The sequence below is a fragment of the Aristolochia californica genome, unplaced genomic scaffold (genome assembly GCF_029961685.1).
Source record: "Aristolochia californica isolate CCGP_79_NKW_82.1479 unplaced genomic scaffold, dmAriCali1.0.hap1 SCAF_12, whole genome shotgun sequence".
Taxonomy (NCBI): Eukaryota; Viridiplantae; Streptophyta; class Magnoliopsida; order Piperales; family Aristolochiaceae; genus Aristolochia; species Aristolochia californica.
The window spans coordinates 22594459-22664152 of NW_027181793.1; the positions used below are offsets into that span (position 1 = coordinate 22594459).

At 40.9% G+C, this 69694-nt stretch overlaps 7 protein-coding genes across 8 annotated transcripts in view; 5 read left to right on the forward strand and 2 right to left on the reverse strand.

The window, feature by feature from the left end:
• The first annotated feature begins 236 nt into the window (after positions 1-236).
• LOC137946198 (ABC transporter G family member 39-like) lies at positions 237-6998 on the forward strand. Of its 2 annotated transcripts, none has more exons than XM_068792409.1 (23): positions 237-698; positions 822-942; positions 1059-1147; positions 1261-1345; positions 1437-1596; positions 1698-1774; positions 1859-1909; positions 2006-2096; positions 2203-2504; positions 2596-3194; positions 3295-3455; positions 3553-3656; positions 3744-3894; positions 3979-4092; positions 4169-4302; positions 4400-4732; positions 4812-5102; positions 5196-5279; positions 5374-5507; positions 5591-5818; positions 5900-6071; positions 6163-6417; positions 6522-6998. In XM_068792409.1, the coding sequence occupies exons 1-23, from the start codon at positions 364-366 to the stop codon at positions 6777-6779; spliced, it is 4329 nt and encodes a 1442-aa protein (XP_068648510.1). In that variant the 5' UTR covers positions 237-363; the 3' UTR covers positions 6780-6998. The 2 variants fall into 2 exon arrangements, with proteins under 2 accessions (XP_068648510.1, XP_068648511.1); XM_068792410.1 differs by having other exon boundaries at positions 4172-4302.
• Positions 6999-10883: 3885 nt separating this feature from the next.
• On the forward strand, positions 10884-18234 carry LOC137945545 (pleiotropic drug resistance protein TUR2-like). Its single transcript, XM_068791479.1, has 24 exons — positions 10884-11780; positions 11883-12003; positions 12141-12229; positions 12332-12416; positions 12533-12692; positions 12779-12855; positions 12978-13031; positions 13119-13209; positions 13306-13607; positions 13712-13993; positions 14082-14398; positions 14488-14648; positions 14735-14838; positions 14922-15078; positions 15165-15296; positions 15389-15510; positions 15594-15926; positions 16009-16299; positions 16392-16475; positions 16572-16705; positions 16795-17022; positions 17132-17303; positions 17388-17642; positions 17738-18234. The coding sequence occupies exons 1-24, from the start codon at positions 11455-11457 to the stop codon at positions 17993-17995; spliced, it is 4335 nt and encodes a 1444-aa protein (XP_068647580.1). The 5' UTR covers positions 10884-11454; the 3' UTR covers positions 17996-18234.
• Positions 18235-18834: 600 nt separating this feature from the next.
• Positions 18835-22292, forward strand: LOC137946221 (pentatricopeptide repeat-containing protein At5g55740, chloroplastic). Its single transcript, XM_068792439.1, has 2 exons — positions 18835-20803; positions 20896-22292. Exons 1-2 carry the CDS (start codon positions 18878-18880, stop codon positions 20923-20925), a joined length of 1956 nt encoding a protein of 651 aa, XP_068648540.1. The 5' UTR covers positions 18835-18877; the 3' UTR covers positions 20926-22292.
• A 1203-nt stretch (positions 22293-23495) lies between these two features.
• Positions 23496-26812, reverse strand: LOC137946935 (probable inactive receptor kinase At2g26730). Its single transcript, XM_068793221.1, has 2 exons — positions 25333-26812; positions 23496-24334 (listed from the first exon to the last, which is right to left on the reverse strand). The coding sequence occupies exons 1-2, from the start codon at positions 26612-26614 to the stop codon at positions 23688-23690; spliced, it is 1929 nt and encodes a 642-aa protein (XP_068649322.1). The 5' UTR covers positions 26615-26812; the 3' UTR covers positions 23496-23687.
• A 2688-nt stretch (positions 26813-29500) lies between these two features.
• On the reverse strand, positions 29501-49861 carry LOC137946936 (probable protein phosphatase 2C 57). Its single transcript, XM_068793222.1, has 4 exons — positions 49388-49861; positions 34438-34644; positions 31572-31783; positions 29501-30409 (listed from the first exon to the last, which is right to left on the reverse strand). The coding sequence occupies exons 1-4, from the start codon at positions 49550-49552 to the stop codon at positions 29839-29841; spliced, it is 1155 nt and encodes a 384-aa protein (XP_068649323.1). The 5' UTR covers positions 49553-49861; the 3' UTR covers positions 29501-29838.
• Positions 49862-50740: 879 nt separating this feature from the next.
• Positions 50741-51242, forward strand: LOC137946731 (protein CHLOROPLAST VESICULATION). The gene is made up of 2 exons (XM_068793043.1): positions 50741-50841; positions 50951-51242. The coding sequence occupies exons 1-2, from the start codon at positions 50741-50743 to the stop codon at positions 51240-51242; spliced, it is 393 nt and encodes a 130-aa protein (XP_068649144.1).
• A 15580-nt stretch (positions 51243-66822) lies between these two features.
• The window catches only part of LOC137945428 (probable indole-3-pyruvate monooxygenase YUCCA4), a 2964-nt gene continuing 92 nt past the window's right edge, over positions 66823-69694 (forward strand). Inside the window, exons 1-4 of the mRNA XM_068791318.1 lie at positions 66823-67735; positions 68234-68482; positions 68676-68798; positions 69390-69694. The exon at positions 69390-69694 is cut by the window's right edge and continues 92 nt beyond it. Of these exons, the coding sequence (XP_068647419.1) occupies positions 66995-67735; positions 68234-68482; positions 68676-68798; positions 69390-69641 (1365 nt within the window). The 5' untranslated portion in view covers positions 66823-66994 and the 3' untranslated portion in view covers positions 69642-69694. The remainder of the gene's footprint in view (positions 67736-68233; positions 68483-68675; positions 68799-69389) is intronic.

Below are 69694 nucleotides of genomic sequence, written 5' to 3' on the forward strand. Positions count from 1 at the left end.
AAATCCCAACCCTGTAGTTTCCGAGCTCCTTTCGTATATGATCATTCAAAAATTAACTGAACCTCCAAAATCTGACTGTCAAGGCAACTCCATGGAGTTAACCCTCCCAGCAACATAGCCACGTATTTAAATACATATTCGACCCTCCTTTCAGAAAACCCAATAGATAGGAGAAACCCCTTCATTTTGTTCAGTTGCTTTCTCCTCGGGAGTTTTTCTTGCTCTTCGGACAGAATTAATACTTGTATCTCAACTGACCTCTTCTTCTCGTCTCTAATCATGCAGTTGAGATTTTCAAGTTTCTTGCAGTGATACAAGAAAAGACCTCTTTTTGTTGCTTCTTTCGAGTTCAGAGGAAGTAAAATGGAGGGTACCGATTTTTACAGAGGAGCATCTCTACATCGAACATCGAGTAGAGGTGCTTCGAGAATATGGAGCCATACCGACGATCGTGTTTTCTCACGATCCTCACGCGATGAAGACGATGAAGAAGCACTCAAATGGGCGGCCCTGGAGAAACTCCCCACGTACGACAGAATTAGAAAAGGAATACTGAGTGGACTTGCAGGGGAGCACCAGGAAATCGACATAAGCGCTCTAGGATTTCAAGAGAAGAAGAATTTGTTGGATAGACTTGTCAGAGTGGCCGAGGAAGACAATGAGAAGTTCCTTCGGAAACTCAAAAGCCGAATGGATCGGTATGCTCAAAATTCTGTTTCACCCGTCTTTATATTTCCGTTCCCTTCGTTTTTTTAACCAAGGTAACATATTTCTCCACTTTTCACCTCCGTTTCTTCTCTGTTCTCCCTACTCTTTCTCAGAGTCGGTATCGTGAATCCTACAATTGAAGTACGGTTTGAGCATTTGAATGTTAACGCCGAAGCTTACATCGGCAGCAGAGGTTTACCAACAATAATGAATTTCTTTGTTAATTTTCTTGAGGTAATTGCATGTTCATGTTTCGTTACTTTCCTATAAGCTCAGAAATATTCAATATCTACTGTCCTTCAACAACAAGGATCATAACGACTGAGAAGTTTTTCTTTTTTGCTTAACAGGGATTACTGAACAATCTCCACATCCGTCCGAGTCCAAAGAAACCTCTATCTATTCTTAACGATGTTAGCGGGATTATAAAGCCTAGCAGGTAAACGCTAAAGGTGGTCTGATTTAAGAGAAAAGAAGACTCAATAACAAATTTCCAGTTGCGGTTTCTCGACCAATAGTTTAACTTCTCTGCTGTATGTGAAAAAATTTCAGAATGACTTTGCTACTGGGTCCTCCGGGCTCCGGGAAGACCACTTTATTGTTAGCTTTGGCAGGAAAGCTTGCTTCTGAGCTGAAGGTAGGTGGCTCTTCCTTCCTAATTTGATATCTTAGGAAGCTCTTCTGTCTAGAGCTATGAAGACTGATACGTTGCTATTGAAAACCTTTAGGTTTCTGGAAGAATAACATACAACGGCCATGGAATGAAAGAGTTCGTGCCTCAGCGAACCTCTGCCTATATCAGTCAACACGATCTTCACATAGGAGAGATGACAGTGAGAGAAACCTTGGCTTTTTCTGCAAGGTGTCAAGGAGTGGGGACCCGTTATGGTAGGCTAAAGTGGTTCATTACGTTTGATATTAAGTGAGAAGGAAGAGGATGAAGCGTCTTGGTGATCATTAAATGTTAATGGTGTGTAATATACCTGCAGAGATGTTGAGTGAGCTGGCGAGAAGAGAGAAAGAAGCAAACATTAAGCCTGACCCAGATATAGATATCTACATGAAGGTCAGCATCGAGACATTCACTTGCATTCGTTGCTAGATCTACAGAGCTTAACCTGATTTCAGTTTTTCTTTTCTGTTTTTTCAGGCTTCTTCTCTGGAAGGTCAGGAGAGTGTTATTACGGACTATATTTTGAAGGTATTTTAGGTGACAACTACGCGGTTTACCAAAAGTTCCGACTGATTGAAATCACATAGTGAACACTGACTTTTGGATTTTCTGTTGAAATTGAAGATTTTAGGACTAGATATCTGTGCTGATACCATGGTAGGGGATGAAATGATTAGAGGTATCTCAGGAGGACAAAAGAAGCGTGTGACGACAGGTAAAAGCCAATGATATTAAGTAGCAAAGAAAGGAATCGTTTAGCATTTCAGTCTAGTTTTTCCGTGCTTCTAACTAATTAACACTTGTGTATTCCGATTCCTTAGGGGAGATGCTGGTCGGACCCGCAAAAGCATTGTTCATGGATGAGATCTCTACCGGCCTGGACAGTTCCACTACTTTCCAGATCGTCAATTGCCTCAGACAGTCCGTTCATGTTCTTGGCGGGACAGCGTTAATTGCTCTGCTTCAGCCTGCACCAGAGACTTACGATCTTTTTGACGACATAATTCTCCTCTCCGATGGGCATATCGTGTATGAAGGACCTCGTGAACACGTCCTGGAGTTCTTTGAATCCAAGGGTTTTAAGTGTCCGGAAAGGAAAGGCGTAGCAGATTTCCTGCAGGAGGTAATTAAGAGGAATTTCTGAACTATTACCCCCCTCGTACACACAGTATTCCGTTAGGGGAATAACCCAAAGTTTATCTCCCTCTCACCAGGTAACATCCAGGAAAGATCAGCAGCAGTACTGGGCACGCAAGGATGAGCCATACTGCTATGTTTCTGTGAAGGAGTTTGCAGAAGCTTTTCAGTCGTTTCATACTGGCCGTGTATTACACCAAGCACTTAACATCCCATTTGACAAGAAGAACAGTCACCCAGCAGCTTTAACAACATCCCAATATGGGATAAGCAAGAAAGAGTTAATGAAAGCTTGCTTTGCAAGGGAGTGGTTACTCATGAAGAGAAGCTCATTCGTCTACATTTTCAAAATGTTTCAACTCATTGTGATAGCTTTAGTTGCAATGACCGTCTTCTTTCGTACTACGATGCATCATCGTACAGAAGAAGATGGACAAATATTCATGGGTGCCCTGTTTTTCGGAATTCTTACACTAATGTTTAATGGTTTCGCTGAAATGGCAATGTCGGTTGTGAAGCTTCCTGTTTTCTACAAGCAAAGGGACCTTCTCTTTTATCCTTCATGGGCGTATGCCTTACCAACATGGATACTCAAGATTCCCATCTCCATTGCTGAAGTTGTTGTCTGGATTGCCCTGACTTACTATGTAATTGGCTTCGACCCAAATGCTGGAAGGTGAGACTAAAGCCTGTAACAAGATGATTTTAAGATACTTGAATCTTCCTACCATGCTTGTTAATGGGAGATAACAGTGAAAGCAAAATCTTCATTGCAGGATGTTCAAACAGTATCTGCTTCTCGTATTAATTAGCCAGATGGCGTCTGGCCTTTTTCGTGTAGTGGCTGCTGTGGGTCGAAATATGATTATCGCAGAAACATATGGATCCTTTGCACAACTCGCAATCTTGGCACTCGGTGGTTTCCTTTTATCTCGAGGTATTATATAGGGAAAAAGCCTGACATCTTTGCATGTTGTGATTCGATTATGGGGATCAGGCTTGTGTTGATCTGCTAAAACTTGTTCATTATGCAGAGGATGTGAAGAAATGGTGGATATGGGGTTACTGGATCTCACCGCTCATGTATGCTCAGAATGCAATTGCAGTGAATGAATTTCTAGGGAAAAGTTGGGATCAGGTAAGACTCGAAATCGTACTAGAAAGTGATTTATATCACTCTGTTCAGGAACAGAGTCTCATGGCTACCTCTGTTTGAGAAATACAGGTGTACGACTCAACCACTCTGGGGGTTCGAATTTTGGAGGCTAAAGGAATATTTCCCCATTCCTACTGGTACTGGATTGGAGCGGGCGCATTGTTTGGATATGTACTCCTTTTCAATGGTCTTTTCGCATTGGCCCTCGATTACCTTAACCGTGAGTACTCAATCCTATCCTTGTTTTGCTTTATCATGGTTTTTATTCGATTAATTCTCATTCTTGGATGTGCGGGTGCAACAGCATTTGGGAAGCCTCAAACAATTTTGTCTGAGGAGGCCTTGATGGAGAAGCAGATGAACCGAACTGGGCAAGTTCAAGAGCTTGAGCTTTCCTCTGCTAGTTCAGCATCCAAAGGTAAATTCAATCAAGTGTCTGTTATCAGTTTTGGTAGCACTGAACTCGACTAAAGAGGTTGGTGTAATTGAAATAGCAGGGAATGAAGTTGCGAGGAGCTCCTCCGGTTTTAGTGATGTCGTTAATGGGAGAAAGAAGGGCATGGTTCTTCCTTTTGCTCCTCTCTCCATCACATTTGACAATATCAGATATTCAGTAGACATGCCACAGGTAAAACGCATTGGCAAGGCGAACCAAATCATGTTTCTGAACTCGGGGTGTCGTAGAAGACCGACTGGAACTTCTGACAAGTCGTTTTTATTTACAGGAAATGAAAGCACAGGGTGTCGTAGAAGACCGACTGGAACTTTTGAAGGGAATAAGTGGAGCTTTCAGACCTGGAGTCCTTACAGCTTTAATGGGTGTTAGCGGAGCAGGAAAGACAACCCTGATGGATGTATTGGCTGGAAGAAAAACTGGTGGATACATTGAAGGAAACATCTGGATATCTGGCTATCCGAAGAAACAAGAAACTTTTGCTCGGATATCTGGATATTGTGAACAAAACGATATCCATTCCCCACATGTAACAGTTTATGAGTCCCTTCTTTACTCTGCCTGGCTGCGGTTACCAACTGAAGTCGATTCCGCCAAAAGAAAGGTCGGTGTGATTGTTTGAAACAAGATTTAGCTTTGATACTTGTCAGATGGTGGATTACAATTTGAGTATATGATTGCAGATGTTCATAGAGGAGGTGATGGAGCTTGTTGAGCTGACTTCTTTGAGGAATGCTCTAGTTGGACTGCCTGGTGTTGATGGCCTCTCAACTGAGCAAAGGAAGAGACTGACAATAGCAGTTGAGCTTGTGGCTAACCCATCCATAATTTTCATGGACGAGCCCACTTCTGGATTAGACGCCAGAGCTGCTGCTATTGTGATGAGAACCGTGAGAAACACTGTGGACACCGGAAGAACCGTTGTATGCACGATTCACCAGCCCAGCATTGACATATTTGAGGCCTTCGATGAGGTGAGCGGCAGATGAAATGATTCCCTATATTTAAATAGATTTTGTTCTATGATGGTTACTCATCTTCACCTTTCTCTTTGCTGTGTACTTCAGCTCTTCCTTGTGAAGAGAGGAGGAGAAGAAATTTATGTTGGTCCTTTGGGCCACCATTCTTGTCATCTCATCGAGTACCTCGAGGTATGCTCAAATGGACATTCAATTTATAACTGAAAATAGTCGGTTTCCTTCTATGATGGCACTACTGAAAATCGTCTGATCTTTGATTAAAAAGGGTATCAATGGAGTTAGTAAGATCAAGGATGGTTATAACCCTGCGACATGGATGTTGGAGGTGACCACCATGGCAAAGGAAGAAATTTTTGGAGTCAACTTCACTGAAACTTACCAGAATTCCGATCTGTATCGGTGAGTGATAACATCTATAGCTTAGCCTGCTCTCCTGGTTCCGTTCTTATACAATTGTTGCTCATGTAAAAACATTGTTGCAGGCGAAACAAAGCTTTGATTAAAGAACTCAGTACACCTCCTCCTGGGTTGAATGATCTATACTTTCCCACTCAGTACTCGCTGCCGTTGTTCACACAGTGCATAGCTTGCCTGTGGAAACAAAGAATGTCCTACTGGAGGAACCCACCTTACAACGCAGTGAGGCTTTTCTTCACCACTTTTATAGCCCTTATGTTGGGGACCATATTCTGGGACCTCGGCACTAAGATGTAAGCCATAAATTTCAAGTAGTTTTCATCTGATAGCTGATGATTTTGGACTGGTAAATTCTTAAAATACAACTTTCTCAGGCGAGAAGAGCAGGATTTGTTCAATGCCGCGGGCTCCATGTTTTCTGCAGTCCTCTTCCTAGGAATTCAAAACGCTTCATCAGTGCAGCCAGTTGTGGCCGTTGAACGAACGGTGTTCTACAGAGAGAGAGCGGCTGGAATGTACTCAGCGCTGCCATATGCTTTTGCCCAGGTAACGCTGCATTTTTCAAGATTCCACAATTCTTTGTTTTGTGAGACAATTAATCCATGGCCACTTACCTCAAAATCTTGAATGCTTTCAGGTGGCAGTTGAGGTGCCATACAACTTCGTCCAGACGCTCGTATACGGTGTCATAGTTTACGCCATGATTGGGTTTGAATGGACAGCAGCCAAATTTTTCTGGTACATCTTCTTCATGTTCTTCACCCTCTTATACTTCACCTTCTACGGAATGATGGCTGTCGGAATGACACCCAACCATGAGGTTGCTGCAATAGTTTCCGCTGCTTTTTATGCCATATGGAATCTCTTCTCTGGGTATCTGATCCCTCGCACTGTAAGTAGCCACCAGCCACTTCCAAACCATGTAATTGTATCTCGTTCAAGTTCAATCGTTCTTTGACAACTGAAGACTGAATATCTCCCGTGTTTCCCTTGCAGAGGATTCCTATCTGGTGGAGGTGGTACTACTGGGCCTGTCCTGTTGCTTGGACTCTATACGGCTTGATAGGGTCTCAGTTTGGAGACGTAAGTGATCTAATGGGGAATGGTAAATCTGTTGGTGAATTTGTGGAGGATTTCTATGGCTTCGACCACGACTTTCTGGGAGTGATCGCAGCTGGGGTTGTAGGCTTCTGTCTGCTTTTCGCATTTGTGTTTGCCTTGTCCATAAAAGTACTGAACTTCCAGAGGAGATAAATGATAATCACCATTTTTGAAGTATCAAGGTCTGATAGTGAAGGGAACCGTCAAGGCACTTGGTCGAATGAAGCAAAGAGTCCAAAGGTAGCCGTGTCTATATACGAATGAATTAGCTACTTCAGCGTAGAAGTACATTATATGTTGAGCTTGCTCTCTACTCTGAACTGTGATACCCTGTTTTCTGATGCAAGTAACAAAAATATCTCTTTGCATATGTACGGTCCCAAAATTGTAATATAGTTTGTTAGAATATGGGTTCGAGCCAACGAAGATCCACATATCCAACCAACGAAGATCCAAAGAGATGTGAAAGATAGGTTCAAGTTCACGATCCACATATCCAACCAACTAAGATCCAAAGAGATGTGAAAGATAGGTTCAAGTTCACGGACCAAAAAAGACCCACACACGTTTAAGAGTGGTGGTATGATAGTAAATAAAAATAAAGATAATACTGATATAATTACTTTTAGTTTTAGAAACATAATTTTAATATTATAATTTTATTCATCTATAAATAGCCTGTTTTCTCTCCAATATGCTTATCTTTTCTGTTTTTCGTGAGTTAATACATAGAGTTCTGATAATTAACAGAAATTCATAAGAAATTGTTTCAATTTGCAGCCTCGTTTTTCTCAAGAATGCTACCAAAAACATGCGCTTTCAGATCAGCACTTCACTGGCTGAAATTTCTGAAAAGGAGACAAAAGTAAGTTACAGAAAGTCTTCATACTTGGGTCAGTCTTCTATGTTTTACGTTTCCTAAACAAACCGATTTCAAATCCATGAGTAATAGAGCCCTCATGTCGAAAATCTTCCCGATCTTTACAAAGCGATCTCAAAGTCCTGGACTCAGAGCCCCCATGTCGAAACAGTCTTCCCGATCTTTACCTTAGCGCGGTAGAGGCTCATGGATTTCAACGTTTCAAAGCCATGCCTCCATGTTTACTAAAAAAACAGAGCATGTCTCGGTAATAAGCTAAGGAATTGCAGTTCCTGCAAACCCCATTTGGACACATTTCAGAGAAGAGCACGGCAGAAATGACGGAAGAAAAGTCGGAAAATCATTTCGTAAGAAACTTGTTTTTCTTTGTTGCGGGGAAAGTGCTTGCGGAGAAACGCAGACCTTACCCAAGGGCCATGGCAAGGTTGAAACTTCAACTCTGTCCCCACCCGCTGTCGTATCCTGAATTGAGACTCACCTCCCCACAGTGAACTCAAGTGGGCTCGATCTCATCTGGTCATTTATGGGCTCACACGAAGGCTTTCTGCTCGTAGCCGCCACACTTGAAGGCGGCTGCTCCTGTCTTCATCCATGAAAATGCTACGGCTTGGCGCGGAGAAACGGATAGCATACTTTGGAGGAGACGAACACGATGTGGTGTAGCATCTCGCACCTGTCTCCCTTGTTTTCTTCTTCTGTCATTTCCTTGACCGTTTCTCTCCAATTATTTGACATATCCTATTCTCGTTATCTTATCATCTACCGCCATTTTTTTTCCTCGCTTTGCGATGGCTTGCTCCGTGTCTAATTGAGAGGAAGGCTATGATCAATGAAACTCAAGACGCGCCCTAGTTCATACAAGTAAGACGATTGCCCAGAGAATAGAAAATTTATCTGAAGGAAGGGGATTGAATCTATCAGTAAATGAGACAACGATCCGGCTGAGTTGTACTTGAACATCCACAACTCAATCACGAGCATCCAAGTGTTCCGATATCTGAACCGGGGTCTTTGTCCTGAAAATGAGGTTTGAAGGCAGGGAAGAAAAAGAATGGTAGGCAACCTTTAATTCTTTCTAGAAGTGGACTCGCAAAATTACAAGTTGCCAGGCCAAACATCTCACCTGATACTTGGTTGGTCCGATCGATCAAGGGTGATGTAGAAGAAACCCGAGTTCATCTTCATTTGACGATACAGCTCATCTGCTCCCAAGCCATGATGGTAACTTGATTTACAAATTTTCGTTTATCTTCCTACACAAGAGTGTGTGTTGCCTTCTCTGTATCTTGCCGGGGACCCTCGTTGTTTTGACAATCATGAACGCAGTTGAAATTTCCTCCTCTTCAGATGGGTCCCTGTTTGTGAGTGGGAACAGAAGAAATCCTTTCTTCCATTTTTAGAAGCAAAGACAGTGATTTTGTGAAGGTGAAAGTCACAGGCCATTTATTGGGAGGAGGTCCCATACTCTCAAAAGTCGGAAGTGAATATCACGAGCACTAGAGAAAAAATCTTCTACTTTTGCTTTGTTAAAGTTTAAAAAAATTAAACGATTACGAATTCACACTTCACACTGACCCGGGTCCGGGATTCTCTCAGACGCGGTTCCTTCCCCTTGCCCGCCGCTCTCTGAAATCAGGCATCGTTCTCTTGGGGCTAAAATGGAAAGAAAAATAGATGGTTCGAAGAAATTAAAAGGGAGGAAACGGTTCGAAGGACAGTAGCCCGATAAGAGCGTCAATTCAGGTGACGTTGTGGACTTTCTGGCTTTGTCTTCCCTGATTCGGTAGATGCGACATTGGCTACTGTCGTCAAGAAGACGGTAATTGCTCGGCCCCCGAATTACCGAATCTCAACGTAGCCCCAGCACATGGAGGCCATGACTGGCGTTAAATACAGTAGAAGCATATCACTGGATCCTGGTTTTGATTTTACGGACAAAAAATCAGAGAGAAAAGAAGATAATTTGGGCATTTTAAACTAAGACAGATGTATCTTTCCCAACAAGCGAGGAACCGAGTCTTAGTTGAAAGATCATAATAACTTAATTTGAGGTTTTCTGATTTCTTGATTTCCTCGTGGTTTGTCTCTGGCCATTAAAAGGCTTGCGAGACTGAGCTTTCTTACTGCAAATTATTAAAAAACTGAAAAAAAAAAAAAAAAAAAAAGGTACCGAAGACAAAAGAATGAATCTTATCTTTTTGCGAAGGTCGTGGCTTCCACCCGGCAGCGTCCTTTCCTCTTCCGATTTCAGCTTCAGTTATTATCGCCTCCGATCCGCTTCTAAAAAGAAAAGCTATTTATATCTTATATAATGCTCAGAGTCAGCTTTTAATTTAAATGCGCATATGGTTTGTACCTGTTCTTCCCTAAAATAATCAAATAATTGCCTGGCGCTCTTTCAGTTTCGGATCCGTTTTCCTGGCACGCACATGCCGATTTATTCCCTCTGCCACATGTGTGCAACGATATAAATGAGATTTCAGTATCCCAAGTATATCTTATTTCCTATTTTATTCTAAACGGGGAAAAGATGTTTTGAAAGACGGCTGAGTCAGATCGGCCTTAGACTCAGGGAGTTATAAAATTGGAGGCCATGCTAATAATCCATGTGTTTAATTATTGATTCATGGAAGTTAAAAAGACGTAATTATATATGGAGACCTGGCACAAAAATAATCAAATAATGGGCCTGCACTATGTGCTATTTCTAAATTGTGGTTAAAGATGTGGTTCAGAATTAAAGCCTTGGCCATGCTAAGCCATGTGAACATGTTTTCGGATGCGTTTAATTATCGAGTCCTTGACCAAAGCAAAGGCGATTGGGTCCAGATGTAGCTGCAGTTTTCCACATCCGGCTCCAGTCGCGGTTCTTCTTTCTAGAAACGCAGGACTCGTCTAAAGACTTTGACGTTTCCAAGATTACCGGGTTAGGTTCCCATATCATTCACGACTTTACACGACCCACGACTCAGGTATATTCATACTTCCAGATTATTCCAGAATCTAAATAGTTACGCTGACTTGGTATTTAGTTCCGATCTCTAAAACTCTTGAGTTAAAATCGACCGAGTTCAGTCAAAACTCAGCGGATACGGGGCGAGTCTGACCCCTAAACCGACCCTCTCATTCTAAAAACCGTAAAGTCAACCCGGTCGTCCGGTTTTGTACATTTCATGGCATTAATTGAAATGAATTTTTTGAGTCATCCATGGACGACTGCTGTTCAAGTCAGCCGCCAACGTACACAGCGACGCGGCTCCTACGGCTCTGCACGCCGTGCCGACGGATGCAAACGCTTCTAGAAGTCCATGTTTTTTTCAGCGGTGTATAAATAATGGCGAAAAAGTCATGCGATGTGCAAGTCTGTTGATCGATGGGCATCGGAAATTTCCCGCTGCTGACCGTATCTCGAGAAGAGTCAGAAGACCCTCTCTCTTTTTTTTTTCTTTTTCTTTTTTTTTATTTAATTCTCTGTCATAATAATGGAGTGCACCGTAGCTTACCTTTTCATCTCCTCTTGGTTTAAAAGCTGATCGGTATTTTAGCAGATTCAGGTCCCTGCTCTGCTTTTCCCTCGTCGGGATAAGCACGAGGACACAGCAACATCTTTGCATCTCTCGGAGCTTTCTGTTTCTTATTCGCCGATTGGAGAGGCTTTCTCGCTTCTGAGATCAGTGACGGCAGTGATTTCGTTGTTTCTTTCTTTTCGGTCTTCAGTTTCTACCGAGCTACGAGTGTTGTTTGATTTAACAGCTCTATCTTCCGTCTGGATATTGGACCTCGAGGACCGGATTTGATTTTCCAGAGGTTGTATTACTTTTTCGATTTTGATACAGGATTTAAGTACTCCGTTCTGGTCTTCTTGTTCGTGCTCTCTGAATCCTTCGCCGCCGCCGGGGAGAACGTTTCGAGTTTCGACTCTTGTCGTGCTGCTGGTTTGGTGGTCCCATGGATAATACCGATCTTTATAGAGTAGGGAGTTTGCGCCGGAATGGCTCTTCCGTGTGGAGGAACACCACGGTGGAGGACGTCTTCTCCAGATCATCTCGTGATGAAGACGACGAAGAAGCTCTTAAGTGGGCAGCTCTGGAGAAGCTGCCAACATACGATCGAATCAGGAAAGGAATACTGAGTGGTGGCGCGGGGGAGTACAAGGAGGTCGATGTTAAGAGGCTTGGTTTCCAGGAGAGGAAGAATCTCTTGGAAAGGTTGATAAGAGTAGCTGAGGAAGACAATGAAAAATTCTTATGGAAGCTCAAGAACCGGATGGAGCAGTAAGCTTTTATCCGTGTTTTTTCTTTTCTCGAGTCTGTGATCTTTCCGATTTGTTTGTTCTCTTCCGATCGGACCTTTGATTATTCTTTTTCTTCTTTTAGAGTTGGGATTGAGAATCCCACTATTGAAGTCAGGTTCGAGCATTTGAACGTCGAAGCAGAGGGTTATGTAGGCAGCAGAGCTTTACCTACAATTCTGAACTTCACGGCAAATATTTTTGAGGTAAATTACATGAGTAAACCATCGAACAGGGGAATGACTTCAGCTGTTTAGAGAAACGAATGTTTCTGACTCCTGCTTTATTTTTCCACTCGTTATGTAAAGCTCGCTCACCGGAATGTTTTTTTTCTTTGCGAAAGGGGGCCTTAAACTTTCTTCATATTCTTCCGAGTCGAAAGAAATCAGTTTCTATCCTTCACGATGTTAGTGGTATCGTCAAGCCGTGCAGGTAAACGACTGATAGTTTGTTATCTGATTTAGAGTTCAAGTTTTGATTATGAATCTTGGTTTCTTATGCCTATCCGAGCTTGATTTTGAGGTCAAATTGCAGAATGACTCTTCTTTTAGGGCCACCGGGCTCTGGAAAGACCACTCTACTATTAGCTCTGTCTGGGAAGCTCGACAAAGAACTCAAGGTAGACGGAGAGACTTCTTCCTTATCCTTTGGTTGTTGTTGCAGTTCTCTTTGGAAGCGTTATATTTGCAGCCATTCACACTGATATGATGTGTGGATTCTACGATTAAACTTCAGGTTTCCGGTAGAGTAACTTATAATGGCCATGGCATGGACGAGTTTGTCCCGCAAAGAACCTCTGCGTATATCAGTCAGCACGATCTGCATGTAGGGGAATTGACAGTGCGAGAAACTTTGGCTTTCTCGGCTAGGTGTCAAGGAATTGGGACGCGTTATGGTAAATTTTCGATCGTTGGTTGCTTAAATGAAATGAGCTGAGGGAATCAACGAATTTCAACGGCTAACTTTGGTTTTATCTCGCAGACATGTTAGCAGAGCTGTCTAGAAGAGAGAAGGCTGCAAACATTAAGCCTGATCCCGACTTAGATGTTTATATGAAGGTTGTTCCAAATTTCCAGTAAAAATTTTCTTCAAAAATTTGTCAACAGAAATTTGAAGTGTCTCCAGCAGAAGTTTCAGAGAGGCTGACTGGCTTCGCTTTCTTCTTTTTCTATCCCCGCAGGCTGCATCACTTGAAGGACAGAAAGAAAGTGTGGTTACCGACTACATTTTAAAGGTCGGTGTATGGTGTTGAAGAAATTGTTTCCAGGCCATGAGTTACCATAATTTCTGGTGTAAATTTGTGTTCCCGTTGAAAATGCAGATTCTAGGACTGGATATCTGTGCTGACACCCTGGTAGGAGACCAGATGTTGAGAGGTATCTCGGGAGGACAAAAGAAACGTGTGACTACTGGTAAAGTAACCGCTCTGCTTTTCTGTGTGTTGACGTTTTTGTGTGTTTATACAAATTTAGATCCGTTTTTATGTCTATTTCTTGCTTATCTTTTAGGTGAGATGCTGGTCGGGCCTGCAAAAGCCCTCTTCATGGACGAGATATCCACTGGTCTGGACAGTTCGACAACCTATCAGATCGTCAACTCCCTTCGGCAGTCTAATCATATTCTCGGTGGAACTGCCCTGATAGCTTTACTTCAACCGGCACCAGAGACTTATGAACTCTTTGATGATATCATCCTACTCTCAGACGGGCAAATTGTGTATCAGGGTCCTAGGGAGCATGTTGTGGAGTTCTTTGAATCAATGGGTTTCAAATGCCCTGAGAGGAAAGGAGTTGCGGACTTTTTACAGGAAGTGAGTTGGAGGAAATGATTCATTTGGTTTAAATGGTATAAGCTTAGTCTAGTTTCTCCTTGAAGATTTGGTTTTTAACTATATTTAATTTCTGTTATCATTAGGTCACATCCAGAAAAGATCAGCAGCAGTATTGGGCCCGCAAAGATGAACCATATAACTACATCTCGGTCAAGGAATTTGCTGATGCCTTCCAATCTTTCCATGTTGGCCGTAGAATAGGAGATGAACTTGGAACACCGTTTGACAAGAGCAAGAGTCATCCTGCTGCTTTAACTACTTCTAAATATGGGATTAGTAAGACGGGGTTATTGAAAGCTTGTGTTTCAAGGGAATGGCTCTTAATGAAAAGAAACTCGTTTGTGTACATTTTCAAATTGATGCAAGTGAGTACTTTCACCTCTATCCTCAGCTCTTTGAACTTTGCCAAGCCAAATTTATCTGAAACTTACCTTATCTTCCTTTTCGTTTCAGCTTTTTGTCATTTCCTTTGTTGCAATGACTGTCTTCTTTCGTACTGAGATGCACCGGAGCTCCGTTTCTGATGGAACAATTTTTATGGGTGCTCTTTTCTTTTCTCTTGTCACTATGATGTTCAATGGGTTTTCAGAGCTTGCCATGACCATTGCGAAACTGCCTGTTTTCTACAAGCAAAGGGACCTTCTGTTTTATCCTTCATGGGCGTATGCTTTGCCCTCATGGATTCTCAAGATTCCTATATCAATTGCTGAAGTTGCAGTGTGGATTGCTATGACTTATTATGTTATAGGATATGATCCAAATGCTGGAAGGTGAGATTGCACAAAGTTGAAATTGTATTTTGCAGTCTGTTTGGTCCTTTGGGGCTTGCAGCAAATAACATTCAATTCTTTCTGTGCAGGATGTTCAAGCAGTATTTGCTACTTCTTCTGATCAGCCAAATGGCTTCTGGATTATTTCGACTTATGGCTGCATTAGGTCGGAACATGATTGTTGCAAACACATTTGGGTCATTTGCACTTCTTGCAATCATGACACTTGGAGGATTTATTGTATCAAGGGGTATGCTTTCTTTGCTTAATTTTTTTCTCTCTTTGCGAATGGAGCACAGTGGATTTTTAGCTAAGTACAGTTGTTTTTTGTTGCAGAGGATGTGAAAAAGTGGTGGATCTGGGGTTATTGGATATCACCTTTGATGTATGCCCAGAATGCAATTGCAACCAATGAGTATCTTGGAAGAAGTTGGAGACATGTAAGTATCATTTTATTAATCCATACAAAATCAATCTTAGTCAGTCAATTGTGGGGTATTTAATTTTATAAATTGCATTGCAGGTTGTTGGTAATGCTACAGAGCCCTTGGGTATTCAAATCTTGAAATCCCGAGGAATCTTTCCCCATTCATACTGGTACTGGATTGGTGTGGGTGCATTGTTTGGCTATGTGGTCCTTTTCAATGGCCTTTTCACTATGGCTCTTGATAAACTTGACCGTAAGTGGCTTAATTTTTGTGTGCTATTGCTGCATCTAGCAATTTTCTATTCTTTTCTTCTAACTAAATGAGTTTCATTTTTACAGCATTTAAGAGAGGTCAAACAGTTCTTACTGAGGATACCTTGAAGGAGCAGCAGACAAACAGAACTGGAGAAATTGATGGTACCGAGTTGTCATCCAGAGGAAAACGTCAATTGTCACATGCATCATCCAGTGGTGAGAGCTTAGTGGATTTTCTTTTTCTTCTTTTCCTCTTCTTCATTTGTTTCATGATGGTAACCTAAGCAGTTGGAATTTTGCAATACCAGGTGATGGGATCAGGACTGAAGCTGTAGATAATGCCAGTAAGAGCAAGAAGGGAATGGTTCTTCCATTTCAACCTCTGTCTATCACCTTTGATAATGTCAGATATTCTGTTGACATGCCACCGGTATGGGAAGAATCCAAATAAATGATGATTTACTTTTATGGCTGACGTAGATCTCATTTTAACCTGATTCTTTGATTGTGTAGGAAATGAAAGCACAAGGTGTCCCTGAGGATCGATTAGAACTTTTGAAGGGTGTCAGTGGGGCCTTCCGGCCAGGGGTTCTTACAGCATTAATGGGTGTTAGTGGTGCTGGTAAGACTACTCTAATGGATGTGCTGGCTGGAAGAAAAACTGGTGGCTACATAGAGGGAAATATAAGCATATCTGGTTACCCTAAGAAGCAAGAAACTTTTGCTCGTATATCTGGATATTGTGAACAAAATGACATACACTCTCCTCATGTCACTGTTTATGAATCCCTTCTGTACTCTGCATGGCTTCGATTACCTTCTGATGTTGATAAAGCAACAAGAGAGGTTGGTGGGATGAATCTTAAAATTGTCCTGTTTTCTTCTATCACTTTGTTAGAGACTGAATTAAAGTTTTGTTTTACTTCAGATGTTTATTGAGGAGGTTATGGAACTTGTGGAGTTGAACACATTGAGGGATGCACTTGTGGGGCTTCCTGGTGTGAATGGGCTTTCAACTGAGCAGAGAAAGAGGTTGACTATCGCAGTTGAGCTCGTGGCTAATCCATCTATTATATTCATGGATGAGCCTACATCAGGACTGGATGCCAGGGCGGCTGCCATTGTCATGAGAACTGTGAGGAACACTGTGGACACTGGAAGAACTGTGGTGTGTACAATTCATCAACCCAGCATTGACATATTTGAAGCTTTTGATGAGGTAATAGGAATTTGAAGTGAAAATAGTTATCTTTCCATTATTTGTTTTCTGGTTAACTGAATAGGATGTTTGTGGCTCTGGTGTTTGATCAGCTCTTCCTGATGAAAAGAGGAGGAGAAGAGATATATGTGGGTCCATTGGGTCATCATTCTTCCCATTTGATTAAGTACTTTGAGGTAAGACTAGTGGCCTTGTGGAAACTTTAGAATAACTTCTATCTCTATCACTAGATTCAGTACTAATGAGTGTTTCTTTTTTATTATTATATGAAGTCAAACAATGGCGTAAGTAAGATAAAAGACAGTTACAATCCTGCAACATGGATGTTGGAGGTAACAACCATGTCACAAGAAGAAATCCTTGGTGTGAACTTTACTGAAGTATACAAGAATTCAGACCTCTACAGGTGGGTGGGCCTATGTTCTTTTTGTATGATTGTTTAGATTAATGCCTCCTCTTTCTTTGGTTCTTACAAATCTATAACAACTGCTGCAGGAGAAACAAAGCTCTGATTAAGGAACTGAGTGTCCCTCCTCCTGGCTCCAAAGATCTTTACTTCCCTGCCCAGTACTCGCAACCATTCAGCACGCAGTGTGTGGCTTGCCTATGGAAACAGCAAAAATCATATTGGAGGAATCCCCCTTACACAGCTGTGCGACTTCTTTTCACAACGTTTATAGCCTTGATGTTTGGGACCATATTCTGGGATCTTGGCTCTAAAACGTAAGCTACTGGTGTCTTATTTGGACTGCTTCCTTTTAAATTCTGAACAAGATGCCTCATCAACAGTTTGGTTAAAGCAAGTCACTGAGCTAGTCTTAACGTGTTGCAGGTATAGGCAGCAGGATTTGTTCAATGCAATGGGCTCCATGTATGCTGCTGTACTCTTCCTCGGGATTCAAAACGCATCATCTGTGCAGCCAGTGGTAGCTGTGGAGAGAACAGTTTTTTACAGGGAGAGAGCTGCCGGAATGTATTCAGCTTTACCATATGCATTTGCTCAGGTAAATTAAGATAACATCTTATTGAAACATTGTTTTCACTAGAGGTGTCCGGTCTCCATCTCATACAATGGACTAAATTTTCAGGTTGCTATTGAGGTTCCATATGTTTTAGTCCAGACTTTGGTGTATGGGGTCATTGTTTATGCCATGATTGCGTTTGATTGGACGGTTGCCAAGTTCTTCTGGTACATCTTTTTCATGTTCTTCACACTGCTATACTTCACATATTATGGGATGATGGCAGTCGGCCTGACCCCCAACCATGACATTGCTGCGATTGTCTCTTCGGCGTTCTATGCAATATGGAATTTGTTTGCTGGGTTTTTGATTCCTCGACCTGTAAGTGCCATTCCCATCCTCGTTCCTCGTATTTTTCTGCTTAGTTTTCTGGGGGGTCTACAGGCGCACTAAAAGTATTTTGTGGTTGCTTGCAGAGAATTCCCATATGGTGGAGATGGTACTACTGGGGTTGCCCTATTGCTTGGACACTGTACGGACTGGTAGCATCACAATTTGGAGAGTTAGAGACAGAAATGGAAGATGGAACATTGGTGAAAGACTACGTGAGAGATTACTTCGGCTTTAAACATGACTTCTTGGGTGCGATATCTGGAGGAATCATCGGTTTCACTCTGCTTTTCGCATTTATCTTTGCCCTCTCAATTAAGGTGTTGAACTTCCAGAAAAGATAGGTTGTCCTTCAAAACCCAAAGCACTGGCTTGTGGATATCCCGGATCAGATAACGCACAAGTGTGATTAGTTGTAGATTACTTCCTACGAACTTGTACCTTAATTCTTCAGCAGGAAGTTTGATCTTGTTGAATGTGGATTTCGCCTCTGTTCATTTTCTTTCTCTATTCGAGCAGTAATGAGATGTTATATGTATAAAACACGCTAGAGCTTAAAATACAGAGTTCCGACATGCATAAACTTTTGGCACATACGCATCCGATGACAGTCACATGAAGGAATGTTGGTAAGTTTATTAAACAACCATTATGATATTTGAGTAGGAACTTGCAAAAACCTTTAATATTCAACCAAATAGCCCAGATAGATAGACACCTTGGGGGATGGGGATGAAAATCTATAGAAAGGATAAGGGACTCGGGTCAGAAGTCTTGTGGACATCCCTTCCACTTCCTTTATGACATTTTCAAGGTTTTTTAGATGAATTATTAAATTAGTTTGTAATATTCATTAGAAACACTAAGAGGATAGAAGTCTGGATCTCATAAGAAGATTATTAGCTTTAAAATATGCAACCAATGAGTTGTGATATCAGATCAAAAGCTCACAGCCTTCAGACTTGTTTTTAATTCTTTATATTTATCAATACAAAATATTAATATAAAATAAGAACAACAAGATGGCAGTGTAATTGTCTGAATTCCTAATAAAAACATTCAAATATCAGAAACAAGAAGAGCAGTCAATACATCAATCTTGGAACAAGAGGGGCATGATGAGCAGATGTAAAAAAAAAACTCAGTTACGAGTTTACCACTTCTCCCATACTTTCTATGGTGGTTGGTGATGAGTATATCATCCTTTCTTCCCATCATCTTCTTCCATGGCTTCTCTTCCACCTCCATCCAATTTATCGTTCTGGCCCCTTCAATCTGTCAAATTTAGAAAGTCTTTTGGCTGTAGAGCCAACCGCTCCCTCAAACTTCTAGAAACTGCTCGGAAATCAACAACTCCTTACACCTCATACTTTCATCAAATCTCCTACCTTTGCAGAGAAGGTCTTCTTGAAGAAGCCTTCTCCGTTCTGAACCAGATGGAAACTGCAAATTTTCAAACCGGTCCCGATATTTACGGGGAGCTTCTTCAATGCTGTGTATACCAACGTGCTGTCGTCCAAGCCCTCCAAATTCACGCTCAAGTCCTCAAACGTGGTCCCTTTTTCTACAAAAACGTTTTTGTGGAGACGAAGCTGGTTATTTTCTACGCAAAATGTGGCATTTCAAAAGTGGCTTCTGATTTGTTTTTAAGGCTGACCAAACAGAGCGTTTTCTCGTGGGCAGCAATCATTGGCTTGCATTGTAGAGAAGGCTCTAATGAGAAAGCTCTACTATGTTTTTGTGAAATGCTTGAACGTGGCTTCCTTCCGGATAACTTCATTTTGCCAAATGCTCTAAAGGCTTGTTCGGCTCTTAATTTTGTTGGGTTTGGCAAAGCAGTCCATGGGTACGTAGTGAAGCTGGGGTTTACTTCTTGCGTCTTCGTTGCAACCAGTCTTCTTGATGTGTACGGGAAATGTGGAATTATGGAAGATGCGAGAAGGGTGTTTGATGAAATTCCCGACAGGAGTCTTGTTTCTTGGAACTCAATGATCGTTTGTTTTGTCCAGAATGGGATGAACGAGGACGGAATGGATATATTCTATCATATGAGAGTTGAAGGTGTGCAACCTACAAGAGTCACTATTTCAAGCTTCCTTTCAGCCTGTGCAAATTTAGGATCTTTGGATGAAGGTAGACAAGCCCATGCAATTGCAGTTGTGGGAGGCTTAGAATTGGACAATATCTTAGGGGCCTCTCTGATCAACTTTTATTCAAAGATCGGTATGATGGAAGATGCAGAGCTTGTTTTTCGTATGATGTTTGACAGGGACATTGTAACTTTTAACCTGATAATTTCAGGATATGTGCAACATGGGCAACTTGATAAAGCATTTTATATGTGTCAAAGAATGATTTCTGAAAAATTGAGATATGATTCTGTGACACTGTCATCTATATTGTCTGCCTGCACTTATACTGGGTGCTTAGAGCTTGGTAAATGTGGGCACGGCTATTCTTTTAGACACAACATTGAACCAGATGTAGTTGTTGCTAGTAGCCTTATAGACATGTATGCGAAATTTCGGAAGATAGATGATGCTAGATGTGTCTTTGATTTTTCTTCACAAAAAGATCAGGTCGTGTGGAACACGATAATTGCTACTTATGCACAAGCTGGTCTGAGTGGAGAAGCTTTGAAATTGTTCTATGAAATGCAATTAGAAGGGGTTCCGCCCAATGTGATTTCTTGGAATTCTGTGATTTTTGGATTCTTCAGAAATAGACGACCCACTGCAGCGAAAGATCTGTTCAGAGAAATGCAATCTGCAGGGGTGAAGCCTAATTTATACACATGGACTACGCTCATCTCTGGCTTAGCTCAAAATGGATGTGCATACGAAGCAATTCAGTATTTCCGAGAAATGCAAGAGGCGGGATTTAGTCCCAACAATGCAAGCATCATTAGTGTGCTTTTAGCTTGCTTGGAATTGGGTTTTATATCAATCGGGAAGGCCACCCATGGATATATTACTAGACATGAGCTGTCTGGTTGCCTTTGTGTCGTTAGTTCTCTTGCCAAAATTTATGCAGAATGTGGAAAAGCAAAATCAGCCGAGAAGATAGCTGAATCTATGCCATTAGAAGTAGAGTTGTACAATACAGTGATTTCTGCATGTACTGTACATGGTGGAGGAAAGGAAAGGCCAAAGGTAATGTTGGAGCCTGAAAAAGTTGTTTTAACTCGTCTGTTACCTGCTTGCAGCTTTGATGTAGTGATGGATGATGGTATGAAAATTTTCAGGAACTTGCTAAATGGTCAGTGCCAGGGTAAATATGGAGCATTACTGTTATGTGGGTAGCCTTCTTTCAGGTGATATATTAATTAAAACTTGTATCTGAGGCTCTGAGCATTTGTTGCTGCTGGAAAGTGGAGCTTAAATAAGGAAGGCAACAGATAATGAAAGTTAATGGGAGTCACAACAGTGAATTCTTCTTGCCCAGGGTCGATAGCATGCATTGATTGCAAGTGATAGGTCCTAGCCATGATAAAAGATTATGGGACCTTGATATATAATTTGACGTGAAGGGGATAAGTTCTCTCTGTCTAATTATACTGGAGGACAATATTGGGCAAGAAATTTTACTCTTACCCCACAGTTTATCCTTCTAGCTATTGCAACCTGTGCAACAAACAATTTTAGGAGTCCTTTAGTGTGAAAGCTTGGATTTCACACAAAAAAAAGTGCAAAAATGGCAGGATAGGTCTATCACGATGCTGCAACTCTTGATTGATCAACTTATGATGAAATCCAGGTGATTTGTTGAGATGTACGGCAACTGACTATTTCAGAGTCGAGGAAGTGAGACTGGAAGGGGGAAAGCATGATTATGGAGAAATACAGTGGTGTTTGCATTCAAGAGCTGATGCCACCACTTATCTATAGTTCCTAGAATCTTGATCACTGTAGGATTCTCTATACTGTGGCTTATAACTCTTATCTGAAAGATTCAATATTAAAAACTTGTTGGAGATTTGAAGAACTAGGAGTACCAAGAGATCAGATTGTCCTAATTTGGTCAATTCATCCCGAAGTTGAGACATCACTATATCAGAAGGCTTAGGAGAGGCTTCGTAAAGTGTGGCATTGCAGGAAAGTCCCTTAATGGCTCACAATCACAAAGGCTGGTTCACTGAATAACACATTGTCATTGTCGATCCGTGCCATATCAGAAAGCTTAGGAGAGCAGTACCACAATGGTTCAAAAAGGCCGCTGTATTTAAAGAGAATAAGCTCCATTTAACCTATGACATAGGGAGAAGATCTTTCACTTGCTTTCTACTTGGAATAAAAGCCGAAGAAAGTTTTCTCATTCCTCAAAGTCGCCTTCTGTGTTTGGTGGTGAATCATGGTACCCAGTTTGACTCTATGCAAGTTATGACAACAGTTACGATCAGATTGCCTCATTGGTTTTTTGCTGGTTGGGGGAACCTCCATCCTCTTGAATTAAGCTAAAACTTTTGCTTTCTTTCATTGAGGAAAAAAAACCCGTTATTTCTTGTCATTCTGCAGGCTTCAACCATGAAATTCCTTGTATCTCAGGATGATGAATCATTGTCTTCAGGTGAATTGATCTTACAGTTTTCGACCGTTTGAAATTCATTGACCATGGTTTTCCATGTGAGATATGTTAAGAACACCATGCTTGTTAAATAGGATTTTCTACCACACATGTCATACAATAATTCTAAGTTGCAAATGAGATTAACTTGCATGTGCCTGTGAAGAAACAAAAAAAAAAAAAAAAAAAACTGACTACAAACTAGAAAATTTATCATGTTTCATACAAGATATGGAAGTTGCATGTGCAGAGTCATAAAAAATGAAGCACAAATAACTTAATTGGAGGCACGCCACAATGCTTCAAGTACAACCAGTGGTACTTCAATTATTGTTTACAATTTTATTTTATTTTATTTTTTGTGGTAGAAGCTTTCTCTTCATCCTCTTCATCATCATCGATACAGAGCCAAAATTCATTACATTGGTGATCAATTAAATCCTTCCAACAGTATGGGTTTGGTACACATAAAATCTGTTCGAGGCTCTCAGTTTCCTCTTCACCAGGACCAACAGCAGCCCCGTAATGGATTATGCTACCTTTTCTCACGTTTGCAGCACATGGGATTCACTTCCAAAGAAGTTCAAACGTGAGACACGCCATCGGATTATGTTCGAAGCTACTCCGTTCTTTGGCCTTTGAGGCCTCCTCTTTCAAGAGAAGAGACAGAGGAGCGGTTTCGTCTGTTAACCTAAACCATATTTGTCTCGCATGAGAAGTCATCCATATTTGTTAAACTAAGCAGGGCAGAGATAGGAGTAAAAAATAAGAAAGCAGCAGCAACAGCAGCAGCAGCAGAAAAAAAAAAGTCACTTTCGGTCACTGCTTTTCTTCTCTGATGAGTACCCTTCACGTGGCTGGGGCCACTGAGCTCCCTCTCGCCTCCCTCGAGTTGTACAAGGACGTGTCTCTACTGAGACAGAAGTCGAGTGGCGGTGGATGGCTTGTGGGAAGGAAGGGGCGGAGAGGAGGCATGATTTCGGGAAAGAGGCCGAAGCGCGCCAAAACGGAAGAGCGCAGGGCCACGCGAGTGTGGATCCTAGTGCTGTGTATCTGTGACAACAGCTGTCCATGTCAGAGGAGCCTTAAAAATAATAACCCAAGAGAAGAAAACAAATTGAAGTATGGAGTAGGCTTTTGGTCAGCGTAGCGCCTCCATCACGACCAATTTGGTGGTTTGACTCGCCTTCAATCATCCAGTGTGTTAATTTTCATTGGATCTTTACTTTTGGATTCTTCATCAATCTTCTTCACAGATGAATTACTACAGTGAACAAGGGCTAACATCAAATGCCCCAAACAATTCATCATCAAATCCCATTAAAAACAGGTGAAATAACCCCCAAAAAAAATCAATAAAGAAAAAAAAATCAATTTTGTAGACGAATGGACACACGCAGGCTGCCACCTCTTCTTTTATATTTTACACTTTCTCCTTTTCGTCTGTTTTTGTGAGCAAATAGCAATAGAGATTCATGGAGTGGGTGCTGTGGGAGGGGTGTGACCGTCTGAACCACCTTTGGAAGGGTCATCGGACGACTGTCGTAAGCCATCATCAGTCTCGTTCCGATTCATGTCTTCCATCATCCGCACTACCTCCTGGATGTGAGGCCGTTGGTCCGGGACGGTGGAGACGCAAGCCATAGCAATCTGCAGCAGCTGCACCATTTCCTCCTCGATGTTCTGGTATCTCATTAGCTCCACGTCGAATACCTCCGCCGTCCACTCCTCCCGAACAACTGACTGCACCCATCGCGGCAAGTCGATCCCTTCGTCGCCCAGCGATGCCTGGTTCGGTGCCTTCCCCGTCAATAGCTCCAGCAGCAATACCCCGAAGCTGTACACATCCGACTTGAACGTCACCTTCCGGGTCTCCGCCACCTCCGGGGCACGGTAACCCGCCACCCGGTTTGGAGGGGTTGTCTGCCCAAACAGCTGATTCAGCCCGAAATCGGAGACGGCGGCCTCCGTGTCCGGCCGGAGGAGGACGTTGGAGGCCTTTATGTTGCCGTGCACGATCTTACCCACCAGGTGAAGGTGGGCGACACCCCGGCCTGCAGCTATAGCGATTTTCATCCGGTTGTCCCAGTCCAGAGGGGTGCGCCCTGAACCTCGACTCCCTGAACAGATTCGCCGGCCGCCGAACAAATTGTTAATTTCACTCTCTTTCCAGTTCAAACATTACTTCACAATAAAAGCAAAGAGGAAAAAAACAGAAGCAGGTGTGATCATCCATTTCAGATATCTTTTCATAAAAAAATTCCGTTTCTGGCATAATTCAAAGTATGAACAGAGAAATCATGGGGAAAAAAGGAATCAGTTCAAACAAATTGACTGAAAACGATGGAAGGAGCCCATCGCGAACTTTGCTCATTAGTCAGCTAGGGTCATTTTCCACGATCAAAATCGAAAGAGTCAGCTTGTCATAATTTAACACGATAATAGAAAAAATGCTTTACTCAGGGAATCTGATCATCTACTTCAACCTTTCGATCACAAGGAAGGCAAGAAGAACCCTACTTTTACACGCATATGACCTAATGAAGTGTCTGTTACCTCAAATCCTCAATCGCTGCGTGAGTGAAAGAACGAGTAAGCAATAATTTTTTTTAAAAAGCCGGACTAAAAAAACTATTCCTCGGGAGTCTGACGAAACCAATTCTTGCCATGGTTTACGCGGATCAATGGAGGGCATATTTGTCGCAGGCGAGAAGGGAACTGAATATTCTAGTTCACCAGGACTCCTTCCACAACCGTCCGGTCCGGCATAGAGTAGCTGGGCACAGTCTCATCTGATTTTTCCCAAAACTTGTAAAATTCAAACGACAAAATTGAGGGTTAAAGTATTCAAACCCTGAGAATTTCTCGCCAAGGTAGTTCAACGCCATGGCTCCACCGCCCACCTAGCCTTCCCGGGTTTTGCGTTTTATGACAGGAAAAAAAAAATGCCCTAGATAACTAAAGTAAAAATTGTCTGTTCTAACCTTATCAGAGAAAATCCCCAATCCATGGCTACGACACTAAAACAGCTGAAGATTTCTTCAGAAGCTAGATAGAGAGAAATGTCGTTTAACAATGAAATAAATGTCCTGAAAATTTGAGGGATGAGAGAATATACCATGCAAAAGCGCAGATAAGCTTCCGGCAGCCATGAAATCAGACACAAGCAGCTTCTCGTCTTTGGAGTAGTAAAATGCCCGTAAAGAAACGACATTTTCGTGTTTCACCTTTCCCAGTACCTCCATTTGCGTTTCGAATTCCCTCTTCGCAACAGTTACATCTTTCAGTCTCTTAACCACCACTGTGGTGCCTTCCTCCAAAACCGCCTTATACGAAGTCCCAACACTTCCTTTCCCCAAAACCTCCGCCGAAGCTCGCAATAGATCTTCCAAATCGAAGCTATAAAGACCACCGTCGAAGAATACTAGTTTGTTTCTCTCTCCCTCAGTCGCCCCTGACCCAATTTCGTCTTTTGAAGAAGATGTACCTGTCTCAGCCACAGGGACCGCCCGCGCCGCCGCCTTTGGCGCCTTTGCCGAGGCCCCTCGTTGTCGACGACAAAGGAAGCATAGCAAGAGAATCAAGAGCAGAGCAAGTAAAACCGCAGCCGACGCGACGGATATTGCGATAATAGCCGCCGTAGAGAGCTTCTTGGACTTTTTACCAACAGGGGTCGGTGGCGTAATCGTCGAGGGGGATGGGACGGGAGGGAAGAAAGGGCTGCAAGGAGTCAAAGGTCCACCGCATAGATTAATGTTGCCTGCGAAGGACGATGCCGGGAATCTGCTGAGGGCTTGTGGGATAGACCCGTTGAGATTGTTATTCGAAACGCTGAAGGTGTCTAATTCCGGGACACTGATGCTAGGGAGCTTACCGGAGAAACTGTTGTTTTGCAGGAGAAGACCTGTCAAACGGGTTAGATTATTGACAGAGAAGGGTATTTCTCCAGAGAAGTTGTTAAAAGATAGGTCTAGCCGGGTTAGTCGAGTCAATTGGGAGAGAGAAATGGGGAAATCCCCCGACAAGAGATTGTTCTGGAGGTAAAGACTTCGGAGAAGTTTGAGATTAGAAAAATCCGAAGGGAGGCTACCAGCAAGGTGATTTGAACGGAGACTGAGAACACGGAGTTCAGTCAGACGTCCAATTGTGCCGGTAGAAATCCGACCAACGAGACCAACGCCAGGGAGACGAAGGGAGACAACATGGGACTGATTGGCGTCGCACTGGACGCCGACCCAGCTGCAGGCCGAGGCCGAGGAATTCCATTGGAGACGATTCTCGTGAGGGATTTGGGAGAGGAAAGCAAGGAGCGCTTGTTTATCCTCTGTAGGCTCGGAGTTGACTCGATTACACAAAGAAAACAAGAGAAGGAAGAAGAGTACAAAAGGATTAAATGCCATTGAAGGGCGTCGCAGAGAAAGAGGGAAAGCTGATCTTTATCAGGGCTTATAATGGCGGTTCTCTAAGAGGAAAACTGGCAGTTTTCCGGCGAGTAGCCATGCGTACCTGCCGGAGAGAGAGAGAGAGAGAGAGAGAGAGAGAACGAAGAGAAAAAGATGAGCTATTATGGTAGGATAGAAGGGGTAGAAACAGGAGTGAGGAGGAGGCATCACGAGGTCGAAAAGGAAGAGAGAAAAAAAAGCTGAAATAAAAAAACGGTCAAAAATAATAATTAAACAGTAGCAAGGTTAGAATTAGAGGGAGTGTCCAGCTTACAGGTGGTCTTCTATAATGAAAGCCCAGGAGCGTCAATCAGCAGACAGCAAATCTACTTAAGACATCTGGGGCCCATTTTAATCATGGAAAAGTGGGCCGGACCTATCTGGAATCGGATACCATTTCAACCAATCTTATTAAAACCAAATCCGCATAAAAATGGTAAAATGATTAGCTTTGATCCAGATCAGATTTAATAGGGTAACCCTAAACCTCACAATTACAACAATGCCCTTTTAAAAAAAGGGTTGGGACCCAGGTGCCAGCTCTCTCTAATTATTGGACTCCCACGTCTCATTTCTACTTCAATGTAGGAAAGACAATGCATTTCAGCTGTTTGGTAGATTTCCTAGCTGAGGTCTCGTTTCTCTAATTGCTCTGGTTTCTTTCTTCTTCCCCTTTGAAATGAAGCGAGGATGTGGGGAGAGACGGCAACAGTAGCAGCACAGTTTTACCTGGTAATGGACGTGACTCCGTGACATTTGCCGGCGACTAAGCTCCTTTTTGCTTTGCTGTCTTACATTACACACCAACGTCCTTCTCCGGGTCAACAATAATTTTCTAGTTTCTGAAGTCCAAACCTTTTTGGAGCTCAGAACCTGCTACGCGTCCACATTGCATCCCTGTAAACATGCCCAGAATCGTAGCCACTTTTATACGAAAAAACCGGCCTCGTCTTTGGCCTGCTTAATTGAAAAGTATGTTTAAAAGGCTTTCTTCTCTCTAGATCTGCTCTTGCTTGTCTGTAATTAATACCGGGGCCTATCGACTTACTTACTGCTGCATATTGCTGTCTGATATGACTTCGCAGTGAGTTTTGGTTCTCATGGTAAACAAAGAAAGGGCAGCACGGATGCCCTTTCTTACATATTTTACTTTGGACTATTACATGTAGAGAATGTTGAAGTGGGTTCTCAAAATTTCTCCCATGGTTGATAATTAATGATATTTTCGCAAAATGAAGATAAGACGTTGCATCTGCCACTCTCATTCTTCCATTAATTTTCCACTGTACACGATGGGAGAGGAAAAGCTGCAGCTCATGTAACGTACCTCTTCAATCTTTTGAAACTTCCCGCAAAAGGCAGATCTTCCTTGCTAGCTTTATGTTCAAGCAAGGAATAGTCTTGGGTCGGCGCAGAACTCCTTCGGAAACGGGAAACAGGCTTCTTTAAAAATGTTAACTGCCTCAGAGACGCTTCAGCGGTGATGGTTTATTCGCAGGTAAAAAAAAAAAGAAGAAGACAAGTCTTGCTTTCTTTATCAGTTTCTTCTCTTCCTGATAACGATTAAGCCAATGCAAGACGAGATCACTGAGAATTGTATATTATTGGGGGGAATTTTTTTGTAATGAACGGAGCAATGGCAGTTGGATACTTGGATTAGCGAGTGGAGTACATTCACATGGCACAACTGTTCTTTGAGTCCTGCTGCTTCACCTTTTCGTCGAACGGAACATTTCTTCGACATTAAAAATGCGAAAAGCTTAGAAGCAGAAGATTTCTTCGACATTTACTGGCCCCGAATTCCTCTGGGAAACTGGAATGATCCACCCAGAAGCAATTATTACTCCAGAAACTCCCTCCAAACCCCACGACCAAGAGCTTGTAAATGAAGTTCACCTGCCTCCATCATTCTGAAGAGTTTCACTCACAGTTTAAAGCCTCTCTCCTCATAATTAAAGTCTTTTAAGTACCAAAGCCCAAAGGAGTTAACCACTCATAACAGTAGGTTCTGAGTTGAAGGAGTCAACCACATTGTGCAAAGAGAAGAAGATCAGAAGTAAAAAAAGAGTCGACAACATACACTAATATAAGCTGACAGAAGATCAAAAGGATTCAATCCATGCGATAGAAAGTTCAAATTGCCACACTTCCAATCCCATATCTAAGAGTTTCTTAACCCTACCCTATATGTGAGTGAACCTTCACCTCATATGTAAAAAGATCAATCTACAATGTGTGGACTTACATGGTAAAATAAGTAAAAGCTTCAATTCTGTTTCATAGATATGAGCCGGAGAGGAGGGAAGACCGCCAACCTGCCTCCCACCCACCTTTGATTTTTTATTTTTTTTTATTTTATTGTCGCTAACAAGAGAGGAGAAAGGCAGGAGTGGGTGGCCCCTTGATGTTCTCCTCAGTCCCTTTCTGTCAACGGAGAAGGGAGACGAGCCTCCCCACCTACCATTGGATTTTTCCTTCATTTATCATTGTCAAACTAGAAATGAGGAAGGCGGGAGAAGGGTGGCTCCACCGGCAGGCACAGATGTCTGGAACTACAGGTGTCTCCCTCTACTGTGTACTGCAGCTCTTCCCAGTCACCTCTCATCATCCATGCCGTGCTGTGCGGGGAAAGGCATGCTCCAAGCGGATCCTTCTCCATTTTTGCTGTATCACCGCTTTCACGATTTGGAGCTCGTGTAATCACAGGTGGTTCAGGTTCTAAATAAAAAGTGGATAGATCAAATAGCATCTTCCATTATCATTTAAAGGGATGAGCCAATCTATGCGACTAATTAGCGAAGAAGGATCTTTGCACAAATCCATAGATTTGGAGACATTATTTTGTGTTCCTCAGTTTCTCTCTAAAAATGGGCACCAAGATTTGGCGGTCACCTCGAAAATAAGAGCTTCAAGGACATGGATGTTCATGCATGAAGAACTTTATGAGCGGAGCCTTCTGCTTGTCTTTCCAGTCATCATACACCATGAAAAGATGAAATTAAGGTGAAACAGAGAAGCCGCATATGTTACAGTTCAAAGAAATGACCTCGGTAATGCTGAAGCGCCTAAACCTAAATGCCAAAATGGGCGGACAAACAAGATGACACAAATTCTGTAATGCTACATCCGAAGGAAAAGAGAAAACAAAGACTACAGAAACACTGGAAACTGCCTACATCGCCTCATTCTCTGCTCTCCAAGCTATCCAGGAAGCTCTGCAGCTCTTTAAGACCTTCGGCCGATATGCTACGCTGAACACGTGCTCTTGGTACAACCAGATTTGGAGGCGGCTTGGATTGGAAGCAAACTACCACAACAGATAAATTGTCACCACTCTTGCGCTTCAGAGCTTCGTCAACAAGATCTTTACAACACATGACAGGATCATTGTGCTCCTGAAGCCTCCTACGTGCAAAATCAACAGCATTTTGGCTTCTGAAGACATCCCAGATCCCATCACAGCCCATTACTAAGAATTCATCCTCCTCGGTCAATCTCATAGTCATCAGCTCAGGCTCTGCACTAAGAGGCCCACCATCTTCACACTTCATTCCTTCCATGTGCCAGTCACCAAGGGCACGAGCCACATTGAGCTGCCCATTAAGATATCCATCATACACGAATCCACCTAACGCTTCAATTCTCTTTCTCTCTTTCATGCAGACAGGCTTATGATCCCTAGACATCTCTACAGCCTTTCCACGCCTACAAAGCACAGCTCGACAATCACCAGCATTGGCGACCACCAGCGACCTGCCATGAATACAAATTATACTCAGATTCAATCCTGAGAAATTCCATAGGCATGCTCCATCATTCCTAACTGGACAAGCAAACATGAATTGCTAACTATCAACGCCACAATGTCACTGGTAACATAAGTTTCAAGTTATACCATGCTCATCAAAACTAGGTGTTATTGTCTAAGTTTAAAAAACAGAAGCTATATATCAACCAGCAAAATGACAATTAGTTCCACTCACACGTAGACTATGGCAAATAGTGTATGTCAAACTACTAACAGTAAGTGTTGCACACTTTCACTCAATTAACTAAACACCAAGTTTTTTAGTGACAATTGACCTAACTGGATAGAGAAATATCCACAGGTATAATGACAAATCTGTATTCTAAGACATCCATAGGAACATATCTGGCCAAATGAAAATCGTATTAAGGGATCAGATAAAGACCAGGTATAAAAAGTGCTTGATTGAATTGCAACCAGTCAACTCCCTTAAACTCGAGTAACACTAACAAACTAAATAAGAGTTGCCAGCTCAATTATTGGACAACACCTGTACTAGAGATTACAAGATCCATGCAGGGATAAAACAATCGTCATTGCTTACCTATTGTCTTTCTTCTCTTTTGTGGAACCTAGCAGTTCACCAAAACTACACAAACTGAGTTGATGATGCTGGTTCCACACTTCTATCATGACTCGCAACCTTTTTTTTTCTAGAATGGCTCACAACCTATTTCTTGTCAGTCTCGTAAACCTTGTAAACCTTATCATTTTTCTTGTATCTTATGGATGTCTATAATAAATTTTTCCAAGTCCAAAAATAATTTTTTTGAGAGACTAAGTCCAAAAATCTTAACAACAGCATTTACTAATCCCTGCCATTCAAAACCAAACAAAATCTTTGTTCCATGCTTTAATTGGCCAGCCTGAGGTAGCCAACTATAGCACAAGAATCTGTACCAGTAGTTTTTGCACATCAAAGTACGTCAATATTTTTAAGTAAACAATATTTAACTAACAATAATATGAGTTCACCAATTGATTGTAAAAAAGATTGAATTGGCTAAAAACCACTGTTTACATCTCATCAATTCACCACTATATATAAAAAATTTCTAGCCATACAGAAAATAAAGCCAGTGTCTAAAAACATAACAGAACACAAACCTTCCAACAATAACAGCAGCAAGAGCAGTGGTACCAGAAGCAAGATCTGCATCCATGGAACACGCTTTTGCAAATGCAGTGTCTGTTTGCACAAAAGCAGATGCAACCACCCTGTCAACCTCCCTCGGAAAATCTCCGCCTTCTACAATGAATCGTGGCAGATTTGTGCAAACAAAGTCCGCTGCATGCTTTCCTCCATGCCCATCAAATATCTAAATACAAATAATTAGGTATAAATTAACATAGCACCACTAGTTATACAGAACGGAAAAAATTTCTAGACTATTTTTCTAAGAAAAAACTACAAATGGACAGAAAAATTCCCTCCGGTGATATATAAACACTAAATAATCTTCTCAGCACGAGAAATATAGAAGAATAAACCAAATCTTCTCAACACGAGAAATATGCAAGAATAAATCAAATATACACGAGACACTCTCAAACACAAAAGTATATAGAGACATAGAACATGCTCCTTTATATAACAATGAGAAGATATTTCTCATTCAAAACAAAAAAGCCCTAAGAGAATGACTACACTGAGAAGGAAAACAAACACAACAGAACTACACAACCAAAAAAAAAAAAAACAGAGGTTCATTCACCAGTCAGAAACAAGCAGAATGGAGTCCTCAAGAACAAAACTTCGTAAACGAACCCCTCACAAGGGGATCACCAACCGAATTGCCTCCTAGCACCACAAAAGCTAATGAAATATAGCTGATGGACGAGGCTGGAATATGGTAACCCAACCTCTATTTTCTCAACTGTAAGAAATTAAGAACATGAATTTTCAGGCATTATATTGTAAGTAGCAATGGCTAGCACTAGATAAAAATCCACTATAAACGATTATCAACAAAAAGAAAAGAAAAGAAACAATGGAGCTCCAGCCACCAAATAGAAAATTTGTATTAATCTTTCAAACTTGGTTGAAGTTACAGTAGATTCACCTATTTATAGACTCTAAAACATCCAAAGACTTGAAAAAAAAAGTAACATCAACACAATAGAAATTTCCAAATGCTAAACATTGTAATTCCTAATTAGAATTGAATAGTGATTTTCTATTTTGAAATCAGTTGCTGGGAAGAATTCCAGTAGCTAATTGAGATGGAAACCACTAATAGTGGACTTACTAGCTTGGGAGCTCCTAAATTGACAACTAATAAAAAAGATTTGCCAATCAGATTCTTTCCTTGTATAGAAAGTACCAAAATAAAGTATTTTCCTAAAACAGTAACTTTCCATAAATAGGAAATGGCAGTAGTTCAGTCCTCTTCTTTCCTTTTTTTATTCCTTTAATATATCTTCAAATGTTTTGGATGACTTTCTTCTTCCAAAATTGAGCCATTTTATTACACCTCCCTAGGAATATGATCCCACAAAATCCAAAGTTAAGATGCCATATCATTAAATCTCATCAAAGACATAAAGGAGCCACCATGGTAGTTATGAGCATCCTAACACCAAACTAATCAATAACGCTTAGTCCCCCTTAATCCAGAAAAGCACTGAAAAAGAATCAGGACATAACAACAAATATAACCCCACAAATGTTCATAATTTAGAAACAAAGTATTTGCATTTAAAGGAAAACGTCACTTATTTCCACGATAGTAAAAAATATAAGTCATCTTAAGAAAGATACAAATAAAAAAATAGTATCTTTAAAAACCACAACATAATTATAACATTACTTGCAAAAATTAGCCTTTTTAAATTAACAAGGGATTTTTTAATAATTTAACCTATGCGAGCAAGCCTTGAATTGGGTCAAATCTGGGTCAGACCCCCCATGTCTATGTCCTACCCAATAAATTTCCAATTGGTCAGATTGGACAAATTTCGAACAAGTTGACGCATATCCAAGCCCACCACAAACGGGTCTTGGTCAGTTCGAATCAGATTTGGGTTTTATAGCCTTTTTTTTAGACAATGCTTTTAAAACATAACATTTCTTTGCGAAGGGTAAACCATTGAAGTTATACTAACAGAGTAGCAAGAGGAAATAAAGTAATAATAAAGATAAAGTAATTGTATTCTTGTAGTTAATACAAGTATGGCAAGTCATTAAAATTTCCATATAACATAAAATGAGAAAAGTTTACAAGTTTGAAAAAAGGGATAAAAACTAAATGCAAGTGATGAAATCACCATATCCAGTCTACCACCAAAGATTTGAAATTTACATTAGCCCTAAATCAGGCTGAACCCCCCTAACGTCTAGATCCAATCCAGATAAATTTCCAACAGGTCAGATTGCGATTTGGACCCCTTTTGGACAAGGTGGAGCACGTTCAAACCTCCAAGAAATCAGGGCCGGATCTGGGCTTGCTCTCATGCTTGTTTGTGTGATTAATGCCACTAACATCATACCATATTTAACCTCAAAGGACCCCAAACTTAATGATTTCAAAAAGAAATTGTTACACTTTCCTACACAACACATGAAGAGAACCCTATTGGTAGAGCAGAGTATTAAGTAGGAAGCTAGGCTTCGGCTCAATAAATGCAAATTCTTTAATTTTATTCAAAGAAGAAAAGACAAAACTAGGAAAGAAATAATATATATTTGGGACTTCTCACTCTAAAAGCAAAGAAAAAGAGCAATAACACCCTTCCACTTAAGGTAAACCGCATCCTTTTCCCTGATTTAGTACTAAACACCAGAAGTCAATAAGTACCAAAATTAAAGATCCAGCATACTATTTAGTACTTTCGCAGCTACAACCTCAATAGCCTTTCCCCAGATATAGTTAGTTCATTACTGGAAAAGAAGTTAACCATTATGTTAGGCATATACATAGGATAATAATTTAAAAAATCTAGCTAGAAGTTAAGAGTGAGAAATAAACAATACCCCATAGAAGGCATTAGGCTCCCCGTTCGAATTTGTAATCCCATAATTGTGCATGAAGTTGTCAAAACAAACATATCTGTCCTCCATGCTCGGCCGAAACCCAATATCAGCCCAACCTCCAGATCTCAAAACTGGAATAAAATCAGTCTCAAACCTTTCTCTCTCTGTCTCAATCTCTGTGGAAGCATCTGGTGTGTTCATCTTCATCTGAAAAATGTATGCTTAGTAAACTATATCCATATGAGCCTAACAAGTCCAGTGCAGTGCTCATTCTAAGTTTTTCATGTGTTACATTCTAAAATAATTTTTTTTTTTTCAAGTAGTATACAAAAACAAAACATTAGGCAGGTAGCAACACTGGGTTGCAAGATGAGCTTGCTTGTATAACAGTAAAAGGAACTCTCATAGTAACTTGTCATGATATTAGTTGCTTGTCCAAGAAACAATGAAAGCTATAATTCTACAGATCATAATTGAATCAGCTGAGTGATAATGCTAAGAACAACAGTCTTAGGAACTCTGATTGCAGAACAAAAGATTATCTGATTGGCTCTGAAAAGAAGCTCCAGATACAGATTGACATTATTATTTGTAAGAAGTGTATTTAAAAACTCCAGGGCTTGTCTAGGTAAATAAAGAATAGATAATAAAACTGAGAAGCTTAAGATATTTATATCATAAGTAGGGCAATGATGGACAAAATCAGATACCTCTATAGCTTAATTAGTTCCCTTTCAAAGCATAACGGAAAGCCAGGATAGTTAAATAAACATCCCATGAAAAGCTACATCCTTCACCAAGAACATCACTTAACCAAAAAAAGCATAGTGCATTATTATTTGTAAGAAACTGCTTTATAAAACAGCAGGGCTTGTCTACATAAAAGATAAAAAGAAATAAATAATAAATAATCATAAAACTGAGAAGGATATTTACATATTAAGTAGTGATAAATGGCAATAATGCATCATAACAGTATTCCATTCTGATGAAATGTGATTCATTCCAGTATTTTTTACTAGGAGACTAATTTTGCAATCCTCAAACTCAGCTAGCTTGAGCAGAGGTACCAGACATACAGCATCGTTTGACACAACGATCAACACCTGAAGGCAGTCTTGGACCACTTGCTATGATACAGAAGTCGCAAAATTGAAAACTAACCCCTGGCTACATCCCCAGTTGAAGACCAAATTTTCATGCTAAACCACATAAATACCTGTCCAAGGTTGTTATTTACAAGCTTGAAATAGAATGGCATCAGGCCAATTCAAACAAGGAAGGAAATCAGTTTTAAGACCATGAGACAAAACAGGCACTATTTAGAAAGAAAAAAATGCGAGACCTAGGAAAACAGAAAAATTATTTTGGTAAACCATTCAACAAAAATTGCACAAGAAACATACTATTATATATATTGGAACCACAAAAATTCAATTTTTTTTTTTTTTGAGAGAGAGAAATATAGAAGAGAAGAAAGCTAAGGTGAAGATCAGAGTAGGAGGAAAAAGAGGCACACACCACTTATAAGTGAAAAGACATAAGATAAAAAGGATGCAGCCTGCCACGATAACATAATGCCCAGAACACAGTATGATGAAGAACCTGCTGAATCGCACTCTTAATTATCAAATTCTCTTAGCTAAGGCTATCTCTTTCTAGACAAACTCACAACTGCCAACAAAAAGTATTAGGATACACTCCAAAATTTTCTTATAGCAACGAAGGCAAAATCCTACAATAAGCCACCAAAGAAGATCACGAAGCAACAAAGTAACACATAGTTGAGAAGCAAGTCACCCCACATTTGACGGTGTAAAGGGGAGTGGAGAAAAATGTAATTTCTACCAATAAACTCATTTACGTCACCACATAGCTCACAACTCCAATTTTCAGTACAGCCTCCGTGACTGCTCTGAATCCCAATTAAAATTTTACTTTAGCAACCCACAAAAGAGTGATTACATTTTGGAAGAGCAGGAATGCTCCACACGATTGCCCCATTCTAAAGAACAAATAAAACACCCAAGTGGAGATCATTATGGGAGGCAGTTGACAGCATATGGAGGCAATCATATGGTTATCAGAGGTAACTCTCTGTAGGCACAGAGGTCAACCAGCAGGCAAAAAGACATGACACAAATACAAACACAATATGTTTTGCGAAAAATCACAAAGGTAGGGTCGAATCTCCAGAGTTTAAAAAATCAGCCCCCTAGGTGCATCATGAGGTCTTCCCATCTAGGCAGTTTTTTACTCTATTTTTATGATACTAGGCTTACTATTTAATGACGATTATATCCCACTATAATGCCTATTCAACTTCATCTTCCTTTTATTGAAGTGAGTAGAAAAGAAGATCGAACTTGTATGCAACCTTACCAACTTGTTCCAATATGAGGTAGAGGACAAAGAAACAAAAGGCCAATTTCTGATTTGGCCACATGATCAGCAACTTGTTGATGAGGACGTAGCTTCAAGTACACCAAGTCACTAACCTGAAATTCGCAACCAATTTGATGTTTACAATACTGTAACCTCATTTCATTCTAAGCTGATATCTAGTGGTGTTTGAGGTAACAGAGCATTTTTTCCCTCATTAATAATTGCTACTCAAGGTCATCAACTCGTGTGATATCCAGCACATATGACAGAAGAATCAAGGGATTCCAGCCAAATACAATTTTAAAGGGGTAGCACTTTAGAGCTAAGTGATAGATTGTATTGGAAGCATATTCGTCGCATGGAAGAAATCAAAACCATTCCTTCAGTTTATTTCCTGCACAAGAAACGAAGGTAAGTTTCAAGACATCGATTTAACACTTCATTTTGGTCATCACCTTTGGGGATGATATGTGGGCCTCATGCTAAGCATTGTGCCTTGCAATGTAAAAACTCAGTTCCAAAGTTGATGAGAAAAATCAGATCAAGATCCAACATGATGCTCTTGGGCATGCCATGAAGTTTGGCCACGTTTACTAGGAAGTCTTCGGCTTATGTCTTGGTAGAGAATAGGTAGCACAAGACACCAAAATGTGTGTGCTTACTCAAGCAAGTTAAAACAACAAGCAGTACTAATCCTTTGAGCTTTGGAAATCCTTTGATAAAAGCCCATACTTCTTGGGAAACCGGAAGGGGCTGCAACAGTCCTCTAGATGAAATAGTCTCACACTTGCTGGGTTAACTTACATCACATTTGGCCACAAATTTTTTGACATCTGACTTCATAAGGCTTCAGTCTTGTACATGCAGAGGAAGTGCTAGTACTGCTGCCATGAGCTTTTCACCTCTTGGTGCCATCTCTCACTTATTATAAAGAAGATCCAACATGATGCTCTTGGGCATGCCATGAAGTTTGGCAACATTTACTAGGAAGTCTTCGGCTTATGTCTTGGTAGAGAATAGGTAGCACAAGACACCAAAATGTGTGTGCTTACTCAAGCAAGTTAAAACAACAAGCAGTACTTTGACTTGTCCTAATAAGTTTTTGCAAGTTGCCATCATGCTGATATGCCTCCTTAAGTCCTGAAAAGTAAGAGAGCCAAGTTGGGTAATACCTGCAGGGCAGTAAGTCGGCTGCTAAATTTTCAACACCCATCCTATACAGTATCTCATAGTCATAGCCCAATATTTTGCCAACCACAAATGCTGAGCTGAAATAAATGCAAGATGCTTGTGTTGCATTTGAACTGCTCCAATGCCAGTCTCTAAAGCATCACACTCTATGACAAAGGGTAGTGAGAAGTCCAATGGAGTGAGTATTGGTGTGGTATACATGTGGTGCTTTAATTCGTCAAAGACTTGGGAAGCTCCATCGAGTAGAAAGTCCAAAGTGACCAATGTTCTTGATGAAACACTGATAGTATCATGTGAGCTCGAGGAACCCTCGTAAGTGCTTGATAGTGGCTGATCTGGGTCATGTGACCATTGCTTGAAATATTTCATATCTGCAATAAGTCTTTCAGTTGAAATAGCATGGCTGAGACAATTGATTTTGGGTGGGCCAGCTTTGCACTTCAGAGGTTTGACACGGAGGTGAAGTTGTTGTAGTTATCAAAAAACAATAGTTGGATGTTCCTCATGCTACTGCAATCAATTGCTACAAATCAAGATGTCGTCAAAGAACAGCAATACAAATTTTCACAAATCCAAGAGATGGGCTTTCGCACATGGCCGATGCATTCATCAACTTGAAGTTCATAACAACATACTCATAAGGGCCATCATGAGTGTGAAAGCAATTTTCTGGAAGCTTCATAACCACATATTCATAAAGGCCATCATGAGTGTCAAAGCAATTTTCAGTGTCAACTTCCACCACCCGATTGTAAGTCTAATAACCATCATGTCAACTTCTGCCACCCGAGTTTGATGGTAACCACAATTTCATAGTGGCCATCATGAATTGGGGATAGAGAAAGGTAGACAGACACACACACACACACACAAGAGGACTGGTCACACGAACTGGTTTTCTTGATGAGAAGAGAAAAAGTGAATAAAGTTGTGAAAATTTACATATTTAGTTTACAACTCCTTGACCTTCATTGATTCATCTAGAATCCATCAAACCTTCATTGATTCATCTAGAATCCATCAAACAAACAAAGGAATAAAAAAGGAAAGAGACGTCACCAACAACAAAAGGAAGATGAACACGCATAATATCAAGGGTATAACAGTGATTCTAGTAACTTACAAAAGAAAAAAGCTAGAAAACGTTTGGGTAGGAAGATCATGTGAGGGCACCTAACCGGCTGATTTTCAAACCTCAATACCAAACCATCCCTACCCCCACCCCAGTGTGACCATTGAGCCAAAGGCCTAATCTACCACTTGTAGAGCCACTTGTTTTTATTTTGAGGAGATCCTCTCTCTTAGACCACTTACAAAGAAACATCAAAAGAAGAAGAAAGTACATATTGTTTAGATATAGAGAAATAACTTAATGAAGACTCAAGAGATACGATTTGGTGGGTATTGATAAGATATAACTTTGAGATAATATATTCACACAACTACGGACATAGTCTTATAACTTTGAGATAATATAACTAGCCAACTTAGGAAGCCTTTTTCCCAACTTTTAAACTCAAGATCTTTGTACTCACTAATCCATGTGGGATTATTCCTTAACACTCCCCCTTACATGTAGGCCCTCTTTTGTGGTTGCACATGTGGATAATTTGGGTGGAGGCCCACATATGAGTACCTGCTCTAATACCATGTGAAGTTGGGTCCAAGGCACATCCCAAAATGACTAGCCAACTTAGGAAGTTTTTTTCTCAACTAATAAACTCAAGATCTTTGTACTCACTAATCCATGTGGAATTATTCCTTAACAATACTTATAGAACTAAAGACACATCTTCTAATGTATAACTCAAGAGAACAATGTGTAAGGACTGAAATGCATTTCTTGTTAGTGATGAGCTTCCAACAGCTTTTTTGCTTCAGAAAGTGCACTTTATTAATCAAAAAGAAGCCTAGGATGAGGGGCCCCTTACAATGAGGGATTGGAGGGCAACCCCCTCTTTGGCTAAAGAATCGGCTAATGAGTTAGCTGAACAAGGAACAATAGACCAAGAACAAACAAGAGAACAAAAATCTTGAATATCAAAAAAAAAAATCCACAATTGCCAAGGAGGATCCTTCTGCCAGAGCGCACCAACAAATGACAAATGAAGACTCACCTTCCACAAATAGGGAACCCGTCCAAACCAATCTTTAAAAAAAAATTCAGCCCATAATTCACTGCTTGAAGTTCAGCAGTGGTTGAATTTGATATGCCTAGGGGTCCTGCAAAAGTGGCGAGAATAACACCCGTTGTGTCACAAAAAACACCTCAAAAACCAAAAGGCCTAGGATTACCAAAAGAGGAACCATCAAAATTTAGTTTGATAGTTCCCTCACAAGGTGGAGACCATTCAGCCATAATCTTCTATTAGGGTAAGGAAGATTAGCAAAGGAAGACCAACTAAATCATAAAGAACTGCCACTGATATCTTCAAATGCCTCAAGTGACAAAACCCAAGAGATGATATGTTTAAGAATATGACTGGCAGTATTTATCTAAGGAGTGGTCTTTCCCTCAAAAACTCATCGGTTCCTTGCAAACCAAATATATCCCGGAATATAAGCCAGACAAGCCTTCATCATATTAATGAGATGAGAATAAGATAGAGGCAAACAGATTGGCATCTCAAACATAGCAAAAAAATTAACACCATATTCTCCAAGAGTATGGACAATGCAGAAAAAGATGAGCAATATTCTGTTCAGCGAGTCCACAAAAACAAATATTAAGGTAGGCAAGGAGGAACTTATCCTAAAAAAGATAAGGTGTCTTTGGTGAAAATTTTCCCATGAAGCAAGCTCCAAACCAATAATTTAGCCTAATATATCCCCAATAGCTCCCATGCTTTTCTTGCTTAAATGCAGCCAGTGCTGGATGTTTCAGTTACAAGAATTTTAAGCATAAGGATACTGAGAATGTTCCATCCAATGCCGGACACTAGATTAGTTTATCTGGTTCTGAAGAGATACTTGATAAAATTCCAAAAGCATATTGCTAACTTCAACTGCTTCAACATCATTTAATGGCCTTCTGAAGATTGTTGTCCATCAATATTCTGAATATTGCCGTTGTTACTAATTTCAGTAAGAGAAGCTTGCTGGTGATTGACGGCAACGCAGAATAGGCATGGAAACTTATTTTGCAAAGAAGCATTGGATATCCATAGATAACTCCAAAATAAAACCTTTCAGCCATTACCCGCAGCAATGCGAGCATTGGACTTGAATATGTGAAAGGTATGGCATATATATCTCCAAATAGTGCATAGACATCTTGCATGGCCATTCTCCAAACACCATTGGCCTCGATTGTCCCCCTAACTTCTGAAAAACAAAATCACATCTTGGTAGAGAGGGAAATGTATTCAGTCGCCAACACCATTTCTAAGGACAGCAGTACGCGTCCACCTAACATGTCTGACGCCAAGCCCACCCAATGCTTTCAGTTTGCAAACACCTTTCCAATTAATAAGATGGTGCTTGAAACCCTCTGAAGTTACTTTCCATAACAGCCCTCATCAACTTTTCAATTCTGTTGACTATACTGATAGGGAAATGTAGGAAGGAGAGAAAACATGTTGGTATTCCCACAAGACATGACTGAATGAGAGTAAATCGTCCAGCTTTTGATAGATGACAACCCTCCCAAGTAGATAGTCTGGTATGAAGTCTTTCAATAACAGGATTCCACACTGAATTATCAGATCTGCCCATGAAAAGTGGAAGTTCAAGATTTATCAGAACAGCTTCATGCTCGTTTCTTTTAAGTTGCTATGGATAAACATGTCGCCCATATGCATGAGACAACCCCTTAGTGTATGTCACTTGACATGATATAATGTTTTTTCTATACTATACACATCATATTGTGCTAATGGACAAATAAAGATTTTGTACAAGGAAAAAGACGTCGAGACAAGCCTTTATGCAAGGGATTCAAAGTTACCTGAATTAAAAATTATCTAAGCCTACACAAATGACCTACAATTTGAAGGACAGTTCCATGAGTATTTGTCTCTAGTGCAAATTAAGAAGCAATATAGGCCAGACAGACTCTTAATAGTACCTATGCCCAAAGACCAAAAAGATGGGGAAACAGAGGACGATGCATCCATAAAGCAAATGTCAGAAAGCAGAATTGGACATTAGTGCATAGGGTACCAAGAACTGAGAGCAAGTTGAATATGGCAGTTAGACCAGTCATGCTTTATGAGATAAAGTAGGATGTAGAGAGAAAGCAGTATAAACAGAAAATGAATTGGAAGATGAAAATTTTAGTAAAAAGAAGAAATGGAGAGAAGACAAGCCACAAAATCAGAAATAACATTGATTGATGCGGCACAATGTGGATCCATCCTGGAGATCGAGAGGAAGAAGAAAGAAACAAAAGGGAGAGAAACAAAGAGAAGAGGAAGAGAAAGACTAAGGCGAAGGAAAAAATTTCTAAATCATCATTATCCCACCCCATCTTGTACAACCATTAAATAACAAATCGAAACCTAATTTCTTTTTTGAAATGAATCAAAATCTAATTTCATAATTCAAAAGATAATAAAATCTTTAACCAACTCCTAAAATCATGAAAAAATAAAATAAAAGAAAATTGCAAAATACCTCCTAAAACAAATAATCACCACCAAGCCACAATGTGGTGGGTACAACTGTGGTCTGATGCCTCTGAGAGTACACTAATGTAATTGGTGGCATACAATGGGTGTCCCAACCAACTTTGCCAAAGTGGCGAAACTCGACTCTGTCGAGTGTACCTCCTTGTGGCTTTGATAGTACTCCAACAAAACAAGGTCCAACTATTGCAATGGATCATGTGAAATCCAAGTGCAGTCTGAATCTGATCGCCCTGTTCAACGTACTAGGAAATGTTGAACCTCACCACTTCCGGTAAAAATAATTTGTTCATCTAAAATAACATTAATATGGTCTTTTTGTGCCGGTGCGATAGGCAAAGGAGAAGAATCCAAAGGAACATCAAAAGAGGAAATGGGTGTTGTGTATGTCGATGTAGTGGAGTCAACAGGTATAAACACAAAAAGGGTCATCAAGAATGGATGGGTGGGTGGCCCTTACATGCCTATAAATCTTCAATGTTAAAACTTGAGTTAATTCTTGAGTCAAGTGGAAAATCAACGTTATAAGCATTAGGACTTACCCTTTTCAGCACCTTAAAAGGTCCTACACTACGAGCTCGCAACTTTCAAGCAGGTCACAAAGGAAACCGCTCAGATTGAATTCTAACCATGATATAGCCACCCACATTACAATGTTTGTCACATTTACGCACATCAACCTTAAGTTTATACTAAGCATTACTAGCTTGAATGTGTTTAGTGACTTCAGCATGTAGTACCTAAACCCTGCATGCATATGAGGTGGCTGACTCAAAAACCCTAACATGGGGAGACTTGGGTATGAGATCTAAAGGTTTTCGAGGTTGGAAACCATAGACAACTTGAAATGCGCTCATGCCTATCAAGCTATTCATGGAATTATTATATGCAAATTGAGCAACCAAAAGATTAAATGCAAGGTGATCACCAACTCGAACTAGGTTTCTCAAGCTTGGTCATCAATTTGAGCAGTAGAGAACTTCAATCATGCACCCACCAAATGCCAAAGAGTTTTCCAAAACTCATAAAGCAAACATCCCTATCAGAAACTATGGTCTAAGGAAGACCTTATAGTTTAACACTCTCATCAAAGAACAATTGAGCAACTTTGAAAGTATCAAAAGTTTCGGTCCAAGGGATAAAATGAGTCATCTTAGAGAAACAATCCACAACAACGAAGAAGAAATTGTGTTGCCAAAAGGTATGGGAAAGGCCTCAAACGAAATCTATGCTAAGGTCTTACCATCGGCACGTAGGAACTGGTAGAGGGATATACAATCCTATGTCTTTTTGTTTCTTGTGTTTGGCCAATTGACACGTCCTACACTATCTCACCAATTTTGCGACAACTCTTTTCAACTAGGACAATAAAGGCGGCATCCTAACTCCTCAATGGTCTTGTTGCACCCAAATTGTCCCCCATAGCCATCCCACATGAATTTCTCAAATTAAGAAGTCTCTTATTGACATACGAGAAACGCATAGCTTGTTGGTCTAAAACAAGTAACCATATTGGATGTGGACGTCAATGAAGGTACTATGTTGTGCCTCTCACAATTCAATATAAACATAGCCAAAGTGGGGACATGAAGCGTAATCTTCTATGAGCTTCTCAAAACTAGTAACCTGAACACTCACAGTGAACAACAAGCTAAGTTTGCAACTGATGACATCTGCCACCTTATTTTCACTGTTTGACTTATGCTTCAAGATAAAAGAGTACTCTTGCAAGTACTCGACCCATCGACCATGAGTTTCTTCTGGGAGTTGAAATAGCGAAGGGTCTTGCAATCTAAGTACAAAACAAATTCTTGCACCAGTAGTTAATGACACCAATATCTCAAAGCTTATACTACTGCATAGAATTCTTTGTCATAGGTTATACTTTTGTTTGACATCATTAAGTTTTTTACTGAAATATGCCACTGGATGTCGCGCTTGACTAAGTACTCCACCTATACCTACACTTGACGCATCGTACTCCACTTTAAACACTTAAGAGAAGTTAGGTAACCTCATAATAGGTGTCGTTGTCATACAGTCTTCATGCAATCCGTGATAGGAGACATGATGGTGTTGAATCCTCTAATGGATCGTCAGTAGAAAGTAGCAAGACCATAAAAACTACAAACCTCATGGAGAGTAGAGGGTTTTGGCCACTCGACAAGTGCCTTAACTTTCTAAGTGTCGGCAACAATACCAACAGAAGTCACCATAAAACCTAAGAAGACCATGTTATCAGTCAATAAGGAACATCTTCCGAAGAATGGCATAAAGACTCACCCTCCTAAGTGTTTGACAAACTTGGGTGAGATGGTCAAGATGTTTGTCTTCGGTTTGGCTATATATGAGGATATCATCAAAATAGACCACCAAAAAGTTGTCAATGAATGGTCGAAGCACCCACATCATCATCCACATAAAAGTGTTGGGTTCATGCGATAGTTCGAATGGCATGACCATCCAAGCATAAGCCCCCTCCTTAGTCTTAAAAGCAGTTTTCTACTCATCTCCTGGGCAGATACGAATTTGATGGTACCCGCTTTTGGGATCTATCATCGAAAATATGGTAACACCCATCATCATATTTATTACATCATCTAGTCGTGGAATTGGGAAATGATATTTCACAGTGATCTTGTTGATGGCCCTACTATGGACACACATTTGCCAAGTACCATCCTTTTTCAGAGTGACAATCGGCACTACACAAGGACTTAAGCTCTCTTGGATGAACCATTTTTGCAAGAACTTGTTCAGTTGCCATTGTAATTCTTCGTGCTCAAAGGGCTTCATTCAGTAATGTGGAAGGTTTGGCAATGTAGCTTCGAGAACCAAGTCTATGGCATGCTCAATATCACTCATGGGTGGTAGTGCATCTGGAAAATCCTATGGAAAGACATCTCAAAGTACTTGTAATAAGGAGAACTCAAGGGTGCCTCAGGGGCTATCACAGCAAAGACAACGGACTCCTGCAGTATTTCACGCTCCAAGTCCTTGAGACTAATGAGTGCAAGTTTTTTCTTTGGGAGCTTCCTTGTCTCTTACCTTGTTCAACAGGCTTCGATGACAAGGGTTTGAGCTGGATAGTCTTCCCTTTGAACATGAAGGGGCACATGATAGAGCGTCCGTGAATGGTGACATCCAAATCATAGAGCCAAGGTCTGCCCAAAATAATGTGGCACACATCCATGGTGATCACATCACACTAGATGTCTTCTTCGTACTCTAGAAATTGAATGGGGACAAGACACCTTCCCTTGACTAAAATAGAAGTATCATCAACACATGAAACTTGATACGATTTGGGGTGTGGAACAACATTAAGGCCAAGGTAGGCAATAGTGGGGGACGAAACGACATTGATGCAACTGCTCATATCAATGATGATTTTGCAGTTGATGCACAAGTATGAAAGATAGTGGTCCTGTGCCAATCATCAAACTCCTTGGACTAAGTCAACGTGCACTGCACAACATTCAACCTTTGGATGGAGGTCAAGGTGGGCCAGTTGCAACTCAAAGTAGTCATGCTATTCTCACATGTTTTATCTAAGAGAGCAAAGTCGGCAAGGTCAAGTCCGTCCAAATTTTCCTGAGCCTCTTCTGAATACTCCCGATCCTCAATGGAAAGAGTTGTATTGCTACAGTTGGACGCAATGTACCAAAATTCTTGATACTTGTGACACTGAATCCTACAATTGAGCTTTGTCACTCCCACATTCCCGTGGTAGGGACTTCTAAATTGTGATTATCCCTTTGAAGGGGTGGACCTGGGATAGACTTACCTGAAACTTGAGAGTTGAGGTGGGGGACCTAAAGGGCATATTACGGGTGTCTGGCCCAACCTGAAACTTGAGAGTTGAGGTGGGGGACCTAAAGGGCATATTACGGGTGTCTGGCCCACGTGTTTGCTAAATTTTGGAAGCCAACTCGTAATTGTGGGCAAGTGCATAGGCATCTTTAATCGTTGTGACACCCCAAAGCATCAACTCACGCATAAGGTCGACATCAAGGCTCTTTTAAGCCTACTCAAAGTGATCACCTTGTCTTCTATAACAGAATAACTCATTTTGAACTCATCGAATTGGGCTATGTACTTGGTGATGAACTTACTCCCCAGCCTAAGATTGTGCCACTTGTCTAAAAGAGTGCTCCTGTAGAAGGAAGAGGTATTTTACTTGTAACTTAAGTTTCATTTCCTCCCAATGGGTAATAAGTAGGTCGCATCTCCTTGCAGTATCCTTCTCAACATTTTCCCAAAAAAATTGAGCAAAGTCTGTCACTTTCATTTTTGCAAATCGGACCTTCATATCCTCAAATAGATCATACCACTCAAAAACCTATCCATCTCACAAATCCACATGGAAAACAACCATGAATCCAAACAACCTCAAATGTGGGGACCTCGACCTTAATGTGTTTCAATACATTGTCATCATGCCCCTCACGACGTGGGATGTAAGAAGTATGGTTCTCAATAGGAGGCAACACTTGAGGGTGAGTGCGAGCAAACTCTTCGTCCTCCATAACATAACTTCTAAGAGATCTAGTTTCTAAAGGTTTTTCCCTTTTGAGGATCAGATTTCTAGAGCAATGAGTCTATCACTGATGGTACCTAGTTGTTTCAGAATTTGTGTGTCATCCTTGTTGTCTACAATGGAGGACAAAATGATGCCTATCATTATGCATCCACTATGCAATTGTGCGTACTTCTAAATTAGAGCAAGTAAGGCCCATAACAAACTCAATGCACTTTCGGAGTTGATTTTCTTATTTGTTTGTTTTATGTGGCTAGTCAAGGCTCAAATCATTAAAGCTGCAAAACAAAAGTACAAAACAACTAAGTAAAAGAAAGTGCTACCCTCTTGCAATGATGCGGATCGCACAGACTAGTTAAGCTCTAAAGTTAACACTGAAGAATGAGTACACAAATGTACCACAATCAAACAAATAAGGAATTTTTTTTTTGAAGATAAAGGGCCTCAAAGTCAAATAGGGCTTAACAAGAAAGGAAATTAACTACTAGGAAAACATTTGATACTATTTTAAGAAAACAATGATTTACCAAAAGAAAGAGATGGAATGACGTAACCTTGTACACCGGTTAGGGTTGACCGGTAGATGGCGAGAAAGTATTGACACATGCAAACAATTTTTTTTTCACATGTAGCTCACACACGTGCAAGTTGGCATGTGTGCAGGTCATTGTTCTCCTTTGTAAAGGAGGGTGCGCTTGTCTCTACTTTCAGATCAGTGCAACCGGTGCGTCTCCAACAGCAATACGACATGCAAAAGTTGTATGAGAGGAGATAGGTGGTTGGTTATGGCAGAATGGCAGCGATCGGCAACGGCAAGACGATGACTGTCAACATCCACTTGTTGTAGTTTCTTGTAGGAAATGACTAAGGAATGCTCGGAACCATGGATGGATGGTTGACAAAGACGGTAAGCGACAAGCAAAAAGAAAGAAGGGACGGAAAATGAAAAATTGAGACGAGAGAATAGGAAAGGCAGCTCTGTTGTTCCTTCTTATCTCGAAAGAGGAAGAAAAAAAAAAATCAGGACTCTCTGCAGTTTTTTCCTTGAACTCTTTGCGGTGGCGGCCTGGAAGCAAAATGGGGTTTGTCTTTGGTATTTCTTACCAAATGGACGAAAGAAAAGAGAGACAAAACTATGGGCTTCGGTGGTTGATGGGGATTGTTCAGAGGTGTGAGAAGGTGATCATTCGACTCTAAAAACCAAACTGATGTGGCACAGTGTGGATCCATCCTGGAGAACGAGATGAAGAAGAAAGAAACAGAGGGAGAGAAACAGAGAGAAGAGGAAAGAGGAAGAGAAAGAATAAGGAGATAATTCAAAAGATGATAAAATTTGTAACCAACTCCTAAAATCATGAAAAAATAAAATAAAGAGAAATTACAGAATCATCTCCTAAAACAAATAATACTGCCCAGCCACAATGTGGTGGGTCCAGCCAGGGCCCAATACCTTCGAGTGTCGACTTGTGCAATTGGAGGCATACTATGGGTGTCCCCACCAACCATAGGATCAAATTCAAAAGAAAAACAAAAGTACCGTAGAAAGACTACCAAGAGATGACAAGATAGGCGACAATTGCACATATACTTGCAGTATGTTCATCAAAGACCTTGCAGTGAACCCCTTGGAAGGATTTTATAGATATTGAATTGCGAAACAAATGGAAAAAGTGGCAACTTAAAGCGTCGCAGCAAATCCCAGCAACAAAACTCATGTGGCGCTCAGCTCGGCTAAAAGTACCACTTCCTGGCAGAAAGCGGCTCTTTCCAGCTGAAGAGCCACTTCATCAGCACAAATCAGCGCTTCAGGCAGAGCTGAGCACTATGTCGTTGGGATTTGCTGCAACAAGAAGCCCTTCGAACGTCAAAAGGGCCAACTCTGGTAGCAGAACACGATTGAATGCATGAGACAAGGGCCTGGTTGCTACTCTCGTTTATTACATGCTTTTGGTATAACAGCCATTCAACCTCTCGTAGTTCAAACACTCTAATTAAAATTATGGCACAACCAGAGAATCATACAAATAAAATTATTCCTTAAACCACGAAACTGAACAGAATATGAAATAATCTGGAACAACAAAATTTCTTATATCCCCTTTACTAGTTATCATTGGACCTAAAAATAAAACAGGGGAATAAAAAATCTGGAGGCCTACAAAGTATTGTAGCGGTTAGGAAATATTAAGGAAAAGAGAGAATATCTTACAAGAGAAGGATGGCGAACAAGGGATTTCTTGCCAGAAGTGGCGATCCGAGCATTGCTGCTAAAACAATTTCTGTGAGCTCCAGCGAGAGGAATCGGCGGCCGACTCTCGCTGGAACTCCCATTTTGTCCACCTACTTTACTCCCCTCCATTTCCGAGCATCGCATCCTCTCTTCTTCAGACCTTAACCCGTAAACGCACTGGAGTGAACAATACCCCGATTTCAGGAACCTGGAGAAGCGGAGATGTCCGGAGTTACTGCACCAGGGTTCAAGAAAAAGGGCAGTAAGTTTTTTAGCTCTTTGGATCCCTTCACAAACACGCCAGCTTTCGCGTGTACGCCATGAGATATAAGAAATTACTGCGTTTTCTCTGTTTTTTAGATTTGGTAGGGAGAATCAAGGGAGAGCCTTCAATCCACGTGTGCAGGCGGCTGCAACTCGCGAGCTTTTTAATGCTTCCGACTGCTAGCTGCGACCTTTGGCCGTCCGGTTCTCGGTCTGATTTCCGGGTTCGCTTCGAGCGTAAAAAATTTGTACCTGGAGGTGCCCTTCCGTATTTTCTTTAAAGACGAGCAGGTCCGTTGAGTTAGAAACCCTAGCAGGGGGGGTAAGGAAGTTCCCATTTTGCCAGTCTTCAATCTTCCATTTTGGGGCACGTGATATATTTAAACAAAAGACATCGCTCTAATGGACCAGATAGTATTTTCTAATATCCATGTTGAGGCTTGGGCTGGACCGAGTCTTCTCACTCACGGCCCACGGAAGCTTCTACGAAGGAAGAGTATTATCATAAGCGTAGTATATTTATTGTTGAGTTATAATACGGATGAGTAACTTTTCATTCTTGTAAAAGACCTCTAAACCTTGCAAAGTACTCTTAAAAATTATCGCCTTACTTTAATAGATTCGGGAATGATTAATTAAAAAAACAAAGGTAAAAATAAGAATTATTATTATATTATTAAATATAAAAATAATAAATAATATTATCGTAATTATTATTGATCAAGTATAAATTATTTATAAAAATTATCGCTTTAATAGAGATCGCTCGTTTTTAGTCGTGGGATTCCACGCGTCCGAGCTTAGTCGCGTTAGACGGCAAGCAATCGTACGCAAAGTTTGCTAGGCCCGGAAAATGAATTACGTCTCCGCAACCAAACAGCGCAAGCTCCCGTCTTTTGTCCAATAACGTATTACGACCAACGATCTCTCTTTGCACTCCTTCCCTTCTTGCCCTCCATTGTCTCTGTCTTCTTCTCCGCTGTATCGCCCCTTCTCCTGCTTCCTCGTCGCCTATTTAAAACCCAACTGATCCCCAAAACAGTAGAACGATCAGGACAGAACTAAGCAATGGCTGTCTCGTTTACTTGCTGCCTCAATCCGCCTCCCCCGCCAACGACTTCCTGCGGCGCTCCATCTCAGATACACAATACAACCCAACTAACGTCCGCGTAAGTCCGCCGGCTGGACATTGGAATCTCTATCTTGTTTCGTCGCTGCTAAGCGTGATTCCTGTCGGTTGATTAACTGAACTGACTTGCTATGTTTAAAAATTTTCAGGTCATGGAAAAGCCGGTGTGTTTCCGCGGCTGCTTGCGTGATAATCGGCTCCAGTGTGGCTTTAGTGGATGGAGAGAGCTACGCGCAATCGGAGAAATTTCAAGGGTTGGTAACAAACGAGACGCAAGTGCTAAAATGGAGCCAGAGAAGGTCGTGTCCACAGTGGGAAGCCAATTCATTGGAGAATTTCGTGCCTGAGAACCTCCCAAGGCCATCTCCTGGTCGCCGGAGATCATCCACCGTCTCTCATAAGCACTCTTCCAGAAACATCAGTGACTGTTTTTTCCTGTAATAATTCGCTACGATCTTTACTTTTTTTTTATTCTTGTAAAATTCTTCATCGATCGTCGCCCATTAGTCGGGCTGTAAACATTGATTCGAAGCTAAGAAAGGTATCACTGAAATGAAGGATCTTCCAAAGAACAGTTCGAACTTTTGAGAGTGGAAAGAAGATGTTTTCTGCGTTGCAAGATACTTCGTCAACTCAATTATCGCGAAAGCATTAATCAGTTCTGTCAATTACCGAATGGGAATAATTAACGACGAGCAGACCAAGCGGGTCGGCTTGTGGTACAGCGTACTCGTGTTTTAGATTGTACTTCGCCTGACTAGTACACGATTATGGTAAATCGTAGTTCGTGTACTACAGCGGATATTTTTAACGTTTCAGCGCAGATGGACCCTTGAAGCCGACGGAACTCATCGTGTCGTGGAGACGTGTGCTGCACATCAACTATTCCTGCATGTGTAGCACAAGAAACATATCTGGTCAAGGTGCTGTGGGTGTGCTGAACCAGCGGCAACTTCGAACCTTCTCTAGATTTAAAAAGTGTTATTGGGCCTCGATGGTGACTGGGAAAAAAAATGGAAAACAATCGTTTGACCTGGCTGAATTTTAGGAGGGGGTTAGTCAACAAACTTAAAATTTGAACTTCATCTTTATCTCCTATTTCAAATTCATTTTATTCATCTACATAAAATTCCACTTCAAACTTGTGTTAGTGTGGACAAGTTCATGTGCACTGGAAACCAATTTCCAGTGTTAGTGCCCTAAAATAAGAAAAATATAAAAAACAAGAGAATTAGTATATTGTAACAGTATACTTAATTAAAACATAATACTTAAATCTCAAATTAGGTAAAACAAACATGATTACTATATGAATAAGTAATTTAATGTATAATTAAAATATATTAATATACTAATTAATTAAATTATATATTATATTATTTAATCATTACAATTTATTGTACATTAATACTAAAATTACGTGAGACAATTAACTATGCACATAACTAATTATAATTATAAAAAATATAACGTTAAGAATAATAGGAACGAATATAATAAGTTAAGTTATTAATTTATTATTAACATATGATATACATTAACATAAAAAAAAACAATTAAACAAGAAAAATTGATCAAATGCTACCTTTAACACACAATATATTTTTACGTATTATTGCATTGTCCGGAGGAAAAGCAGCACTATGGGCGGCTGGGGTGGATGAAATTGCATCGTCTGAAGGAAAAGCAGTGGTTGAGAATAGGATTTATAAGTTTTTTTAATAAAAAATCGCACATGTGAAACTCGCACACTGTGTGGGATGGGGCGTCGAGGGGGGGAAATAATTTTCCCCCTCAACTTAGGTATCCGGGAAGGGGGGCGACGGATCTGACGACGACAGTAAGCGGTGGTAGGGGGGTGACGACGACAGGAGATGGTTCGGAGTAGGGGTGGCATCGAGCTGAGCCGAGCTTCGAGACGAATCTCGAGCCTAAAATTGTTATCGAGCTTGAGCCCAAAAATTTTAACCGAGTTTGAGCCGAGTTCGAACTTCAACTTACATTTAAAATTTTTCAAAAAATATATATATAAAATAATTTGTATATAAAATTATGCATATATTTTACATAAAATTGGGTATGACCTCTACGTAAAATTGGGCATAACCTATATATATAATAATACATGTATAAGATTGGGTATGACCTCTACTTAAAATTGGGTATATCTTATATATATAATACATGTATAATATTGGGTATGACCTCAACTTAAAATTGAGCATAATCTATGTATATAATACTTATATAAAATTCGGCATGACCTCTACTTCAAATTGGGCATAATCTATATACATAATACCTGCATAAACACTCCATAAAATTGTCTATACATTCCATAAACACTCCATGAAATTGTTTACACATTCCATGCACTCCATAAAATAGTCTAAACACTCCATACAATACATAACATTATGAATAAACTCCATACAATAATCAAACACAAAAAAAATTAAATGAAATATCAATATCAATTAACAATCACCCAAATAAAAACTATAAATCATTTAAATAAAATTCTATTACTAATAGAAACTTACTAGAAAATTACAAGAAATATTTTAAATTTTTCTTAGGAAAGTTAAATGGACCTCTTATTACCTTTTTCTAAGGAAATAAATAAAAATTAATTAACAATCTAATATATTATTATACTTATTGATACATTTTTAATCAAATAAAATGTCAAACACAAAATTGCTATGAAAATTGCCTCATGCCAAAAGGATTATATCATCAACTGTCAAATACTTATTCAAAATTTTCCTGTACGGTTTTCTAGCCCATCTTGGCAAGAAAATCTTACTTAGAAAATTATATAATTTTTTAACAAGAATTTATAATTAGAAAAATATTATCAAAAAACATGAGGCACTAATTGTCCCTATATTTCTACTAAAAATGTCTTTTCAACATTTATTGAAAAAATCACTAATAGTCTCTAGAAACGTATTTCTACTAAAATATCTTTTCAATTTCTTCAAGAGCCAAGAGGAAGGGACAAAGAGTTTTTTTTTTCCTTGTTTATGATCTCACACAATTATATATAAAATTATACATACATTTAAACAAAATAAAGACAGGGGAGGTTCAATATTGAATTTCAATAATGGATTAAAATGTACCAATATTAATCTTTTTTACTCCAATTATTGTCTAGCTTGTTTTGTAATTTTTTAATTTGGCCATAAATTTACTATGGCCTCCTTAGTGCCCCTAGATGAAAATTTATATTCTAGGAAAGACTAGAAATATTTTTCCTATGATACACTCTAAAAAAAACCTTTAAATAAAATCCTATTACTATTAGTGACTTATTAGAAAATTACAAAAAATATTTTAAAATTTTCTTAGGAAAGTTAAATGGACCTTTTATTACCTCTTCTAGGGAAATAAATAAAAATTAATAATCAATCTAATATATTATTATACTTATCGATAATTTTTTAATCAAATAAAATGTCAAACACAAAATTGCAATTAAAATTGCTTCATGCTAAAAATATCACAGCATCAACTGTTAAATACTTAATCAAAAATTTTCTATACAGTTTTCTACCCCATCTTGGTAGGAAAATCTTACCTAGAAAATTATATGATTTTTAATAAGAATTTTTAATTAAAAAAATATTTTAAAAAAAATGAGACACTAATAAATCATAGAAACTTATTTCTATAAAATGTATTTTTAATTTTTTTTCAAGAGCTATAAGGAAGGAGAGTTTAAGGATTTTTTTTTTTTTTACTTTATGATGTCGCACGTGCGAAACAACTTCGCGCGGGGGAGGGGGGAGCGTATTTCCCCCCTAAACTTACTGGTTCAAGTTTTTCGCCGAGACGACGCAGAGGGAAAGGGGTTACGACGTCGGGGAGGAGCTGTCAACGGGGATGACGGCTACGATGACGGAAACAAAGGTGACGATGAGGAGAGGAAGAAATCAAACGGACGGCTACAGAGGCGGCCGACGAGCAGCTGTCGACGGCGATAGAGGCGGCGACAACAGCCGATGGGAGGGGCTCAGTGGTGACGAGGGGAGGAAAAATTGCCCCCCCCCCCCCCCCCCCTGACTCTCGCTCATGCACACGCTCCCACTCCCCTGATCCCGATCCGATATCAATCCCAACTCACCTCGAGCCAGCTCGCTAGCCGAGGAACCGAACCTGGCTTCGGTCGAGCTCGACTCGTTAAGGTAAACGAGCCGATTTTAGAGCTCGAACTCGATAGATAACAAATTGAACTTGAACCGCTCACGAGTAGGCTCGGTTCGAAGCCACCCCTAGTTCGAAGTAGCTGCTAACTGGGCTACGACGAGGTGAGGGCTAGGCTACGAAAGTCGACGCCAACAGTGATGAGCGGCAGAGAAGGCGATGCGCGGGGGGAAGGATTAGGTGCGGCACCAGCGGCAGGGACAACACCGGCAATGGCACTATACAGGTGTGCGGCGTCGGGCGATGGGAGCAGAACGAAGGAATGGGGGTTTGTCCAACGCTGGTGAGAGAGAAGCAAAAGGGAGGCCATGTGGGAGAAGGAAGAAGCGAGAGGGAGAAAAACAAATCATAGGAAGAAGAGACGAGAGAAGAAGGAGGTTGAGAGAGCGAAGACGGTGGGAGAGAGAGCCAAAAAAAAATTAAAATCGACGAGCGTTCTAAGCGGGGTGCCCGCTTCATCTGGTTGATTCGCAAAATAGTGTTGAAACCAAATTCCCGAAATTAAACCGTGGAGATTATTTTTGGATTCATCTTATTCATCTACATGACTTGAACGTTGGTGCTCCACTAACGACGTCAGGATATGAACTGAGTAATGCGATTGAAGTTACCCTCTTGCTTCAAGTTGACTAACCCCCCCTTAAGGTTCAATTAATGAATCACACATAATAACAATCTAGGTTACACAAGTCTCTTTCTCCACTTCAAAATCAATGCATGAATAAGAAACCATCTATGGGTGCAATCAATATAGGGAGGGCAAAAGGAGGTGCATCCCCCTTCCGAAGGGGCTACCATATCCCTTGTGTTGTACAATACTTCCATATCGTGGTTAGGAGGGTAGTGGCCCCTTCTCACAGGTAAAAAAGTATGTGTCCCTCCTCCTAAACAAAGAGGTCTTCCCTATTATCTTCATGGGTAGGGGAGGGCCTTATCCTATTAATAGAAGATCGGAGAGGTGGGCTCTGGTCCCCTCTCCCTTTGTGTTTTCTTTGAAGGAAACATAAACCCCCCCCCCCCTTCTCTCAGCTTACCGTTGCACTTACGTGATGGATCTACTCCTTGTTGTTTGGAACGAGGGAGGAGGTTTGCTGCCCCTCTGCCCTTTTCTTTTGTAGATTGGGAGGAGTTGTCAATGACTACGGTCTCATTGTTACCAAACAGAAAAGAGAGCCCCAATCGCCATTTACAAGGATAAACATTATCCCTATTGGATTTATCCCATGTTGTATTTACCTTATCATGTGAAGTTTGTCTTCTCTATTCTAAATTATATAAATACTGCTCTTACTTAATTATAAATGTGTGGTTCAATTCATCCTATAATGTGGTCCTATTCAATATTTAATTTGGTATTAGAGCAAATTGATCTTTTGTATATGCCATCCTCTGAAAAAAATTCCCGCTTCCTCTGCCTTTCCACCCGTAACTCACGCTCTGTCACACCCTCCCAAATTGAACCACCCAAATGATTCACTTTCGATTTTGTCCACCTCACCCACTCCCCCTTCAATGTTACCTCGCTTTTAGCCAATATTGAGGAAAAAAACCACTCCTCTGCAGCACCACTCCCGAAAACCATTTGTCGTCTTACAGACTTCCCATCGATGATACATCCCTTATTGCCAACCAACCTTTGTTGTCGCCTCCACCATCATAGCGGGCCCAACCTCTACCCATCACACCTCCGATAGCTCCATCGCGTAGCATGCCAGCACCACATGCATGTCTCTCTACACAAAATCAGCCACCACCGTCTCCTCCACCACAATCTCCAGCCTTCGATGTTGCCAATCAGCCACCACCGTCTCCTCCACCACAATCTCCAGCCTTCGATGTTGCCATGCCCATCTATTGTTGTCATCGTCGTCATCGTCGTCGATCCTTGTCATCGACGAAGACCTTATGCCCTTTCCGTGCCTATCTCTCCCTCTTCTCCGTCTCTGTATCTATCAAAGCCTCTCGAAATTATGTTCCTTGGTAAAAGATCTATAGACGTCATCACCCCTGTCCACTAGAGTCTCTGTCCTTCGCTCTTCTACCGTCGTCGATTTTTCGCATAAATCTCTCCACCCTGATTTTGTCTTCCCTAGGCGCTACCAATGCTGTCGTTCTTCCACATCTCTTCACTAGATGATGTGTTCTCTCCGAATCCGTCAGCCCTATCCACTACTAGTGTTATTGCTCTTCCACATCTCTTCACCGCATAATACGTTCTCTCATATTCTGTCAGCCCCATCCACTACCAGTGCTTCTACTCTTCCACATCTCTTCAGTAGATGATGCGATTCCGTCCGCCCCAACCGCTACGAGTGTCGCTGCTCTTCTACATCTCTTCAGCAAACGATGTGATTTTGTCCACCCCAACCACTACCAGTGTTGTTATTCTTCTACATCTCTTCACTTGACGATGTGATTTTGTCTACCCTAGCCGTTGCTCTTCCCTACTACTAGTGTCGTTGCTCTTCCCGTCCTTTTGCTTCCAAGAACACTCGAAATAAAATCTCCTTACATAGCCAATACCAAGTTCACAGTTTCAGTTGCTACGAGACAAAATTGACCTCTCTAACAAGTAGCCTATCTTGAGGGGGCAAGATAACAGATAAACATTATCCCTTCAGTTATCGGATAAGATTCCATTGGATTTATCCCATGTTGCATTTATCTTATCATGTAAAACTTATCTTTTTTATTTTAAAATATATAAATACCACCCTTACTCAATTGTAAATGTGTGGTTCAGTTCATCCTCTAAAGTGGTTCAATTCAATATCTAACACATGAGCCCCTATTTATAGTAAAGGAAAGTAATAAAGTCCAGTTACAATTAAAGTACCCATGTCCCAATCACACCCAAAATCTAACACTTAGATAAATATAATAATTAAATAACTCAACATAAATATAAGACTAAAATAACTAAAACACCTTTAAACATAGACTTTTTTGTGAGATCACCTTCTGTGAGACTCTTGTAAGAGTCCACCATATTAATTACGACTTTTGTGAAACTTCTTACAGTGAGAGTCAAGAGTCTTCTATAACTTCTCTTCAACACAACCAATACTCTTTATAAACTATATTTTAAGGTAGTTTTTATTTTATTTTTTATGTTTATGCACCAACTTAAGGAGGGATGTGAAAGATATAAACGAGGAGGGTTCAACCTAACCGAGTGGAGAACCACTCATCCTAAACTTTTCTTTTATTGGCTTCTTTTCCTCTCCTACTTTCTTCTCATTGTTCAAGTAAGATTATTTACAAAATATTTCATCATGGAATACATCTACTAGTGAAATCAATTTCGTCGTTAGAACATTTTTGCCAAACAAAAAAGTTATTTCTTATCTTACTAGTACCCTTTACAAAATGCAGCCGGAAAGCCTGGGAAGGAGCAGAGGCCCGTGGAAGCTTTGCTCAGGCGGAGGAGGACAAAAATGGTTCCCTTCAAGTCGTTGATGTGATGACTTTAGATGACGGCGGCATGTGTGGCCTATCCGTTTCCACGTCTGATGAAATGTCCGAATCTATTCGGCGAGCAGTAGTCTCGCTGGTTTACTCTTTAGCTCGGTTCCTTTCGTCTACTATTAACATTCGAAAACAAACCAATTTTGTGTGTACATTCGTATCTGAAAACAGCTTTTTCCACTTGGCCATCTCTCCCTTCTTCACTCTTCAATCAGTAGTACTTCTCATGGCTTCCATGGCGTCTCTATTTAGATTGGTCCATAGAGATATCAAGCTCTGCTCCCGGGGTTTAGGTGTTTAAGTGGGGAGAGTTCTCTTTTTTCCACAAGGAAATTCAAGATTCAACTGGGTACTTCACCTCTCTTTGTTTTCTGTTACAAGTTTGATTTGTTCGTTATCTTTTCGGACTGTTCTTGCATTTGATCTGTTTCTACCCATATTAAGTCGGTGGAAAGAATCTCATGTGATAGAAGAGGCAGGGTTTAAGTGGGGAGAGTTCTCTTTTCTTCCACATGGAAATTTCAGATTCAACTGGGTACTTCACCTCTCTTTGTTTTCTGTTACAAGTTTGATTGGTCGTTATCTTCTCGGACTGTTATTGCCAGTCGTGGGTTGTCGATGTTCTTGCATTAGATCTGTTTCTACCCATATTAAATAGGTATAAAGAGTATACAAGTAATCTCATGTGATAGAAGAAAGTTTGGTTTGGAGGCTTCAGTGAATTTCATTATGCTCTGCCCATTGCCTTTGCCTATGGTCAGAACTTCCCGGTATGTCCATAATTTGGATCTCTTAACCAATAACTTTTTTGCAAACTGACGTTCTGTATACTGGATTCAAGAATGTGTGAGCCAAACTTTCAGGAATTTTAACCATTTCTAGCTTTGTGAAACAAAGAGGAGAGAAATTGGGGAAATATTATTTGTAACTAATGACTCACAAGCTACTCAAACTTCTCTTCTCACATATTTATGCCTCATGATTGTGTAGATAATTTTTTATTTGGTGTTCTTCTTAGGCATTGGGAAGGGATGTATTGGGAATTTAAATTGCAGTACAGAAAGAGATGCACGGGTAAAGGTGGATCACTTTCTGTTGGAAGACAGGGCCCAAACCCACACGACCAAGGAAGACCCACATATCCAAGCGTATTAGAAGATGTGCCCAAGCCCATAAGACCAAGGAAGACCCATGCAACCAAGAGATATAAAAGACGGGCTCAAGGCCCACAGATCAAGGAGAAGGCTCATAGGCCCACATACAAGATGGTAGGAGGGTAAATAAAGGGTCATCTCAAAAAGATGACATTAATGTAATTAAGTTAAAGTTCCAGGGTTAAAGCCCTAAACCCTAAGTTCAAGGGTATTGTTGTAATACAGTAGTTTCATAAATTTATAAATAGAGTTTCAGGGGGGGGTTAGAATCAAGTTTATAACCCTTCTTCCTCCAGTGTTACCCAATGGGTTTCTCTCCCTTTTTCTCCATGAGCTAAATTCATGGAGTCCTAAAAATCAACACTTTCGACAATATCTCAAAAGTTTTCTTTAGTATAGATGCAACAAGAGTTTTAGATATAAATAATGTGTTACTTTTGACACAAGTAAAGAGCTTTGTGCTTTTGGTCACAACCTAGTTCTCTTGGGTTTCACACATGGTGAAGTAGTGCAATTCTGGTTCTGCTCCCAATCCAAGGGATGGTTTTGGGATTTAAGCTTGGAAGGAGTCTCTTTCCAATATTGTTAGGAGCCTAATGCTTGTGTAGCCACCTCCTTGCCTTGCAAGTTGGTTGTATTTACATTGTTGTCCTTGTGGTTGCTCAAAAGGTTTATTTTTATCATCGTTTCTTTGAAAGAAACATTCTCATAGTTGTTGTAAACATATATAATTCTTCCTTTGAACATGTTGACGTGAAGCATTGATTTATCTTTGAGGCCACAAAATATTAAATAACTGAACAATAATTTTGCACAGTTGAATTTATCATTTCTTTTCTTTATTGTAATGACTTCAATTTTCTGAAAGGTTGTAGATTTTTTTCTCTGTTTTTTGGTGAACTATAAGTTATCATTGAATATTCAATTGTATTTTATGATTCTCACTCCTTTAGGACTAAGAGCAAAGATGAGCCTTTAGTGGAACGACCCTATAGGAGAGAATAGCTAAGCTGAAGACACTTTTTCTTGTGTGGGTATGTCTTTGTCATGTTCTTGCCCTCTTTCACTGCAAAAGTGTCGTTGTAATTTCTCTGAAATTTTCATTTATGCATCTTGGCAAGTGATATTAGGGCACAATTATCGGCATATACAAACCATCAGTTGTGACTTTTTTTATATTTTTGTTGAAAATTTCAATTGCACATTCTATTTCAAGAAAAAAAATTAGTTGCATCTTTCTTCTTCTTTATTTTTTTTTTGTTGGAACGTTCAACTTTGATTTTTTCATTTTCTTTGTGTCATGTGATTGTTTATTGTTGGGTTGAGTTGAGTTCCATGCCAAAATGACTGATCACTTAGGAAACTTATTGTTCAACCTTATCACCCAATACTATTTCTTAACACTTTCCAATGTGGGAATTTTCCCCCCTCAACACTCCCCCTTATGCCCAAGCTTACACATAACGGGCCTGATACGTGGGCACAAACTCTCAATGGAGCACACAACATACAAATAACCTCGCTTTCATTTCATTGAGCTCACAACATACAAATAACATGGGAAACACAAATTGGGCCTCAACCCATGCACACAACCTGCTTTGATATCATTGATGGGTTGAGTCTAGTTTTATTCCTAAATGATTAACCACTTAGGAAGTCTATGCTCAACCTTATAACCCAACACTTCTCAATGTGGGACTTTGTTCTCACTCAACATTGATTATTTATTTTCCCTTAAAGTCCTCAGTAAAGACATGTTTAAAATGAAAGTCACCTGGCTGGATGTAGATTTTTTCACTATTAGCTTGAGTTTTCTCATGCTCTCAATGGGTCTAACCTTGACCTTTGAAGATTATAGAAGATGTATGCGAAACCCTTGGACTGTACGCTGTGGCACATTGCCTTATACATGGAAAAATTGGCTATTGTACCTAAAATGTTTATGTTTTCACATTCCCTTTGTGAACTTTACTTCTTTGTAGGTGGGAGTTGGATTTCTGGCTTAATATGTCATCAAACCTTTGCTGAGATTCCTTATTGCTATGGTACTGATTTAGTAGTTTCTTGTTATAGTCTATCTTCAGAATAGGCTTCATTTCTTGGTTTTATCTACACTGCTTTGTTCGCATTAAAGTACTATTGACTGCCACAATGTATTGTTTAATTTATCTTTTGTTCCCCCTGACTTCAACTAAAATTGTTAACACATAATCCCACATGTTGTTGTACTCAAACAAAGCTTTTATTCTCTTTAAGTTTTGCTATCGTATCCTTGGTAAGAAGTTTATTATTAATTTTAGAGTATTGCTTCTACAAAATTTAAATTGTTTGCCCCTCTTACTATTGGTTTGATTTTGGTCTCGTGCTACTCTAGAGGTCAGGTTTCTAACATTGCAACCTACATATCTAAAAGAAATATGACACTTTTTGTTTATAGCCTTACTTTTAAGGAAATGTGGCACTTGCAACCTAACGGTTTGACCAGGTTTTTAGAGTATATTCGTTTTGATACCACTTGTTAGGTCTTACAAAGAAAAACCGGGTGTGGAGGTGGGGTGAATGGATTTATCAAATTCTAATGACTAATTTCATTCTAATAACACTTCAAAAGCAAGTCAATCAATTAGCACAAAAAATAAATCAAACAATCAATAATAACCTGAGATTTTTTTAGTGGTTCACAATCGTATTTCAGATTGTTAATCCACTAGCAAGGACTTTTCACCTTGAAGTTAAAGAATCCACTAAATTTAGTCAAAAAACATTTGTAGAAACAGATTACACGGCTACAACTGCCCAACCCTTGCGACTCAAATTCCAATTAGCTTATCCAAGTCTTGATTAGTATGCAAATGCAAGAGTAGGTTGCTTTCAATTTAAGCACAATAATACCTTTTAATAGGTATATATTATGATCAATATTAATAAACAATTACATCCAACCTAAGGTGAATCTACCAACAACATAAACTCGACAAACAATGTTCTAAATATTCAAATCAAAATTCAAAATACAAGTAAAAAAATACTTAGCTTAATAGAGTGCACTATGAGATTTGACTTCCTTTTGAGCTTTGAAGAAGGCTAAAGCTTGCAAAACTTGTAAGAGTACCTGGGAACTTCTAAAATCACTATGGCAAGAGAGAGATTTTTTTAGGCAAGTTTTGGTTATGGGTGAAAATCATGTTAAAAAGTTCTAAAAATTATTTATTAAATCCTATTTTTGTTATTGAAGATGTTGGTAGGTAACACATTTAGGAGACCTACAACATCTAGAGTTGGGACTGAGATCCTTAGAGTTTGAATTTATGTAATAAATCCACTAGCTTACAAGGGCTGCTCGACTCATTTTCAAAGGTTTGGCTTGTTTTAGAAGGCACATGTACTATTAACCTATTGCTTAATAGAGGCCAGATGTCTTTAAGAACTCCAAACAAATGTATAATTCTCTCGGATGATTGATGTGCACTCTGGTTTGAGCCTAAACTTCACGGCTTTCAATACCCAACTGGTCAGTAGACGCTTCTGAAACTTGCTCACATGAGATCTTTTGCCTTTGTTTCTCTTTTAATGCTCTCAAGTGAACAACATCTGTGCACAAGAGCACCCGTGATGCTTTCCAAATCCATGGGGTGGGACAAAAGGCAGACCCTACTACTACTACCCACTTTGGAGGCGAAATTTCAATTGGATATCCGATCGTTTAGCAACGTCCGTTTGTTCTTCATCTCCTGAGTTAAAAAAAAACATTTGGAAGATATTTTGGAAGAAGTGGCTCAGTTTGATTAATTCCACCTACCAAATCTTCAGATTAGATACGGCATAACGCCCCTGGTGAGTTCTTGCGCTAGAGACCAAATGGCCAAGGTCTACTACTTAGATTGAACAAGATACGTGTGATCTATCTTCCAAACAATCTTAGCAATTTTCTGATAAGGTTAGGATTCTGTACCCAAAGTCGCCAAAGCTGTGGTGGTGACCGCTTCTACTGTTGGGGCCTGCCGGCTGAACGCAAAGATTGCCTGAAAATCCTAGTGGTGGGCCCATGCCCACTCTACTGTTGAAAAAGATTCGTGTTTTAGCTAACATCCTTTTCTGTTAATGAGCCCACGTACATTTGACTGGGCTATTCAGTAATGGCGGCCATTAATACCGTGGGTCCCGTCTTTTTGGGCCTTTCGTTTGTTAAGCAGATCTTTTACCTCGAAGATCTCAGAGCCTCAATATTGGAAAAAAAGTAAGAGAGAGAGAGAGAGAGTAGCTGTCGTAAGGTGGTGCAATGACAAACCAGGTCCCATCTATCGTGTCTCCTCGTCGCTCGCACTAGGCCTGCCACCGTTTGCCGTCCTACAGTCCTCTTAGCGTGTTTTATCTGTGGAATTGCAAAGCATGTTATTTTATGCGAGTAATGGCTTTTATGGGTAGGCAAGCGGCGGCGAAATCAGACGATAAAACCTCCTCTTCTGGTTTATCTTTCCGCGGCAGAGTGAAAAGCTCACGAACTGGAAATGGAGAATGAACTAGGGAGATGCTTGCATCTTATCAGTCAGTTCACAATTTCTTATCGCATCTGATGACGTTGGCGTCTGACGAAGCCTTGCATTTATGTATCCCCTTAGTTTAAACCAAAAATAAAAAAATAAAAAAAGGTGAAACGGAAAAAGGTGAAAACTGGAAGTCAAAAGGGGTTGGATGGATCACAGCTTTGTTTAACCGAAAAGATGGAGGAGAGAGTGATGATTTGAAGCTTAAATTCCACGTCCCAAAGATTACCAAAATTAGAAAACGAGAGGGAAGCAGGTGCGGAGGATTGGGATTGATTAGCTAATCTTCCCTCTCCCCAAAAGTTGATCGAGGTTGGCAGACACGTGGCTTTGGGCGAGTTGAAATTCCACGATTGGCCCTTGCTTCTTTTCCGTTTGTGCGACGTAGCTCTGATCCCGACGCCGTGGATGGATGTCATGCTATTTGCGGATTGCCAATGGGTGTATTTTGGTGTTAATTCGTCGTCATCTTCTCCGACGAAGTGTAGTAGCTATCCGTACTCGAGGGATTGCGAAGAGGGGTGTATTTTGGTGTTAATTCGTCGTCATCTCCTCCGACGAAGTGTAGTAGCTATCCGTACTTGTGGGGTTGGGGCTCTCCGCTTGTCTGAGTCTGCCACCGCCAGTGGATCGATCGAGACGAGATGCCGTTGCGTCAGTGCACGTGACACCAGTGAGTGTCGTCACGTGACTTCACCCCAACGTCAGAAGTCTATTTGGAGAGAGAGAGAGAGAGATTAGACGGCGATGAAGGAAGCGGCGTTTGGTGGCCGTACACGGTGTAGAGTTTCTCCGACGGTCCTCCATCTTCAACAGTAGGGAGGGCAGGAGTGCCTGACGCTCGCCTGCATCGAGGCATTTTCTTCCATGTTGCATGCTTGCATCATTTCAAAGGGTGGAAGGGAAGGAGGGCACAGGACAGTGTGGTCATTGTCGGGCTTGTTTTTTTCTCACCCTCGTTGCTTCAGTGTTTTTGCTGAGCGAGGAATTGGGGTTTTGGTTTCTTCTATAAATCTCGTGAACGATTCGATTGTCACATATCTATCGGGGCCCGATTGCCGAGAAGATCTCTCCTCCTCCATTCCCCCTCAAGGCTTCAGAGATTTCACGGCAAATCGGCATTTACTCTATCGCCTGCCAGCTTATGTATGCATCACTCCCCGAGTCGCGACGCTACGTACTTTTACTGCCTCTGCCCTGATCTGCATGCATTTGCATTCCAACGTCTCTTTTCGCCTTCTTCCCCCCCTTCTCGCTTCTTGCTCCCCCTCTGCTACCCTCGCCTCAGAGCAGAGATTCTCCACACACGGGCACTCCAATTCCCTTTGGTCTTAGATGCACACGCATGCTCTCCCCCACCTCCCTCTTTGTACGTGTAGTTGCTTCATTTTTCGCTCCATATCAACATTCCTTTTGCGCTTACTTCAATTCCTCTCTGTTCGGAGCGACGAGACACTGAACCGGACAAAGACAAATACATGGCAGCAGCAATTTAAGCACAAGTACTTCTCTGAGCCGTATCTGCTTTCAAACGTCCCTCCCTCTCTATATATCTACAAATACAAAATATTACATGTAAATTAAAAAAAAAACAAAAACAAAAAAACAGCACAAACAGAAAAGATCGAAATCGAGATGGAATAGTAGGTTCTATAAAAGCGAAAAAGTGCTGTCATCTCTTACCACAAATACTAGGACACGATGACCGGACTGAATAAGCTTAATCATGATAATAAAATAGGGAATAATGAAGAGTAAAGCTCACAATCGAGTCGGTGTCTCTCAACAGTTGAGAAGATCCGTATGAGCATAGCTTTATCAGAAAATCAGACTGGGCGTCGATCCGTCTGATCAGACTCTGCTTCGATTGGATTGACCATGGGAGGGAGGAGCACCATTTCCTGCTCCGCCTTGATGGATATTTTGAGGATGTCCACTACCAATATCCCATATCACGATCCTCAGATTGGGAGACATTGGGGGTTCCCTCAGGTGGGGAAGCATTATGCCCATTCCAACTCATCATGTTTGGTTTTATTTTGAAATCGATCTTCCCTTCCTCCTTGCCACTGGGAGATGCTCTTCCATGGACGAGCCCAGCAGACATGATGAAACAAGGAAAGAACCCCCATAAAAGAACAAAAGGACCGCAACTTGGGTTTTTGGTAGGGCCTAATGATCTTATGGAAAATAATCAAGGCGCAGTATCCTCTCTACCTAGATTCTCTTGTTCATTTTAGCTGTCCCTTCTCCTCTCTCTCTCTCTCTCTCTCTCTCTCGCGGGATCCTTAGGAACTTGAAGGCGAGGAGAACGATAGATTCATCAGCGTTAATGTTACCTGATGCGAATATTGGGCGAGGCGTGAGCCAGCTATTTTACGATCTCAGATGTTTGGTGGACTTCCAGCAAGAAAGTTCAAAAAGGAAATCATTAGCTCCTTCTGAATGGAATGTATCGATCTCCCGACCATGCAACCAACCGTTGATGACGTGTTGCAGGCCCGCTTCAGGGGAGCTGAGGGTAACCTCGTAATTTTGTTCACCCTTGGCGGTCACTGAACTCTGCGGATGCCTGTATTTATTTCGTCTCGCCCCGGAGTCTACATCCTTCACCCTGCAGGTGGAGCTGAAAGAAGAGCCTTGAGAGACAGAACCGAATCCTTTCCTTAACGTTCACGCCTTCACTCTCCGCCTCCTCCCTTCACTCTCCCTGCATTCTCAACTATAATTACGAACCATCACTCCTCCATACCCTCTGCTCGCTGATTCGTTTATAAATGATCCTAATTACTGCTACGACGTCTCTGTCCTTATGAGCTTCTGCTCTCGCCTTCTTTCCTACGCGTCCACCTCCTCTTCTTCTGCGGAATCATCGCATAGCTTCGCCCGGCTTTTCTTCCTCTCCTTCTTCGCGACGTCCATGGGTTGCTGCAGAGAGGCGGAGCATCTCCTAAGACGTGAGTGGTCCCACGGACCCATCGTCGTCGGTGCGGGGCCATCCGGCCTCGCCGTCGCTGCTTTACTCGGACAGAATGGGGTCCCTTCTCTGCTCCTGGAGAAGACCAACTGTATCGCCTCGCTGTGGCAGCAACGGACTTACCAACGCTTAAAGCTTCACCTTCCCAAACAGTTCTGCGAGTTGCCGTTGATGAGCTTCCCCGAAGATTTCCCAAAGTACCCGTCCAAGCAGCAGTTCATCTCTTACATGGAGTCCTACGCTGCTAGTTTCTCCATCAAACCCAGGTTCGGGCAGGTGGTCTCAAGCGCTGAGTTCGATCAGGGTCTGGGTGTCTGGAGGGTACGAACAGAAGACGTGGAGTACATGTCTCGCTGGTTGATCGTCGCTACCGGTGAGAACGCTGAACCTGTCATTCCTGATATTTCAGGGATTGAGAAGTTTCACGGGCCGGTCATCCATACGAGCGAGTATAAGAGCGGTGCCGATTTTGAAGAGCAGAAGGTTCTGGTTGTTGGGTGTGGGAATTCCGGAATGGAAGTCAGCTTGGACCTTTGCAGCCACAATGCAAGCCCTCATATGGTAGTTAGAAGCACGGTAAGTTTCGAGAATTCTCATCTATCTGGTACAAAATATTCGTCGAGTAGCAACAGTTTTCTTAGCCACTACTGTCTGTTCAATCCATTTTTAAAATCCGTTCTGGAGTTATGTGCTATAGTTTTGTATCATGAGAAAGCCCGAGCTGGAGCAAGACTCGTTTGCACTGTTTAACCTATATTTTTCTTTCCGCTCTTTTCTATTATTCTTTTGGATTTTCTTCTGGAGCTTGTGATGTTTGATAGTAACAGCGTAAAATTTCTGGCGTCGTCAGGTATTTTTGTTTTCTTTTCTTTATTCCTGAATCCCGAATGGGACTTCTCTACGCTTCCATTTCTTTATTTTGCTGCGCGTACCGTATTTACTATTTACGACTGCCGCTGCTAAACTCTCTCTTCCCTAGGTGGTTCTAACCAGAGGTTTTTCGCGTGTTATTTTAGTTTTGGAAATATCACCTTTCCTGCAGCCTTTTTAACCCAAGCTTCGTAATGGATACAGGTGCACGTTCTACCAAGAGAGCTGTTTGGCTTCTCAATCTTCGGAATAGCGATGGCGCTTCTCAAGTGGTTGCCTCTGAGACTGGTAGATAAATTTCTTCTACTGGTTGCAAATTTCACCCTCGGGAATACCGACCAGTTGGGTCTCCGACGACCCAAAACTGGTCCGATCGTGCTGAAAAATGTCACCGGCAAGACACCTGTCCTCGACGTAGGAGCTCTTTCGGCAATAAAATCCGGAAAAATAAAGGTTTGTGGGCTTTTAGTGCACACATGAAACTGCACCCAACTTGGGATTTCTTTTGTTCGTGTCTGGTTTTATGTCCACAAGCAAGGCTTTTACTTTCTTTCTTTAACTGGTTTTGAGCGAAAAGGGTAGGCTCAGCGCGTCACGAGTTCTAGTGATGGACTTGTTTGGCTGATCGAGTTTACCACCTTTGCAGGTGATGGAAGGTGTGAGAGAAATCACAAAGAAAGGAGCCAAATTCGTAGACGGACACGAGAGAGAATTCGATTCGATCATCTTTGCGACGGGCTATAAGAGCAACGTTCCGTCTTGGCTCAGGGTAAGCGTGACCTTCCCTTGTTTTTTTTTTTTTTTTTTTTTTTTTTTTTATCTCTGCTGCTTCATCGTCATTCTCAGGGATATATGCACGAGGACCCATAGAGTGATACTTTCTTTTCCTACCCCGTTCGGGAAAGAAAAGGAAAGTCGTTCCCGTTTTTACAGTTTGAATGGAGCGTTTCCAAAGGGGAAGTTTCTGTTTTGGAAAAAAAAAAAGTTGGACTTTTCTCCTTCCTCATTTACTGGTTTTCCCCAGTGCAAGAGTCGGGAGTAGTTGTGGCCTTTTAAGTAGATTTTTAAGACGACAGTCACCACCCTATCTGTTTCCTTTCCCTCCAAGCTTTCGAAGTCATGCTCTCATTCGATTCAGAAGCTCTGGGGTTTTAATGCAGGATTTTCCTAAAGAGAATTCACCTTATTTTAGGAAAAAAAAAAAAAACGCATCGGTGAATCTTCCCCATTAAAAGGTTCTGTTCACGTAACACTATAACACGGTACTGGAACTTAGTCGTTCCGCGGAAGGAGTTTTCTCACATGACCTTCTTCTCCACGTGCACATGAACGAACTAAACCCTTGGGTGTGTATTTGCAGGGAAGCGATTTCTTCACGGAAGAAGGGATGCCGAAGACGCCGTTCCCCAACGGGTGGAAAGGGGAAAATGGGCTGTACACAGTGGGGTTCACGGGGCGAGGTCTTCTGGGAGCGTCCGCGGACGCCATTAAAATAGCCGGAGACATCGCCCACGAATGGAAGACGGCCAAGGAGACCGACATTTTCAACAACTCCCATTTCGTCCTTCGTCGGAAGAACGCATCAGAGATCGTGAAGAAACAAATAATATGACATTCTCAGTTCTGACTTAATGTTTCCCTTTTTTAATCCCCATCGACTCTGGT

Bases quoted from the DNA above. Each gene is read 5' to 3' on its own strand.
- LOC137946198 (XM_068792409.1), top strand. From the start codon at position 364: ATGGAGGGTACCGATTTTTACAGAGGAGCATCTCTACATCGAACATCG. The intron at 3,657-3,743 runs GTAAGACTCGAA...TGAGAAATACAG, and splicing joins TAGGGAAAAGTTGGGATCAG to GTGTACGACTCAACCACTCT. The intron at 4,733-4,811 runs GTCGGTGTGATT...ATATGATTGCAG, and splicing joins TCGATTCCGCCAAAAGAAAG to ATGTTCATAGAGGAGGTGAT.
- LOC137945545 (XM_068791479.1), top strand. From the start codon at position 11,455: ATGGATAATACCGATCTTTATAGAGTAGGGAGTTTGCGCCGGAATGGC. The intron at 13,032-13,118 runs GTCGGTGTATGG...TTGAAAATGCAG, and splicing joins TTACCGACTACATTTTAAAG to ATTCTAGGACTGGATATCTG. The intron at 17,304-17,387 runs GTAAATTAAGAT...CTAAATTTTCAG, and splicing joins TACCATATGCATTTGCTCAG to GTTGCTATTGAGGTTCCATA.
- LOC137946221 (XM_068792439.1), top strand. From the start codon at position 18,878: ATGGCTTCTCTTCCACCTCCATCCAATTTATCGTTCTGGCCCCTTCAA. The intron at 20,804-20,895 runs GTAATGTTGGAG...GAAAATTTTCAG, and splicing joins GAGGAAAGGAAAGGCCAAAG to GAACTTGCTAAATGGTCAGT.
- LOC137946935 (XM_068793221.1), bottom strand. From the start codon at position 26,614: ATGGCATTTAATCCTTTTGTACTCTTCTTCCTTCTCTTGTTTTCTTTG. The intron at 24,335-25,332 runs GTATATTCTCTC...GAATCTGTTCAG, and splicing joins CTTATCTGCGCTTTTGCATG to GGAGTCGAGGTTCAGGGCGC.
- LOC137946936 (XM_068793222.1), bottom strand. From the start codon at position 49,552: ATGCGATGCTCGGAAATGGAGGGGAGTAAAGTAGGTGGACAAAATGGG. The intron at 34,645-49,387 runs GTAAGATATTCT...TACATTTTTCAG, and splicing joins TTGTTCGCCATCCTTCTCTT to ATGAAGATGAACACACCAGA. The intron at 30,410-31,571 runs GTTTGTGTTCTG...TATTCATGGCAG, and splicing joins GCTGCTGTTATTGTTGGAAG to GTCGCTGGTGGTCGCCAATG.
- LOC137946731 (XM_068793043.1), top strand. From the start codon at position 50,741: ATGGCTGTCTCGTTTACTTGCTGCCTCAATCCGCCTCCCCCGCCAACG. The intron at 50,842-50,950 runs GTAAGTCCGCCG...AAAAATTTTCAG, and splicing joins ACAACCCAACTAACGTCCGC to GTCATGGAAAAGCCGGTGTG.